The sequence below is a fragment of the Anabrus simplex genome, chromosome 1 (genome assembly GCF_040414725.1).
Source record: "Anabrus simplex isolate iqAnaSimp1 chromosome 1, ASM4041472v1, whole genome shotgun sequence".
Lineage (NCBI taxonomy): Eukaryota > Metazoa > Arthropoda > Insecta > Orthoptera > Tettigoniidae > Anabrus > Anabrus simplex.
In genome coordinates this window covers 1070836319-1070908407 of record NC_090265.1, presented here as the reverse complement: position 1 = coordinate 1070908407, position 72089 = coordinate 1070836319, and the positions used below count along the sequence as shown (strand labels likewise).

Sequence of the window (72089 nt, the reverse complement as noted above, 5' to 3'; positions counted from 1 at the left end):
GAACGAAATGGAATTCTATGGGGAGTTATCAATATTAACGGGGCTAATGGGAGAAAGAAAGTAGAACTGGCTGAGTCAGCAAAGAGGATGCATCTGCTTGTGCTAGGTGTAATTGAAATCCGCGTAAGGGGAGATAACGACGACGAGATAGGAGATTATCAAGTGTAGTCGACGGGTGGTAAAAAGGAAAGGGCATAGTATGGGGTAGGGCTGGTCATCAGGAATACTATTGCACGCAACATAGTTTCTGTTAGGTACGTAAATGAGCGAATGTTGTGGGTAGATTTGGCAGTTGGAGGAATTAGGACGGGAATCGTCTCAGTTTATTCACCATGCGATGGTACAGATGAGAATGAAGTTGACAAGTTTTATGAAGGAGTGAGTGACATCGTAGTGAAGGTCAACAGGAAGGATACGATAGTCTTAATGGGCGACTTCAATGCGAGAGTTGGAAATAGAAGTGGAGGATACGAAAGGGTGATGGGTAAATGTGGGGAAGATAAGGAAGCTAATAGGAATGGGAAGCGTTTGCTGGACTTCTGTGCTAGTACGTGTTTAGCAGTTGAGAATACATTATTCAAGCATGCGGCTATTCACCGCTACAAATGAGAGGCTAGGGGTACCAGATCCATAATAGACTATATCTTAATCGATTTCGAATTCAGGAAATCTGTTAAGAATGTACGGGTTTTTCGGGGATTTTTCGATGAAACAGACCACTACCTGATCTGTAGTGAACTAAGTGTTTCGAGGCCTAGGATACAGAAATTGAAATCTATCTGCAAACGAATAAGGATAGAAAATCTCAAGGACGAGGAAATTAGACAGAAGTGCATGGATATGATCAGTGAGAAGTTCCTAACAGTAGCAGGTTCAGGATGTAGAAAGAGAATGGGTGGCATCCAGGGATGCTGTAGTGGGAAAAGCAAGGGAATGCCTAGGAACAACTGTGTGTAAAGATGGGGAAAAGCGAACATCGTGATGGAACGATGAAGTGAGAGCAGCTTCTAAACGCAAAAAGAAGGCTTATCACAAACGACTCAAAACAAGGAATGATGCAGACAGGGAATTGTACGTAGATGAAAGAAACAAAGTAAAACAAATATAAAACAAAAAATAAGTTGTGGGAAGATTTTCGTAATAAACTGGAAATGCTAGGTCAAGCAGCAAAGAAACCTTTCTGGACAGTAATAAATAATCTTAAGAAGGGAGGGGAAAAAGGAAATGAACAGTGCTTTGGGTAATTCAGGTGAACTCATAATTGATCCCAGGGAATCGCTGGACCGATGGAGGGAATATTTTGAATATCTTCTCAGCGTAAAAGGAAACCTTCATGGTGGCATTCGTGAAATTACGCTTGAGAAACTGGAAAGGATGGTAAATAAACTCCGTCGTCATATAGAAGCAGGAATAGATAAAATTCTACCTGAAATGGTGAAGTATAGTGGGAAGGCAGAGATAAATCTAGATTAGTATGGATGGTTGGTAAGGTACCTTCAGATTGGACAAAAGCAGTAATTGTACCTATCTATTAGCAATGGAACAGGACGAATTGCAACAACTATCGATGTATATGATTGATTAATATACCGGCGAAAGTATTCAGTAGCATCTTGGAAAGGAGGGTGCGATCATTGGCTGAGAGGATGTTGGATGAAAAGCAGTGTGGTTTCAGACAACAGAGAGGCTGTCAGGATCAGATTTACAGTATACGCCAGGTAATTGAAAAATGCTACGAGAGGAATAGACAGTTATGTTTCGTAAATCTAGAGAAAATATATGACAGGGTACCATACTGGGGGACTATGGGATTAATTGTAGATTATTAAAAGCAATCAAAGGCATTTATGTTGACAATTGGGCTGCAGTGAGAATTGATGGTAGCATGAGTTCTTGGTTCAGGGTACTTACAGGGGTTAGACAAGGCTGTAATCTTTCATTTTTATTTTCGTAGTTTACATGGATCATCTGCTGAAAGGTATAAAGTGGATGGAGGTATTCAGTTAGGTGGAAATGTAGTAAGCAGTCTGGCCTATGCTGACGACTTGGTCTTAATGGCAGATTGTGCCAAAAGTCAGCAGTCTAATATCTTGAAACTTGAGAATATGTGCATTGAGTATGGTATGAAAATTAGCCTTTCGAAGACTAAACTGATGTCAGTAGGTAAGAAATTCAACGGAATCAATGTCAGATTGGTGATACCAAATTGGAACAGATAATTTCAAGTATTTAGGATGTGTGTTCTTCCAGGATGGTAATATAGTAAGTGATATTGAATCAAGGTGTAGTAAAGCTAATGCAGTGAGCTCGCAGTTGCGATCAGCAGTATTCTGTAAAAAGGAAGTCAGCTCCCGGACGAAACTATTTTTTCATCGGTCCGTTTTCAGACCAAGTTTGCTTTACGGGAGCAAAAACTGGATGGACTCAGGATATCTTATTATGTTAGAATTAATGGACGTGAAAGTAGCGAGAATTATGGCTGATACATACAGATGGGAACAATGGCAGGAGGGTGCTCGGAATGAGGAGATAAAGGCTAAGTTAGCAATGAACTCGATGTATGAAGCTGTACGCAAAAACAGGCTTGTGTGGTGGTAACATGTGACACGAATGGAGGAAGATAGGTTACATAGGAGAATAATAGACTCTGTTATGGAGGGTAAGAGAAGTAGAGGGAGACTAAGCCAACGATGGTTAGACTCAGTTTCTAACAATTTAAAGATAAGAGGTATAGAACTAAGTGGGGCCACAGCACTAGTTGCAAATAGAGGACTGTTTCGACGTTTAGTAAATTCACAGAGGCTTGCTGACTGAGAGTTGAAAGGTGGTATGTATGTATGTATGTATGTATGTATGTATGTATGTATGTATGTATGTATGTATGTATGTATGTATGTATTGAACGATATCGTTTCATAGTGACAGAGATAATACTTAACGCATCAAGAGCGCTGTACCGCGAGTCGAAACTGGAAAGGCGCGAATGGTAGCTTGGAGCTCGCAGAGGGGCAAGGCAAGCTAGGACGGGTGTGCCAAAATGTGTGAGAGGGCGAAGAAACCAGAGAAGAGGGTAGAATGACTCGAATACTGTCTGGGGATTCACATATACCACCCTTATAAGAAAAAACGCGGCATGATGCAGGCCTGGCAAGGTATGAATGTATGACGATAATTACTCCTGCGAGCGAAATTCGACGAAATTAAAATAACATTAAAATAAATTAAAATTAAACATTAATTTTGTAATAATTTACTGTGTGCTCTGAACTGATCCGGTGTGCTAAATATAATTGCCTTTCTTAGTTTGATTTGAGCGGGATGAGCGTGGGAATGAAGCTTTCATTTGCACAAAGGAGCATTTGTATCATAGGACTTCCCCATATGTGGCATCTCTGTCAAGAACATATAAAAGGGATCACTGAGTGGAGATGGCATTCTTTTTCAGATAGACGATGAGACAGGTAGCACCGTGAGCTTGTAGCAATTACATAAAGCCGGTGTTATAATATATAGTGTTTGGTTAGTTCTTATCATCCTTAGCCTGGAGAAATAGCAATTACACAGAGCCAGGAAGTAATATTTTATTAATTTTTGATCCAGACATCAGCGCGTAGATACGCGCTACATTTTTAAACAAATACTTTCCAATTACGATATGCAAAACTAGGAGTGACGGGAGTGCGCAAACAGGCATTTTAATTTTGTGCATAAAATTGCAGTTATTGGCGGTACGGAAATTTACGACAAGAGCTGTTTAAGCAAGAGAACTTCCTACGAACCAGCACTCAAGCAGACGGCAGCACGATGGACCATACCATGGAACTGAACCAAGGACCAGCAGCCCAAGACGACGCTAGTGAAATGCTGGAATAAATCCATACACCGTAGTCCAGCATCGATGAGCCGTGAGGTCGCAATGTAACAGATACGATTGAACAGATTTTTTCTTTTAACATGAGAGAGGGACAGCTTAGCTTCGCATATTTCTCTTTGTAAATAAACGTTCATTGTGCCTTAATGGACATCATATAATTATACCTAGGACTAATGCATTTGTACTCAGTGTTATTAGCTTTGTATCATTTGTGTATGGTTCCCAGGGTGTTAGGATTAAATTAGATTTGTTCTATAGACATGTAGAGTAGTGTTATTCTTATTGGGGAGTAATGTATGTAAGATTGTGGAGCTAGGGTCATTGAAAATGAAAGGACGGAGATGCTTTATAAGTATCGTATAGGGAGACTCTTACTGGAATGCCAGGCGACCTAAAGAATAGCAATCGCATGTTATGTAAGTGTGCATGAATTTTAACAGATATGCACAAGAAGCCGAGGACAGTGAATCCCAACGTTGCACTAGAAAAGGTTTTAGAAATAATTCCGTAAAGCTATCACATGGCTATGCACGTGGCATGAACCGAGGTCCATTGCATGAAGAAAAGAGATTTACAGAGTATATTCTGGACATTCTAAATGACCTGAAGTGAGGTCAAGCATGTAGGTCTGTGAGTTACGTGTCTGAGGACATGATTCCAGAGCAGTGATATATGTGTTATTGAGAGGCCACAAGCACCCACTGTCTGTCCCGACTGACGGGGTGAGATTTCGCTCAGCTGAGAGCTACCTTGGACCGTCAGTTGGAGAGGTGACTCATTAGCCATGTGACGAACACTAAATGTGAAAAAAGCTTCGCTGTGTAGCTATGTGTATCTGCAGACAGATATATGTTTTTGTTTAAAACAGCGAGGGTAAGACGACCTTGCAATTCCCCCAAATCACGTAAGGTCAATGAACGCCACGTCAGGAGGAAGACCCAGAGATGCGATTACAACACCAAGCCCGCAAGACTAGTGTGTATTTTGTATGTTTATTTCAGATCCAGTGGAATATTTGTCATATGTTTATTGTTGCTGTTTTGTTGTGTCTCTATATTCGTGTTTGTCATTTTATTGTATATTGCCAACAGGGAAGCACATATGCATTTTAGGGGTTGCGAGTTAAATCCTCGTCTTTGCTTATGAGATCGGGCTCATATTAGCTTCAGATTTTTTTGCTACTTGCTTTACGTCGCACCGACACAGATAGGTCTTATGGCGACGATGGAACAGAAAAGACCTAGGAATTGGAAGGAAACGGCCGTGGCCTTAATTGAGGTACAGCCCCAGCATTTGCCTGGTGTGAAAATGGGAAACCACGGAAACCATCTTCAGGGCTGCCGACAGTGGGGTTCGAACCCACTATCTCCCGGATGCGAGCTCACAGCTGTGCGATCCTAACCGCACGGCCAACTCACCCGGTAGCTTCGGATTTAAATGGGAATAATTTTAATCTTAGTTTTCTTTTATATGCAAAGTTTTCTGTTGCTTATCTCGTGTACCAGGACGTTTAAGTACGCCACAAATAGTCAAGTCTGTTCAAATTTAAATGTACAGTGTAGTGTTTATGTAACGCCTCCAAGGATTCCAAGATAATTGATTTTTGACTTGCTGCCACTTGAAGGTTACCAACGCTAATTGTAATATAAATTGTATCAAGTGATTTAAGGAATCTTTTTGTCCATCTTTTATGTTTTACCATATTACATTTTTATGAAAAATTTAATCCTCATTCACTTACACAAATGCAATTCCTATCCTACTTACATCTTTTAAGAGATCTTATTTTGTGGTTCTTGGAGACCAAAATTACGGACGTTCGCGAGCTATGTCGCTGAACTAGCCAGGTCAAAAGAAGACAGAAAATATGGTAAATTGTGGCGTATTAATTGATGCCCCACTTTATTGTGATTTATTTGCTTACCGATCCAGTAAGATACATAATTTGGCCTGCCGTCACGTGGGACCATTTGTTGTTTTGTGCGGCTTTTTCGATATCATTTTCGGCATTTGCGGCTATTTCGTGGAGCATTTGCTTGACAGGTATCGAGGTCCGTGGCACTACAATAATTTGGTACAGCATGTATGTATGTATGTATGTATGTATGTATGTATGTATGTATGTATGTATGTATGTATGTATGTATGTATGTATGTATGTATGTATGTATGTATGTATGTATGTATATATGTACGTATGTATGTATGTATGTATGTATGTATGTATGTATGTATGATAATATAGGCATGGTTTAAACTTGAAAATAACTTGTATTTACAAGTTGTATTTACAACTTACTGCCATTTTTCCTAGTAGTTGTTAACCAGCCAGACCAAATGATCGTGTATCATGGATTTGCTTCCTTAGATCTTGTTCAACATAAAGGTACTGATATATTACTGTCGTCCTTGGTTCATTTCCCCTGCTGTGATATCCACATTCCTAGTTCCAGGGCTCCTAGGTTGAACTCGTAATCTCCAGCTTCCCTGTCGAAATAAGGAACTCGTACTCATAAGTGATATCCAGTCAGTCATGACCTAGTAACACACGACGACTAACCTAGTATTAAAGAGTGCCCGAACATATTCGGCACACATTACGACCGACAAAATATTAAGAACCAGTGCTCAAGAAAACTAGCACGACTATCGACGGTACAGCATGACCACCGACGATGTAAAGAATTGTGCCTGTAACTAGCACACTGGAATAAAGACAGCATCTTACGAGCTCACCTCCTTGTTCAAACGCCTTTTTACAAATTTGTTTCCTTTTACCGAACTATGTTTGATGTAACGATTAAATGTTTCTTCATCTGAAAATATTACGAATTGTATTGCTGCTTAAATCGTTCAATCACATCCTCTTTACATAACTTTTAATATTTTCCATTTTTTACCTTCCTTGTGGTTTCATACAACTACCTAGACCGGAAAGGAGCCCACACACACTGTCTGATTTACAAAACCTAGATATAATTATATAATAATTTTTTTGCTAGTGGCAAAGATTGGAGGCCTAGGAGTTGGAAGGAAGCTGCCATAGCCTTAATTAAAGTACAGCCTCAGCATTTGCCTGGTGTGAAAATGGAAAACCACGGGAAACCGTATTCAGGGCTGCCGACAGCGTGATTCGAACCCACTATCTCCCGGATGCAAGCTCACAGCCACGTGCCCCTAACTGCACGGCCAACTCTCCCGCTAATAATAATAATAATAATAATAATAAATATTATCTATTTACAATTTGTTATTTAATTGAGTATAAATGTACCTGAAATTAATTGCAGCTTCATAAATTTAACATATAATTCCCCTCATCATAAAATTAAATTAATTGTTACGTATTTTACGTGCTACAGAGGTGTAACATGATAAAGATTATAGTAACGGAAAAAGATAAAAATTGTTATCGATGAAAAGCTTGAAAATGGTTCTCTAAAACTGGCGGTGAGTGCTGGTGATATTTATTATATGAGTGGTAGGTGTCGCAATATCAGTAGAATGAGTGTTAATATTTCAGAAACCTGCTATATCTGAGAAGATATTTAAGATTTTTTTTTTTTTTTTTTTTTTTTTTTTTTTTTTTTTTTTTTTTTTTTTTTTTTTTTTTTACTGTGAATGATGCACGGCATTATTTCCTACTTTAACTGAGATCCAGCCTCTGCACAAGATATTTATGTAAATCTTAAGATAAAGAAGTATACATGGTAAGGCAGTCTGTGTTCTTAGGAGGTAATTATCGCGTTCTTGAAGATAAGGAATACCGAGAAATTCTGTTTCATTAGCAGTTAGGAACTAACAAGGAAGTGTATAAGTACGAATCTAGGAATAAATATGCATACGCCTCGCGTGTACTAGTGGCCTGTTCGCTGGCATTACCAAAGCGCACTTAAACAAATCAAGTCCATGCCAGGCTGATCCCTCCAAGTCATTATCATTGGGAGAACTAGGAATCAAATTTGACGATGATAACTACTTTAAGGGGAATGTTGTAACACCGGACCATGTGAGGTCTACAAAGTTAAGCAGCATTGAGCGTGGTCGGCGCTTTGATGGACAATTATGTGCTGTTAGACAGAGCAAGACCGGAAAGGAATTGACCATCTTACTGCAAGTTAACTCCGACTCTGACCCTTAGCCTCGCTAAAGTGACTGACTTGGTCAACGTCCATGCCTGGATAAAGCATTTGGTTGTAACTTGATGATCATCCTCGCTTAGCTGTCATCAGAACAGAAAACGGAAGCGCTCTGAACCTTCGAAAACTGAGAGGGAAGGGCCAAAAAACAAAGGGGGTAGAAATCAAATATTCCATATGCCTTACGAATTTACTACTGACGGGGTCAGAGAGAACGGGATTTTACGAATGAAGGTTTGATCGGAAAGGAGTGTGTTGCAAGTAAGTGAAAGCTAAACCAGACTCACCTAAAGGCTCCTTGGTCACCAATACACTCTTTTAAGCTGAAAGAATCTGAGTATCCCCTTTTTCAGTCACTTATTACGCCATACTGAGGATGTAGTGGTGGTGGTTATTTTAAGAGGAAGTACAACTAGCCAACCATTCTCTCTTAATACTAATCAGATGATAAATGGAAGAGGTCTAATCTTTCTAAAAATGAGGATATTAGTAAAAGGCAGGAAAACGCCACAAATAGAGTGAACATGAAATTCACTGTAGGACTCACAAACTTAATACTGATGTGTTCAGAAGAGAACAAGTATTGACCAAAGAAGGTCGAATAGGAAAAAGAAAAGCATTTTCTTTACAATTTTGCTTTACATCGCATCGACACAGATAGGTCTTATGGCGACGATGGTATAGAAAAAGCCTAGGAGTGGAAAGGAAGCGACCGCGGCCTTAATTAAGGTACGGCCCCAGCATTTTCCTGGTGTGAAAATGGTAAAACACGGAAAATCATCTTCGGAGCTGCCGACAATGGGGTTCGAACCCACTATCTCCCGGATGCAAGCTCACAGCTACGCGCCCCTAACCGCACGCCCAACTCGCCCGGTAAAGAGAAAAGCGAGAAGCTGCGGATAAGTGGAAGCATCGCCATACTGAGGTAGGAGCCCCGTGATCGCTAATCAACGCTCTGAAATTGAGAGCCCTTCGTGGTGGTGACGGCGGCGATGGTTTACAACTGATCAACCATATTCCCTTAACACCAATCAGAGGAAAGTGGAACAGATACAATCGTTCGAAGAATGAATATCGACAAAAGGAAGAAAAGAGCTACAAAGGGTGCCTAAATTAAAGATGACGTAGGCTTGGCAAATACCGTCGAGTTCGGAGAGAACGAGAGTTGATCAAGGAAAGACAGATAGGAAACTGAGGAGACTGTAACAAACAAGTGGGGGCAATGTCAGACTCAGCTAGAGGTCCTGTAGTCGTCAAAACACGCTCCTAGTGGTTTCCCTTCCAGTCACCTCCCAACACCGGCAGGAGATAAGGCTACCCACATCCAAAGTGTAGATACATATGTCCTATGCCCCCATTCACAGAATGTAGGGAATAGAAAAGAAAGAGGTACAAGCCCTCTAAGGATGATGGATGGAGAGACGATTATGAAAGGCAAAAAATTGAAATTTTATTTAGGCTTCACAAACCCAATACCGTCGGGGTGAAAGGGAATAAGATTTGACCTAAAGGATGTCGTATTGGAAATGCGGAAGGGGAAGTCAGGTGAAGGTAAAAGAAAGCAATGTGCTCATCAAGGACCATGTTGTGAGCCTTGGATCAAAGTCTCGTACAATGTTCTGCATCCCTGGGATATATAACAGTCGCGTACGTTCGTACAACACAATAGAAATAGGTGAGAAAGATTTTGAAAGGTAAATAGAAATTGGAAATTGTATCGAAAAAACATTTTTATATTCCTTCATTATGGGAGTGTCTTTTATGATCCAGACTCTAGTTTGGTACATTCAGTGCCAACAAGAGGGACAGGAAAAATCAACGTTTCCCAGAATGCCACAATGTAGGAGACTTACACAATCTCGCTAATAGACAGAAACAAGGTTTGTCCTGTAGGACATTTAATCCATGAAGAAAAATGTGGCAGTGTGTTATTACTTTCGTGCTGAAGGTAGATCACAGACTGGATCTAAAGAAGGGACAGATCTAAAGATCCCCTTATGTATACCATTCAATACCTATATGTCATCCCCACCAATTTAACAAATGCGAAAATGTGTTTGGATGTTTGTGGAACTACCACATCTGAACGACTTGAGGTCTGAATTAAATTTTACACAAAATTAGAGTAAATTATGACCTGGGATACCATACAGGCTACTTACTATTATGCTGTCTCTTCAAGAACCACGTGACTAAAGAAAAAGTGAAGCGAGTCAGAGGAAAATCCAATACACTGCCGAAATGGTTAGTCCTATAAAAATGGAGCCAATTTATATTCCTTACACAAAGATTTATATAAATTTCCTTGCTAACTGTAATAGTTTACCAGTTGTGTATGTGTATCGGCAAATGTTTAATCCAATAAGAACCAAAAAGTAGGCAAAGTGTTCATCTCGTGAGAAAAGGGAATAAGTACAGAATTTAAAGCGATATCATACATTTGTATCCCATCTAGCATGCTTGGAATATATTTTCTATAATGTTGGAAAGTATGAATACGCGGGTAAAGCCGCAGGTGCAAGCTAATTATCAATATGTAAAGGTGAGAGGGATCTGCGAGTTGAACGCATTGTGCGCTGTTTTATCTCTGTTTTGCAGTGATTGTGACGAGTGCCAAACTCTTGTAACTCGAATTAAGGAAGTAAACGAAATATTTCTGTGCACTCCAATAATGAAAAAATAACGGGTATAAAAAGTGTGGAAATGAAGGATTTGCAAACTTACTACCGTCGGGTTCGGAGAAAATGGACTTTATATTTGACAGGCCTTGAGATCTTGGTCCCCAATAAAAGGTGGATTTCAATTATCAAAACTTCAGTACATTGACACTAATACTTTGGTAACTTAAAATCATTTAATTCTTAGATGGAAACTATATGGGACATCTACACATACGAAAAACTGAGCACTTGTGTAATGCGTTATCGGCAAGTAAGTTAAGGCAGCCGAGTACTCCTGGAGTCCCAATCGAGTACATCCAATGCACCAGTCGTGGAAAATGATTTGGAACTCATTGGTGTGGGTACTGATCACCTTGGTGATGATGAAGTTTCCTTTGCGCCTATCGAAGATCCTACGATTCTGCGTGGGGCAAATACTGCATGTTGAGTATTCAACCGTTAAGATGTTTTGATTCTCAACAGCTCACTATCAGGTGCCACAGATGGCCTAAGTGTCACTGAAGAGGTACACTAGGTAAATGGGGAGTGAGGTAGTTTCCCGTTATTTTCCAACCAACCAACCAACTAACCAACCCTATGAGCTATATGTTCACTCAATTCATAACAGGAGCTGGCTTCTAAAGGAATGTTGTTGGTACATTACCATCGAACTTTTCCCATGTAAACTGTAGAGCTAGCTGCCGTTTAGGCGAAATGGCGCTGTGGTTGGCCTAGGGAATGAAATAGTTCGACGTGGTACATGACTGAGATGTCCTCAGACCTTGTACTAGCCGTGTAACTGGTGAGCACAGCGTGGGTAAGACACGTAATCTCGGCGCGTTTGTTTGCGGCCAGGTGAGCTATTCCATCTCCGAAGAAGTGCAGGTAATGGTCCTTACATGTACCATGAATATGTAGATTCGGGCAGAACCATCATCGTCGTAGAGTACAACGTGTTGATGACAGGAGTTAACAGTCGACTGACTTGGATGGTAAGAGCGTATAGACGGGTCACAATGCAACGGATTATTCACGAATTCAGTGCTGAATAACAATGAATCGTGAGCAGCTATACCATCCAGGACCACCTCCATGCAATGAGGTACAGAAACCACTATTCCACTACCACTGCTCACCGCATGTCACAGGGCATAGGAACACCCATCATTGAACTCTCAAAGCATAGAGAAGGATCACCTGCACAAATGAATCGTGGTACCAGTTTGTACACGCCAGTTTCTGAGTGCAAATGCGTCACCAAGCATTCAAGACAATGGATTCTCTTGTCAGCAGGATACAGTTCAGGCCGGAGATGGTTGTATCATCATATGGGGATTGTTTACGTGGGATGAAATGGGACCCCTGGTACATCTGACAATGTCCCTCACCGACGAACAATACGACAACCTGCTGTCAGATCATGACCACCAACCTGTTCACCCCCAGCACACTGCAGGAGACCTGTACGTATAGTAAGAGAATGCATCGACCAGTCGCTCCCGAACTGTGGTTTATTATTGTTCTATAAGCACCCAACGGATGAGGATGCTTGCCTGGTTCCTAAGATCACCCGACCTTAATCCCATTTAGCACGTCTAGGATGCTGTCGAGAGAGATGTGCAAGCCCTTCACCCTGCTCCGAGCAACCTCTGTGCATTAAGGGAGGCTGTGCAGTGGTCATGGAACAGTACGACTTTCCACGCTTCCGGTATCTTGTGGATTCCGTGTCACGCCGTATTGCCATCGTCATCAGGGTGAAAGGGGATGCTGCATGCAACTAGCCAGGCATCTCTAATCCGATTGCTCATCACTGAATGTTACTTCTCATACCGCAGACCATTGTACATCGACTTCGTCTTGAAGCTGTGTTAATGTTTCTAATTAAGAAATACAATTTCAAACCCATAGTGAGTAGATACTTTATTTCAACAATTCCTATCAGGCGGTACGTATTCTACGTCAAACTTGCGACCATGGCCCTGACACAGCCCTGTTCGGTATTTTCTCAATTAATTTCTACCGGTAGATAAATAGTATTCTGACCGAAGACTTTCTTGTAAATCATGCCCACAGAGGTTACCTTCTCGCCGAGTGAATATAGGGCTACTTTATGAATCTCTGTCCCTATGGTGTTATAAGTGCGCACAGTGTTGTGTACGTCGTTCAGTGTTCCTCTGATGTTGGTTTCTCTCACCTGTATTAGTACGTAGTTATTAATCAAATACAACCTGATATAAGTTAATTGGTATTTGCCTCGCCTCAGACCATTAAAGAAGTAACGATTCCGGTGAACTGGCCCCGAGCTTTATCCCAGCTTAATCCGCTTCTGAGAATGTTTACATCGTGCAGCGCTTTTATGTCACTTGTACCTAACTTTCTTTGGCCCGCATGATTTAAATACAAATTTAGACTTGCTTCCAGATTTCAGTGGTACGGGAGCAAATGAGATAGCCTAAAGCATACCTACACGTGGGAAAAGATTTTCCGTCTTGAGACCTATAGTAAGTAGGAGCTAGGTCAAACCACATATAGGTATTTTATCTACCATGTGTGATGCTTACTTAGTTTCTAAATTGCACTTGGGCCGGTGAGTGTTACAAAAACATTAAAAAATCAAAATGGAGATAATTTCTCAAAATCGAGCTAGTTTTGTTTTATGTCCAACCGACACAGATAAATCTTACGGCAACGTAGGAATGGGAAGGAAGCGTCCATGGCCTTCTCCAGCATTTTTCTGGTGTGAAAATGGGAAACCACGGAAAGCCAACTACAGGGCTGTCGACAATGGGGTTCGAAACCACTATCCCTTGATGCGAGCTCGCAGCTGCGGGACCCTAAGCGCAAGGCAAAATCACCTGGTAGTAATTTCCCATTATATTAAGCATCTCCCCAGAAATCTTATCAATCCCAGCTGATTTTCTAGCATTCAACCTTTGTACCATTTCGTAAATATCTTTGTTATCATAGGCAAATTTCAGTACTTCGCCAGTGTAGTTACCTCCTCAACCTGGACATTGTCCTTATACCCAACAATCTTAACATACTATTGTCCTCTATAAATCCTCACATATGCACTCGCATTGTCCTCCTGGAACCTGTTTCTCCCTTACTTAAAGTATCCATACACATCTTACCATTTTCTCTAAATTCATATGACTGCCAATTATGTTTACCATCATGTTACTCTTAGCTGACATTTTTGCTAAATTCAATTTCCTAATCATTTCCTTAAATTTTTCCTTACATCCACAACCATTCCCAACTTTACTTCTTTCCAATCTGTACCACATTCTTAATCACTATATTTTTATTTACCATTTTACATTGATCATAATTACTTTTTTAAACTCCCCAATGCTTCTCTTAGCCACCATATGGTATTGCCCAACAGACCTACTTATAAAACCTTCATTTCTATCGCATTTATTTTTAACTACAAGAAACATAGGTTCATGATCAGTTCCATCATCTATCATTTCAGTTTCTCTACAGAGGTCATCTGCTTTTATCAGCACCACGTCTAGAATATTTTCCCCTCCAATTGGTTTCATCACTTTGTGATTCAGCTGTCCTTCCCAGGTTACCTATTCACCATTTGTTGCTCGTACTTTCCGTCATGCGCATTACATTCGCAGTTAACATTTGGTAAATTGAGATCACTCTCTACAATAACATTCCTTTCTGTGTCGTTCCCGCATAGCTGGTTATCTCAAATAATTCCGCATCAACGTCGGGCCCACCCTTGCCAAGTCTATACATCCCAAAGCCGTTAAGCTGCTTATTATTTTTAGATATGAGTCTTTCTCCTATCTTACAAATTCTCCTTTCACTAGTATGAATACTCAACTTCATACCGTTCCTATCTGTCTTTACGATAAACACTCCAGTTCCTTGAGAAAATGTCTGCAACCATAATACCACTTCTAAGCCATGATTCAACACCTGTTACTATAACTAGTAAATACACCGGCGGAAAATGAAATCCCAACACCAAGAAGACATTAGTATAGAGGAATATGCAATTTAGGCTAAGCAATTGTCTGGGTAACATACTTATTTAAAGTTTCCAGGTCACAGGTTCAAGTACGCGCGAGGAAACATGTGAAAACATGTACCGGTAACATTGTGACATAACCACTATAGTCGCCACAATTTTGAATGCAAGCATGCAAACGTGCATGCATTGTGTCTTACAGGTGTCGTATGTAATGTTTTGGGATGTAATTCCAAGGCTGTTGCACTTGGTCAGTCAAATCAGCAACTGTTATTGAGGTATTGAATGACGATGGATTTGTTGTCCCATGATGTCCCATACGTTCTCAAGGTCTGGTGATCTCGCAGGCCAAGGCAACAGGTCGACACACTGTACAGCACGTTGGGTGACAGCAGTGGTTCGAGGACGAACGTTATCCTGTTGGAAAACACCCCTTTGAATACTGCAAATGATTTCACAGCACAGGCAGTTCATCACCAGTCTGACGTACAAATCCGCTCTCAAGGTTCTTGGGATAATGATGAGTGTGCTCCTGCTGTCAAAGGAAATCACTCCCCAGACCATAACGCCAGGAAAGCGTCAAACTATTAATGTACGCTGATGATATGGTCTTAACATCAACGTCAGAGAAGGAACTCCAGGAATCATTCAACCAAATAGTAGGCTGGATAAAGAAAAATGAGCTCAAACTGAATGTAGAAAAAACAGTGTCCATGACGTTTAGAAGAGGGGGATCTCATGGAATCTTCTATTATGAAGACCAAGAACTTAAGTCCGTAAAGCATTTTAAATACTTGGGTGTAATTTTTCAAACCCAAGGTAATGTTTTCACCCTCCATCTCATAGACCGTCTAAATGCATCTATGAAAGCAATATCTGACATTAAGCACCTGAGAAACTTGTCTTTAGAAACGGCCATAAAACTCTTTCATCTAAAAATCAGCCCTATAGCAACATATGGCTTGGAAAACATTTGGGAACATTTGAGTATGAAACAGTTAGATAAAATCGAGAAGTTGAAGGCAATCTACTTGAAACGGGCTCTGTGCCTCTCCAAATATTCTCCTTCCCGGCTCGTGTATGAGCTATCCAGAGAGGGATTTTATGTGGAAGAGCTAAGGTTACAGTTGTTACTTCCAGCAACAACACCCTATATACATCTGCTTCGAGACGTACGATCGAAGAAGGCTGACATCTGGGAAGATTTCTACTCTACCGATGCCATGCTAAATCGCGAGTGGGTTCAAGGTGGATATGAACTGCGACACCTGCTGACAAGGTTCTCCGTTCATGGGTTCCATTATAAACTGTGTAATATAAAGCGTTATCATGAACCAGGTTTGAACTGTGTATGTTTAAGATGTGGTGCACACTGTACTAGGTACCATGTTTTAAATTGTAAACAGCGATCAGAATCACTGGTGAAATTTTGCAACGAAAACTAATGGTTTATATAGTAATTCTTTGCACATTGTGCGCGTTAAATAAATTATTATAACGCCGGGTGTAGGTCCAGTGTGTCGATGCTGCAGACCCTTTGTTCCAAGCGCTCACATGGCCTCCTTCTTACCAATCTACGGTCATTACTAACACCAAAAAATAAACATCTCTCATCTGAGAATGCAACAGATCTCCACTCCGCCCTCCAATGAGCTCTAGCTTGACACCACTGAAGTCGCAGATGGTAGTGATTCGGAGTTATTGGCATGAACGCTACAGCGCGTCTCGCTGGGAACTGTCCCTCAAGTATCGATTTGTTACAGTTCCCTGTGTCAATCTGGTGTCAACTGAATCTCTAATGGCTGCTGCAGATGCAGTACGGTCCACCACAGCCATGCGGAAAATACAGCGGTCTTCCCTCTCCGTAGTGGCCCGTGTAGGGCCGGACCCCGGTCTTCTTGAGACAGTGCCTTCCAGTGACCATTGTTGCCAACACCGATGCACTGTGAATATATCCTTACTAAGTCTGTCTGTAATATTGCGAAAAGAACATCCACCTTCTCGTGGTTCTATTAAACGGCCTCGTTCAAACTTAGTAAGATGCAGATACTGCCTTCTTCGTCTCCTCAAAGGCATGCTTGACCCACACCTACCACATAGTACTAAAAGCATCGTTTACCTAAATTTACCTAATCAGTATATGTGTATAGAAAGATACACTTCCTGGTTTCCTGAACAAGCTAAGATTCCAGTGGTGTTTCAGGCTGGAGAATAATAAACGTAGAGAAAGAATAAATTGATACCTTGTATCACTGAACGAATTTTATTGATGGGAGGTAGATGGTAGAGACAGGTTAAGATTATTGTTAAAATATTTCGCCAGGCAGATAGAACAACTTCAGAAAAACAGGAAAGTGGCAATCATTTGGCGAAGAGGTTTCCTTCTACAGAAATTCCCACTGAATATAATCTGTATACTTTATTACAAAGAAACATGTTATTAAGAATACGACAGAAGACAGAACCTGTATTCTAGAGTATAAGACGATTGGAAAGAAAAAGGGAAAAGGTCAACTAATGGGCAATAAGTCTTGCCGAATGTAAAGGCTAGATGTCTTTACAATCTGAAGAAAAAGAATGGTCTGTTCAGAATCGGTCGTATCTTTTCATTCACATTAGGTTCGATGGTTTTCATGAGACCTGGTAACAGACAAAGAAACAAACGGACGAGCAGTTTCCATTCATTTATACCTAATTCTAGATGAAAATTGAGGATAAGTCAAGAATCCAAAATGTATGGTTGTGTGTAATATACGTATATTGCGAAAACGAAGACCGAGAGTGCGGGGTCTGGCAGCAAGCGACAAGGCCGGCGGCGCGCCGAAAATGCGGGAGGCGCCAGAGGCAAGCAAAACAATAACCAGGGCGAATTATTGAGGCATACGGTAAGGAAGTTGGTCGAAATCATTCGAAGATATACTATACAATCCACCAGTCGTCCCTAACCCGTTAGAGAAGAGATCCTCACTTGGATTATGAGTCAGTAGGGTAGCATCCTGCTTTGTGAATTTACCGAGCTCAAAACATTTTAAGCAAGCTTCGGGCCCATGGGAGTAACGGAGTTCCACTCCCATTTGACAGGAGAGGAACTCCTTGGAAACAACTTGGCGAACGGAATAGAATTAGATGGGGAGCTATCAATATTAATAGGTCTTATAGAAGAAAGATAGTAGAACTGGCTGAACCAGCAAAGAGAATGCATCTGGATGTGCTAGGAGTAAATGCTATTCGGGCGAGTCGAGATAAAGAGGAAGAGGGAAGAGATAGGAGGTTTATTGTACTTGACGGGTGGTAAAAAGGGAAGGACAGAGTATGGGGTAGGACTGTTCATTAGGAATACTTCTGCACGCAACATAGTTTCTGTTAGGCGCGTAAATAAGTGAATGAAGTGAGTAGATTTGGCAGTTGGAGGAATGAGGACGAGAATTGTCACAGTATATACACCATGTGAGGATTCAGGTGAGGATGAAGTGACATCGTAGTCAGGGTCAACAGCAAGGATACGTTAGTGTTAATGGGCGATTTCAATGCTAGAGTTGGAAATAGAACTGAAGGATACGAAAGGGTGGTTGGAAAATGTGGGGAAAATATGGAAGCACTTCTGTGCTAGCATGGGTTTAGCAGTTATGAATACATTCTTCAAGCACAAGGCTATTCACTGTTGTACATGGGAAGGTAAGGGTACCAGATCCATAATAGACTATATCGTAACCGACTTCGACTTCAGGAAATCTGTTAGGAAGGTACGGGTTTTCCGGGGATTTTTCGATAATACAGACCACCATCTGATCTGTAGTGAACTAAGTATCTCTAGGCTTAGGATAGAGAAAGTTAAATCTGTCTGCAAACAAATAAGGATAGGAAATTTCCAGGATGATGAAATTAGACAGAAGTACATGGAAATCATTAGTGAGAAGTTTCGAACAGTGGACATTAAGCAGGTTCCGGATATAGAAAGAGAATGGATGGTATACGGGGATGCTGTAGTAGAAACAGCAAGGGAATGCGTTAGGAACAACTGTGTGTAAAGATGGGAAAAAGCGAACATTTTGGTGGAATGATGGAGTGAGAGCAGCTTGTAAACGTAAAAAGAAGGCTCATTAGAAATGGCTCAAAACAAGGCATGATGCAGACAGAGAACTGTACGTAGATGAAAGAAACCGAGCAAAACAAATAGTTGTTGAATCCAAAAAGAATTCGTGGGAATATTTTGATAATAACCTACAAAGGATAGGTTAATCAGCAGGTAAAACTTTCTGAACGGTAATAAAGAATCTTAGGAAGGGAGGGGGAAAGGAAATGAACAGTGTTTTGGGTAATTCAGGTGAACTCATAATACTTGTAGATTCCAGTGAATCACTGGACAGGTGCATGGAATATTTTGAAAATCTTCTCAACGTAAAAGGAAATATTCCTGGTGGTGTCGCGAACAACCGTGCTCATGAGGAGGAGGAAAATTATGTTGGTGAAATTACGCTTGAAAGGAGTGGTAAATAAACTCAGTTGTCATACAGCAGCAGGAATAGATAAAATTAGACCTGAAATGGTGAAGTGTAGGAGGAAGGCAGGGATAAAGTCGCTTCATAGAGCAATAAAATTAAAATGGAGTGTTGATAAGGTACCTTCTGATTGAACAAAAGCAGTACTTGCACCTATCTAATAAGCAAGGGAACAGGAAGGATTGCAACAACTATCGAGGTATATCATTGATTAGTATACCAGGCAAAGTATTCACTGACATCTTGGAAGAGAGGGTGCGATCAGTGGTTGAGAGGAAGTTGGATGAAAACCAGTGTGGTTTCAGACCACAGAGAGGCTGTCAGGATCAGATTTTCAGTATGCGCCAGGCAATTTAAAAATGCTACGAGAGGAATAGACAGTTGTGTTTATGTATCGTAGATCTAGAGAAAGCATATGACAGGGTACCGTGGGAAAAGATTTCGTCATACTAGGGGACTATGGGATTAAGGGTAGATTGTTAAAAGCAATCAAAGGCATTTATGTTGACAATTGGGCTGCAGTGAGATTTGATGGTAGAATGAGTTCTTGATTCCGGATACTTACAGGGGTTAGACAAGGCTGCAATCTTTCATCTTTATTGTTCGTAGTATACATGGATCATCTGCTGAAAGGTATAAAGTGGCAGGGAGGGATTCAGTTAGGTGGAAATGTAGTAAGCAGTCTGGCGTCTGCTGACGACTTGGTGTTAATGGAAGATTTTGCCGAAAGCCTGCAGTCTAATATCTTGGAACTTGATGTCAGTAGGTAAGAAATTCGACAGAATTTAATGTCAGATTGGTAATACAAAACTGGAACAGGTAGATAATTTCAAGTATTTAGGTTGTGTGTGCTTCCAGGATGCTAATGTAGTAAGTGAGATTGAATCAAGGTGCAGTAAAGCTAATGCAGTGAGCTCGCAATTGCGATCAACAGTATTCTGTAAGAAGAAAGTCAGCTCCCAGACGAAACTATTTTTACACCTGTCTGTTTTCAGACCAACTTTGCTTTACAGGAGTGAAAGCTGGATGGACTCAGGATATCTCATTCGTACGTTAGATGTAACAGACATGAAATTAGCGAGAATGATTGCTGGTACAAACAGGTGGGAACAATGGCAAGAGGGTACTCGGAGTGAGAAAGGCTAAGTTAGGAATGAACTCGATGGATGAATCTGTACGCATAAATCGGCTTCGGTAGTGGGTTCATGTGAGACGAATGGAGGAGGATAGGTTACCTAGGAGAATAATGGACTCTGTTATGGAGGATAAGAGAAGTAGAGGGAGACCAAAACGACGATGGTTAGATTCAGTTTCTAACGATTTAATCATAAGAGGTATAGAACTAAATGAGGCCACAGCACTAGTTGCAAATAGAGGATTGTGACGACGTTTAGTAATTCACAGAGGCTTGCAGACTGAACGCTGAAAGTTATTAAGGTCTATAGTGATTATTGTACCGGGCGGTACACCCCTACGCCGCAGTTTTAAATCTTGTGCCAATAAATCCTCCTCTACAGGAGAAACTCTGGACTTTAAAAACTGGATCAACTCATAAGTTTCTCAGAAGAGGTCACTGCCGTAAATTTTGTGATTACGAAGTTGTCCGTACTGTGCGGATTTCAACTTGTTTTGTTTTCCATTTATCAAGAAGTGTGGACATTCTCTAATAGATGTCTCTACTAAAAAACTATGATCATGCACCCTGGTGCGAAGTGAAGGAACGTTTTTGAAGAAATTTTGTATTCATAAGTTTTCTCTTTACTAAATTTCGTTCATTCATTTGTGGGTTGGCAATATTAATCTTTTCTTTCCGCCAGTTTTGAATTGAGCCAATCCAGAATTTCTGTAATTAATTTTTGACCAATCATGTCTTTCTTCTTCGATTTTGAGTGTACTGTCTACACTGACCAATAAAACTGAGTGGGTGTGGCTGTTTTATTCATGAAAGGTCTCGAATTTTCCCCGAGGCTATAAAAACTGCTGATTTTCTTGTCTCTCGGCCACTTCATCAACTTCTAACCTAGTGTATGGACATGTAGCAGGAGGCGGAAAGCGCTTCTTTCATCAGGCAGCAGCTCTTCAATAAGGTAATGGCCGTTTAACATCTTTATTTCTTGCTAGCTCAGCAGTTTAACCCTCGGGAAAGGTCCCAATCCCTTTTCAATGTAAACTATCTTTCCGACATGTAATTTGTTTGCCGTTTGATGTAAAAAGTTTATTAAATCTGTAACTGCAATTCGGGGATAGAGAGTGCTTTACCCTCTCGAGCTCCCCTTCATATTGGTTTGAGATGACTACGTTTGGTAACTGGTTTTCTTCCTTGTAATACCTTAAACTTTTTCTTATACGAGTCACCTCCATAGTTTGGGAATAGCCCCTGTTTCATCGGCCTGGTGCCTCCTAGGTTTTAAGAAGTTTCATGTAGGAGTGCAAGTACACGCCTCCATTTATCTTTGAATTTGGGGCCATTTACTTAACCTGTTCTTTTCTGCTAAGGCCCAGTAGGTTGGGTACAAGATACCCCTGTTTCCTTGTATGTGTGCCTTGAGGGCAGTTAATGGTAAAGACTGTTGTGGCCTTTAATAGGCTCAGAAAATTGAGAGCAGGTCACCTCTTTTATTTGTGGTAAAAGTGCCTCAGAGAGGCTTGATATTCAAAGTTGGGAGTAAGTGCTCCATGTATGGAGGGGATTTCTGCCCTTTGGTAAATACGTGTTGTGGGAGATGAGAGCTCAGTAAATGGAAAGTGACGGCTTGAAGCCCAAGTTCTGTTTATACCACCAATCTTGTCCTTCCTAGACTTAAATTTTTGTTACTGGTACTTTGTTACTTGTTGTTTCTTTTAAAAGAGAGAAAAAATATAACCTTTGTTACAGTTTTAAATTAACTTTGATTTTGTAGTTAGACCCGTTCACCCCGGCACCTTCTTTCACCTCTGTTGTTCCACAGATACCTCGGAACAGTTATATATGTATGTATGTATGTATGTATGTATGTATGTATGTGTGTATGTATGTATGTATGTATGTATGTATGTATGTATGTATGTATGTATGTATGTATGTATGTATGTATGTATTGTACCGGTAACGGCGGTACAGACTAAGTCCCCGTTATGAAAATCTTAAACTTACGTGTTATGCTCCGGAACGCTTACGAAGAACTAACTCGACAGCGAGCGACAGCTGCGCGCGTGTGACGTAGTGAGCGGGTGACGCCACAGCACGCCTCGCTGCGCTACGAAGCCTGGACTAATGGAGAATGTTCTACAAGTTTCGGATCAAATATAAATACGTGCTGCTTCGCTCAGCAGATCAGTGAATGCGAGCGTATGTCGCAGCATGTTATAGTGAGCAGCAGTGCGCTGCAGAATGTGATACCAGTTTGTGGCCGGGATTTCTATAAGCACATTAGACTGTAATATTCGCACCGTCAGTTCGCGGGTGTGGTAATCGAGCGTGAAGCCGCTGCTAAGTTTCAAGTTGGTGGACTTTAATATAGTCACGTTGAATGTGGACTTATTCAGATTTCCTTATATTGTGGCAACCTTTTACTCCGATAGGACGTGAGGTGAATTGTGTATCGTCTGGACATTATTTATTGACTGTTACTCTATACGAGTGTCCGAGACCCGCAAACATTTTCGAGTGTTCGAAATTGAAATTTTATGGACTAGAATCTGATTGCTCCTTGCCGAGGACTCGATACTTTAAGTTATAAACTGTGTTTAATCCAAATTTAATTTACCAATCCGCAAGCTGTGGTCATGAACTGTGAACTGTGCAGGTGTGAACAGCGCATCTCTATTTTAATGAACAGTGCATTTCCATTCTAATGAACAGTGCATTTCCATTCTAATGAACAGTGTACATTTAGTTTATGGACAGTCAAACCAAGGACTGTCAGTACTCAGTTAATTTCGTCTTTTGGTTTCAACACGTGAACGAGTTTGATTCACGAGCGGAACATCTTTGTTTCATTTAAATTGAACAGTGCTTCAATGAACTTACTTCATGTTGTCATAGGTGCAACAAACTTTCAGTAACTTTAAACTTGACAATTAGTTCCGAGTGGACTTTAATTTGTGAATGTTTCTTTCACTTGACACGTGATAAAGTTAAGTGACATTTCACCGAGACATTTGTGTTTGGACTTTGTTAAAAGCATTTATAAACACTCTATCATCTGTGCAGAAGCAGCCTTTGCACTAACTCGCCCAGAGCTGAACGATGTTCATTCATGTTCACCATTTACAAGGACTACCTCGACGCCATGGATCTACAAAGCACCGAATAGATCTTCTAGAACTTCCATCGGGGGACGAATGGTGGTTCGCTGCTATGGAAAATGGAGCTGCCGGAATCTAGGGACATCGCCAGCCATAAGACGAGGAACGTTTTCAACTGTATACGCTGTACAGAGGTGATATTAATTTCAATTTTTAATAAACTCTGAAACAAAAGTTTTTAGGATTTCTTTTAAACAAAACCCTCTCCCTCTGTATGCACTTCAACGACTGGTACACGCCCTGCGTCTCATCTCTACCAAAGTACCAAATTTACTGTTACAGAGGAGAGGGGTAGAAATTGGCGCCCCAGTCGTATCGGGGCCGATTTGGAGTGCAGTAAAATTAGAAATTAGCGCTTCAGCAATATCAGAACTTAATTATGAGTGCAGTAGACATTAAATTGACACTTAACCATTCTAGGCTCAATGTTGAAGTACTAGTAATAATTAAGAAGTGCAGTGATAGACAAAATCGCACTAAATCGTGTGACTTAGTAATTTAATTCAGATACATTTCCAGTGCTTTATGTGGAATAACTATTAATATTACAGTGAACTGTCTAACAAGATTTAACTTTTCTCCTCTATTATAAGAAGTGTTATCAATGATATGGGATAATTTTTGTGTGTTAAATGTCTTGGAGATTTTTCTTTTTGAGAATGTTTGAATGACTTTGAACATGAACTTTTAACCATTGGACAATAATGGTGATATCTGAATTCTTTTCAAGTGATTTATGATTTTCTTGTTGCTTGGTTTAAATACATTACCATCAAAATGGAAAATATTTTAGCTGCTATTGAAGCTCTTAAGATTAGCTTAAATGAACGTATCGCCAAATCGCATGCTCAAGTAGGTGCTGATTTACAAGCTCGTATTACCGAGGCTAATGCTGCAACTGCTCAAGTAGGTGCTGATTTACAAGCTCGTATTACTGAGGCCAATGCTGCAACTGCTCAATTAGGTGCTGATTTACAAGCCCGTATTAACGAGGCTAATGCCGTAACTGCTCAACTAGGTACTACTTTAGAATCTCGTATTACTGAGATTAACACTCGTATTAATGAGATTAACACTCGTATTAATGAAACCAGTACCGCAACTACAGCCAACTTAGAAAGTCGTATCACACAAGTAACTAAAATAATTAATACCAAGTTTACCGAAGTTAATGCTAATTTGGAAAATAGGCTTACTAAAGCTGGTTCTGAGATTGAAAAAAGATTCTCAGAAACTAATGCAAAGATTAATTCTAAGTTTACGGAAATAAACGAACGCCTCACCCATGACTTAGAAACAGTAAAACAGGACCTTAAACTACAAATAGTTGAAGACTTAAAAGCTTCTTTTCCTACCTCACATCAATTGATTAAGGAAGTTGAAAGCTTAAAGGCAGAATTTAAAGAATCTCATGGTCAGTTATCACAGGCACAAGCAAAAATAGCCTCTATTCGGGATAACTTCCATGAATCTTTTAAGACTAACTTTCAGAAAATAAGTAATGAAGTCAATTTACTTAAAACGAGGCAGGAGGAAACAGATAAGCATGTAAAAAACCAATTAGATAGCGCACATACTCAAATCATTCGCATAGGCCGCGATGTAAATGAAGTGAAGCAGGACCTCGAAAAGGAAGTCCAGAGCGTGGAAAACTCCATCCGTGGGCAAGTTAAGAATATCAAGGTCGAATTACAAGGAAAAATAGAGACGATTGGTAATAGAATCTCTCAGGTGGAGAAGGAGGTGTCTACACACCAGTGTCAAGGGTTTAGTGGAGATACTTCTAGCATTTCCACAGTCTTAAAATTGTCAGACGATAAACCTGCAAAATTTTCCGGAAAAGAAGAGTACACAGCGAAAGAATTCCTTCTCAATATTGAAGAGTACTTTCAAGAGAATAAAGTACGATCCGATCATCAATTGAGGATAGCTTCTAGATTATTGGAGGGGAAAGCGCTAAATTGGTACACAGCATTTAAATTTAACATTAAAACCTATGATGAGTTCAAGGAAGCCTTGTTGAAGAGGTTTTGGAATTCGGAAATTCAACATTTGATTAAGCTACAGTTGTACTCTAGGAGATACAACACAGCTATTAATTCTTCACGATATTCTGATTTTCTCATTTCCCAATTAAAGAAGATGCAGTTCTTTGATCCTCCTTTGCCAGAACAGGAGTTAATACAAGTAGTAACTTTACAATTTCCGGCGCATGTACAAGAAATTCTTGTGGCAGCCAATGTTCAAGACCTAGAACAACTTGATGATTTATTAAGGAAACTTGACACTGCCCATACACAAAATCTACCTAGGGTTACTAAGACGAAAGAGGTTGCAACTAACCATGTCGAAGTTAATAACCCGCCAAGATCGAATCCCGAACCCCGTGAGGAAGTAGAACCACGGAGAGATCCGTTATCTCATTTCCAACGATTCAGGAGACGTCCATACAGGCAAAGTGCGCCTTATAGACGTAATCAAACGTGGAAGAAACCTACCGAATCACTTACTCGAGATAGAGATTCATCGAGAGCCGAGATCGAAAGAAGATGGAGAGAAACTCGCGAATATATCCAGAATCGAAACCGGGATGAAGGATTACCTGGCGCTACCTCTTTAGAATATCAAGAGCATGCCAGAAGACAGAACACGACGCCTGCGACCAACCTCGAATCGACAGGCGCAATTAAAAAAAAACTTCGACAACACAACAATAAGATTGCCTGAAAACCGTAGTAGAGGGGAAATAATTTGTGTCACTAATATTAATTACTGGTACTTGGATGACTCAGATCTCTTGCATGAAGATCCCACTCCTACAACACCGAAGGTCCAGCGAAGCCTTCCAGTTATTAGTATTACTTTGGATACCCTTTATGTAACTGCCCTAATCGATTCTGGAGCTCAAGCTTCGTTAATGTCTGAGAGGTTAATTGAAATGTTGAAGGGAGGAGAAGACATGTTATTGATACCAGTCGCGCAGATTAAAATTAAAGGGATAGTACCGGACAGGCATATCAAATGTAAATTTCAAGCTTTTGTTACATTTGACATTGAAGGTGTCCAGTTCGAGCATATATTCCTAGTTATTTCGCCAATGAAGTTCAACGTCATCCTAGGGTCAGATTTCCTAGCCAAGTATGGGGGAATCATTGATTATCCTGCCAACGTCATACGATTTTTTAAGATCGATTCTGTAGAGTTGCAGCTGGTAGACTATAATAATTTGAAGTGCCAAGGTCTGGGTACCCCATTCATAGAAACCGGAGGCAAGATGAGCGATGCTTTGCCTGCCGATGAAATAGATTGCGAAGAGGGTAGACCCGGTCAAGAGGGACCCGTCGAGGGCCAGGAAGTGCCCATTGTTGAGGATGTGTTCGACGAAGGTCGTGATCACTTCATATTTCTCACCAGTGCGGCTGAAAGCCCAGAGTTCGATTCCCGCGTGGCAGAAGCAACTCGACAAGTATTTGAGAAATTCCCTGAAGTTTTTGATGACAAACCCGGCGTTATTAGAGATTTTGAATACCAATTGAATGTCAAGGACACCTCTCCTTATAAAAAACGGCCCTATCCAGTTCCTGAGAAGTACCGAGAGGAAGCCAGGACTGTGATAAAGGAAATGGAAAATAATGGTATCATTTCTAAATGTGTCACTCCGTATCTAAATCCCTTGGCTATTGATAAGAAAACCAGCTGTTTCACATCCCGAACTTCGCATCTATGCAAAGTTTTGCCCGCTTTATGTAGGACCATATAGGATTGCAGAGGTTCTTGAGAACGGGGCATACAAAATTAAGAAATTGGATGGAAGCATCGAGGGCATTTACAATGCAGCCAACCTAAAGAAATATTTCAGGAGAGAATATCATTAAAAGAAAATCCTATCGAATTTTCTTTTCCCCAGGAGGAGGGGGAGATGTACCGGTAACGGCGGTACAGACTAAGTCCCCGTTATGAAAATCTTAAACTTACGTGTTATGCTCCGGAACGCTTACGAAGAACTAACTCGACAGCGAGCGACAGCTGCGCGCGTGTGACGTAGTGAGCGGGTGACGCCACAGCACGCCTCGCTGCGCTACGAAGCCTGGACTAATGGAGAATGTTCTACAAGTTTCGGATCAAATATAAATACGTGCTGCTTCGCTCAGCAGATCAGTGAATGCGAGCGTATGTCGCAGCATGTTATAGTGAGCAGCAGTGCGCTGCAGAATGTGATACCAGTTTGTGGCCGGGATTTCTATAAGCACATTAGACTGTAATATTCGCACCGTCAGTTCGCGGGTGTGGTAATCGAGCGTGAAGCCGCTGCTAAGTTTCAAGTTGGTGGACTTTAATATAGTCACGTTGAATGTGGACTTATTCAGATTTCCTTATATTGTGGCAACCTTTTACTCCGATAGGACGTGAGGTGAATTGTGTATCGTCTGGACATTATTTATTGACTGTTACTCTATACGAGTGTCCGAGACCCGCAAACATTTTCGAGTGTTCGAAATTGAAATTTTATGGACTTGAATCTGATTGCTCCTTGCCGAGGACTCGATACTTTAAGTTATAAACTGTGTTTAATCCAAATTTAATTTACCAATCCGCAAGCTGTGGTCATGAACTGTGAACTGTGCAGGTGTGAACAGCGCATCTCTATTTTAATGAACAGTGCATTTCCATTCTAATGAACAGTGCATTTCCATTCTAATGAACAGTGTACATTTAGTTTATGGACAGTCAAACCAAGGACTGTCAGTACTCAGTTAATTTCGTCTTTTGGTTTCAACACGTGAACGAGTTTGATTCACGAGCGGAACATCTTTGTTTCATTTAAATTGAACAGTGCTTCAATGAACTTACTTCATGTTGTCATAGGTGCAACAAACTTTCAGTAACTTTAAACTTGACAATTAGTTCCGAGTGGACTTTAATTTGTGAATGTTTCTTTCACTTGACACGTGATAAAGTTAAGTGACATTTCACCGAGACATTTGTGTTTGGACTTTGTTAAAAGCATTTATAAACACTCTATCATCTGTGCAGAAGCAGCCTTTGCACTAACTCGCCCAGAGCTGAACGATGTTCATTCATGTTCACCATTTACAAGGACTACCTCGACGCCATGGATCTACAAAGCACCGAATAGATCTTCTAGAACTTCCATCGGGGGACGAATGGTGGTTCGCTGCTATGGAAAATGGAGCTGCCGGAATCTAGGGACATCGCCAGCCATAAGACGAGGAACGTTTTCAACTGTATACGCTGTACAGAGGTGATATTAATTTCAATTTTTAATAAACTCTGAAACAAAAGTTTTTAGGATTTCTTTTAAACAAAACCCTCTCCCTCTGTATGCACTTCAACGACTGGTACACGCCCTGCGTCTCATCTCTACCAAAGTACCAAATTTACTGTTCCACAGATACCTCGGAACAGTTATATATGTATGTATGTATGTATGTATGTATGTATGTATGTATGTATGTATGTATGTATGTATGTATGTATGTATGTATGTATAATTTAGCTCTGAGGCTGAATTTCGCTTGTAATTTAATGGTTAACTAATCTAATTATTGTTCCAAGTTGAATTACCTCTTGTTTGTATTTTTACATATTATTATGGTTGATGATTTTGACATACTTTACATACTTTCTGTTACTTCTACTGGAGCAAAGGCCGTCCGTGAAACACCTCCATAGATTTATGTTGTTGGTCAATATGTTCACCTCGCTCCAGTTCTTTCCAACATTGACACATTCTTCTTCCACCATTCTCCTTTAGGTCTTCTGGAGCATGTTGCGAATTCAGTCGAGTGCTGATCTTTCGATGGCTCCGACCGACTTTCTTAAAGTGTTCCCTACCCCACACCACTTCCTCTCCTTTATTTGAACTCCGATAAACTGCTGTTCTGTTATATCCCATAGTTCCTTATGTATAACATCCCGGCCAGTTCGATAAGCAGCGGTTTTTGAAAACTTTCAGTTGATTTGCAGGTTATGGGTAACTTTCCATGTTTCGCAGCTATAAAATAGTACTGACATTGTATTGGTAGTGAACATTTGATTATTAACATATCTCAGTTTTTCCCTGTCAGTTTTTCAACTGGAAAAATACACGTAATTATTGTCTACAATATGATCATCAACCTGAGGATACTCGAAAGTGGAAGTCGAGAGAAAAGTTAGAGAACCAGAGCTCTAAGACAACAAATACTTATATTACTCGTACAGTACACCACATTACATTACATTACACTCGTAGGGAACTGCATTCAATTTCCCGAGAGTTGTTTCGTTTACACCTGCTGTTAAGCAACACCCCCTCACAGGAATTGTGGTTGACTTTCGATCGCATTACTGCTATACAGGCTGAACGAAAATTCAGCCAGGTGTCATTCAGACAGAAATCAAAGTTCCTCCGTCTAGCTCAGAAACAGGCGGTCTTTCGCACGAACCCGGATGCTAGTAAAACTGTCGTCAATCTTTTCAAGAAATCCTTAGACGAGAACCAAACGGCAGTTCTAGCTAGGGGTCTTAATTTCGCTGTCGCTCTCTCTCAAATTCCCACTGAGGAGTTACTGTAAATACTTCCGTTGAGGCAGCCATCTACACAAGCTACCTACGGATGAGGCTGAGGAGTTAAGACAGAAATGTGTGAGACTAATAAGGTCCGCTGTTGTACCCGCGCCTAATTTAACAAGAGGCGAAAGGAGAGCTCTGAAGGAACTTAGAGATGATTCTGAACTGACCATTCTCTCAGCTGATAAGGGTAATGCGACAGTAGTTACGGACACTGACGAGTATAAGAATAAGATATCGGCTATATTGTCAGAGCCTGTTTACAGACTGAGCTCACGTGAACCCACCACTCGTGTGTCCAACGCCACCGTGAAGCTTTTAAGGCAATCTTCATTTCCAAAAGAGGAGACTAAACATCTGTCCCCGGGGGATGCAGTGCCACCTAGATAATAGGGATTGCCTAAGATCCATAAAAAAAGTTGTTCCCCTCAGACCTATTGTTAGTGCGATAGGTTCTCCTACGGATGCTCTGGTTAAATACCTAAGCAAATTGCTTCAGCCACACATAGGACGTGCTGAATCATACGTCAGGGACTCTCGGTATTTCTTCAACAATCTGTCAACCATAACCCTTCAACCTAATGCACTTCTGGTGAGTTTCGATGTGGAGTCCGTATTCACTAAAGTGCCGATTGACTCGGTCATGACTTTCATTGAACACCTGTTTCCTGAGGACATTACTAAGCTATTTTACCACTGCGTGGCTTCCAGCTATTTCTTGTGGGGTGGAAATTTTTACGAACAGACGGACGGAGTGGCTATGGGGAGTCCACTTTCGCCCGTAGTGGCTAATTTCTTTATGGAGCATTTTGAGGAGGAGGCTATTGCTTCGGCGCCCGTCAAACCTATGATATGGTGGAGGTATGTTGATGATGCATTTTGGTCTGTATAGAAGGTCCTGAGAAACTTTATTTCTAAACCACCTAAATCAACAACATCCGTCAATAAAATTCACTATGGAGATGGAGTCGGACGGTTGCCTTCCTTTCTTGGATGTTCTAGTAAGAAAAAAACCGGACGGCTCCTTAGGACATACCGTCTACCGTAAGCCTACCCACACAAATCGCTATCTTCATGCAGATTCTCACCACCATCGAGCACAAAAACAAGGCATTCTCACGACACTCGCCAAGAGGGCGAGACGAATTTGTGAGCCATCAAATATCCAGGTGGAGATGGACACGCTCAAAGTCTCATTCAAGGGTAATGGTTACAGCGATTTGCAGATTCATAGAGCCCTGCATCCGAGAGAAACGACCAAGCAAAGCTCACAGAAGGAAGAAGTGAAGGGAACTGCCTACTTGTCTTACATTCACAACACCACAGATCCAATTGGCAAGGTCCTCCTCAAACACAATATAAAAACCGTGTTTGGCACCGCCACAAAACATTGCTCACAGTCTGAGTAAAACCAAGGACAAATTGTCCCAAATTTACATCCTGGGGTATACGAAATTCTCTGTAGTTGCTGTAAGGTATACATCAGCCAAACATGCCGGTCCATTGGTACCCGTATCAAGGAACATGAACGTAATATTCGTCTCAACCAACCAGACAAATCGGCAATAGCTGAGCAAGCTCTATCGTCGGGTCATGATGTCATGTTCCAAGAAGCTCGAGCTCTTACCCACACTAGACACTACAGGTGCAGGATTATACGGGAAGCTGTGGAAGCTGCGGAATTTCAACAGGAACACTGGCTATCAATTAAGTAATACATGGCTGCCAGCCATTAAGAATTTACGTAGGTAGTTTCCTTCCCTGTCCCTTCACTATTGTTATTTCGTCTCGGTGTTTTCCAAATTCGTACGTTCCTCATCGCGAGATGTTTCATTCCAGGCTTGTGTCTATGTCATACACCTGTCAATGTTATGTGTTACGTACACATGTTATGTGAACCTCTTAGACTAATTCTGATGGTTCGGCCAGCTTCCGCTTCGAACGCTAGCGCTGTGCCACGTCCGGGGAGCAATCTGGTGGCAAATGAATGTACCATTTCGACTTCTATTATAACGTCTTTTTTTTTTTGCTAGTTGCTTTACGTCGCACCGACACAGATAGGTCTTATTGCGACGATGGGATAAGAAAGTCCTAGGAATTGGAAAGAAGCGGCCGTGGCTTTAATTAAGATACAGCCCCAGCAGTTGCCTGGTGTTAAAATGGGAAACCACGGAAAACCATCTTCAGGGCTACCGACAGTGGGATTCGAACCCAATATCTCCCGGATGCAAGCTCACAGCCGCTCGCCTCTAACCGCACGGCCAAATCACCCGGTAACGTCTAAATTTAAAGAGTCATTGTTTAAGAAGTCTTTCTCGTGGACAGTCGAGATTTCTTCTGATGACGCAGAGCACAGTTCTCTGCAAAACGTAAAGAATTTTCACGTTATTTTCTTGACACGGCATAAGCCCATAAGCCTATTCTTTATCATGTCAACAAATACTTACATTCACCTTTACAGAGGAACAGTGTTCCAACGAGTTCAATTACAGAAGTCGTTTCTACCACGGCATAAAAGAAGTTGTTTAGGTTCTCGAGTAAGGCATTTATCTCCTAAGGATGTACGGTATCATTGTGCAGGATATCATCGATTGAAAATCCCGCACATTATTGCCAGTCATAGAAGTGACCTCCAGATTTAGACCAGAGTGTAAAATATTCTCCAACAGGATAACTTCCGACCATACATTGTAGTAACAGCTCAACTTCCTTTCCGAAGTCTTTGCCATCTCGTGTGCTCTATTCCCAGACCTCTCTCTCGCACAGAGGACGTATAGAGCTGGATAAGATGACTTCACACTGAGTCTCCGACACTTGAGCAACTGCATATCTAGGTAGAAAAATTCATCTCTCCTGGCATCGCAGTTACTTACCGTTATCTGTAAATCAATATCTCCTTTTTAATAATGCCCATACAAGACTGCCAGCTTATGCTGTTGCATGAGGTTATATCACCCTTTCAAATGAGACTAAGAATCTCAACTTCTTCCATAATATATGCAGAGTGTTCGATAAATAAATAAAAAAATATTATTTTTCTGCTGTTTACTGATGTATACTGTTTACTGAATGTATATGATGTCGAAATAATGTAATATTTCAAAAATTATAAAATATTGGGAACTTGCTGTTTGTAGCTCAAGTAGTGTTTTATAATGAACGACTTAGGGCTTTGCTGAAATACATTACAATATTTTTTTACAGTGTGAAAACTTTCGCTTCTTGTACGGAGAATGTTTTCATGCAACTTATGCATGCATACTACCTGAAGCTGCACTTCAGTGATGTACTTAATATTGCTTCCTGTACATGCATGAAGCCGCAGTGAAATAATGTGTAGAGCTGCAGTGCATTGGTGTACTTACTGTAGAATTGCTTCTTACACATTACGCTTGAACACTGGCTGAAGCATGGTACGGCGGGTGGTATAAGCCGAGGGGCAAAGGAGCTACTACTTACCTCACAAACATCGCACACTACTTCAAGCTCCTTCCTCCGACAAACCATTCGCTGCGGACATTCATCTCTATTTGTAACGATTTCCGAAACTCCCTGTGTATCTTTATCTGAGTAGCAATGGCTTGCTATTGCTTCTATTCTCACAACTTAAGGCTGAAGTGCACTCCTGGTTTTCCGTATTAAATATTTGGAAGTATGCATAAGGTTGTTTGTGATCTGTAAATACACTTTCAAACAAATGACATGAAAAATCAGGCCTCCTCCAGCAGTCATACATATAGTGGTTTCGAACCTGAGCTATCTCTTTGTTTTTCAGTTTTCACTGCAGCAAGCGGATATAAATTGTATTGGTGTACATTTTATTCCACTCCTGTGTCCGGCTCCTTGGCTAAATGGTTAGCGTGCTGGCCTTTGGCCACAGGAGTCCCGGGTTCGATTCCCGGCAGGGTCGGGAATTTTAACCATAATTGGTTAATTCCGCTGACACGGGGGCTGGGTGTGTGTGTGTCGTCTTCATCATCATTTCATCCTCATCACGACGCGCAGGTCGCCTGCGGGAGTCAAATTAAAAGACCTACATCTGGTGAGCCGAACTTGTCCTCGGACACTCCCGGCACTAAAACCCATACGCCATTTCATCTTTTTTCCACTCCTGTTGGCAGACTGTCCAGGGACCGTCCCCAGATTGCGATCTTATGTTTTCAAAGGCCTTTTCCAATAACCCAAATGCTCAAAATTTCGGTGATCCATCAGGTGATTTGACAGGGATGTCGCCGTAAGGGACGGAACGTTTCCCTGTGTTTCTTTCCATATCCTTCAAAAATTGGGGATTTGAAGTAGAGGTATGACTTGAAGCCTTATTCTAATATATCCAGACAATATTCGTTCATCACAGAAAGCTGGAATTTATGTGTGGTAAATTGGGTCGGGTCATTAGTCTGATAATAGAGATAACTTCACACTCCTAGCTATTCAGTGAATAATTAACTTGCTATTGTCTCCTGTTATTACCATGAGGAAATATTCCTTATAATACATCCACTTTTTATCCTCAGTTGATAACATATTGCCCGAGTTATGTTGCAAATACTTCGATAAACATACACCTCAATTTTCATCGGCCAGCTAAGGTTCATACAACTTTCTGGCGTTAATGGCTGTGTTTGTCCAGCAGCATATTAATTCGCCTTCTATTCTGCTCGTTTAGGTTCAAATACCGGTTGATAATGATGTTCACACTTGTAACTGACATACCCAACCCTATTTCAGTCAAATAGCACTCTGTGTTCCTGGATTCGGGCCTGAGAAAAACATCTAGCCTTACGAATTATGCCCGAGGCACGACTGGTGGCTGGTCGTTGTTTGCCTGTTTGCTACCGTCAGGAAGTCCTATTCTAGCCATACCTTCTTTACTAATCTCACATGAGATACCTTTCATAGAGATGATGAAACCACACCTCTTACATTGCTTGGCAATCTCAAAATAAGAGTATTTTGCATTAGAAAGGACAGTAATATTTCATACCCAGAATGGTTCCATTTTCGTTGGCCAGGCACGTCAGCACCCTGCAGCAAATTAGCTACGTATCGCTCACACTGCCGAAGTTGATAAGACTGCAAGATATTAATGAAAATATGACACCAATACCATTTACAAGCCACACAGGAAGTCAGAGCATTATCTGCAACCAGTCAAATACACTAAAATTACAGACTCCTGGCGTCCACAAACTGTATGTAGCTGCGGTACCTGCTAAGTAGGCGAAACGAAGCGCCTGATTTCTACCAGTTTCAAAAAGCATATTAGCCACAGCAAGAGCCAAGGCACGGAATTTTCAGCTATAGCTTAGCATTCCTCCGGAACAAAACTACGAAATTTCGTTTGATAAAACTAATCTTTTAGTAGATGTGCCCTGGAATGTCGAAAGAAACATCCAAGGGTCTATAAAAATAGAGCAGTATCCAAAGAACATGAATTTGAAATTATTTAAGAAAAGACCAGGTAAACAACTGATAGGGAATCTGCCACTTGGGCAACTGCCCTAAATTCAGATCATTGATTGATTGATTGATTGATTGATTGATTGATTGATTGATTGATTGATTGATTGATTGATTGATTGATTGATTGATTGATTGATTGATTGATTGATTGATTGATTGATTGATTGATTGATTGATTGATTGATTGATTGATTGATTGATTGATTGATTGATTGATTGATTGATTGATTGATTGATTGATTGATTGATTGATTTATTGATTGATTGATTGATTGATTGATTGATTGATTGATTGATTGATTGATTGATTGATTGATTGATTGATTGATTGATTGATTGATTGATTGATTGATTGATTGATTGATTGATTGATTGATTGATTGATTGATTGATTGATTGATTGATTGATTGATTGATTGATTGATTGATTGATTGATTGATTGATTGATTGATTGATTGATTGATTGATTGATTGATTGATTGATTGATTGATTGATTGATTGATTGATTGATTGATTGATTGATTGATTGATTGATTGATTGATTGATTGATTGATTGATTGATTGATTGATTGATTGATTGATTGATTGATTGATTGATTGATTGATTGATTGATTGATTGATTGATTGATTGATTGATTGATTGATTGATTGATTGATTGATTGATTGATTGATTGATTATAAAATCAACAGTTCTTGGATGCTTGTTATTCACAAACCAGAGCATGAAAACGCAGGACCCACTAAGTTACAGTTTCACAGCTGATCCCCGAACGCGAGATACACTTCGGATTCCAAAGTTGCTCTCGAAACTGGTGGGATCCAGCGAAGAACAGAGGTTATAAGGTGAGACACACTGACCTCCCAGGTTTTACCTGTAGGCAACTTTTTATTTCTGTCTACGGGGTTTTCTCGTGGCCATTATCATCAGCCTCCAGTACCACGCTCCTTAATACGGTATCTGTCTGGTAGCATTCCTAGCGAGGAAACAGGTACGATATTTCCTTTAGTGCCACGACTTAGAGACCCCGAACTAAAATGCAAATGAAAAATGAAAAATTCCTTTCTAGCTGATTTTAGCTGCCTGGGGAGGCTGATTACCTCAGAACGAATAGGGGTAAATCAGTCGCCTTGATAAGAAAAGTACCGCAATGTATCTGAAACGTTAGGAACCAGAACAAAAGGTAAATAAAACAACAACACTATACAACCCAGAAAAATAACTTAATAGAAATCGTGGAAACTTCATCTCTAAAATCGCTTCCGTATTTTTAAGTTCGGTGCCAAAGCGAACTTTGAAATTTGTTACTATTGATCAGAAACAACCCTTTGTATTTGCATACGCTATTATTTTCTATATCAATCAGACAGAAAGAAATGGTAAATATATTAACATAATTTGAGTTCCATAATTTAATTAAAGAACTGTGTACAATCAACCAAATTTTAAAATATTTGTTTCATAAATAACTTCATTAAATATGATCTTATGTGGTTCGTTTGGTACCTCATATAATTAATACATTTTATTAACAAAATAGATAATTACATGGGCACGAATTGAGCACACTTAGTATTATATACAAAGATGGTGATGTAGCTCCAAATCTCTCTTGCTAGATGTGTACAGGAGAAGAACGAAAATAAAGAATACGTTTGCCATTGCGATTGTAATCTCTCTCCTACGGCAAAAAATATATGTTGCAGGCATTTTGTAATAGAGAAGAAAAAAGAAGAAATCAGAAGGTAAACACAACCGACAAGTGATGTTAGAGGTCGCGGCAGAAGGTCTACTGAGCCGTCCTCTGGTGATGAAGGGTCTCGCTCGTCGCGTTTAATAGCCAGCCAACTCGGCGAAGGTGGAGTCCATCTCGTCAGCCAAGGACTTATATCTATCCTTGTTGATGCCGAGTTCGTCTGAAAAATACAAGAATTGATTAGAATCTTTAGTTACAAACATAAGTTCCAACTCATCAGAAAATTCCACTTTCAGTATCAACAAATGTGGAAATGTGGAAATGTGAGCGTTGGTATATTACCGACTCATGAATTGCAGTAACAGTTATATCTTTCCAACTCATCCTGACCCGGATTAAGGGAAAATGCTGTACGTTGAACATAGTCTTTATTTTATATTACAGAATACTAAGAGGTAGTCATCATATCGGTATGTGCTGTTTCCTTCACTCTCTGAAAAATGAAAACCTACAACCTGTTTTCGCGTCATTGACCGGGTCAGGGAAGGAATGAATGAAGCAGATACAGGCTATTAGTACGATGGGGTCGCCACTCCCGAAGTGATTTATTAATGACTGATAGATGCTATGAAATGAGAATGGAGAGTGTTGCTGGAATGAAGACTGGCAGGGAAAACCGGAGTACCCGGAGAAACACCTGCTCCACCTCCGCTTTGTCCAGCACAAATCTCACACGGGTGACCGGGATTTGAACCACTGTATCCAGCGGTGAGAGGCCGACGCGCTGCCGTCTGAGCCACGGAGGCTCCTCCTTCACTCTCTATGCATAGTTATTTATTTGTTTGACATCCCCGTCGTAGTAATTCCACTATCGTGCACGCATCGGTACCGTTCTTCTGACATCATGAAACACGAATTTTAGTGGTATACAATAGCATATTGCAATATGTATCCAACATAAAAAGTAGGCCTACCCTATATTTAATTATTATATTAATCTTCTAAAGAACAGGCGATCCTCCTAATTTTTAACTTCGTCTTAATATTTATTCGAAATTAAAGAGGTCTTAACATAGAACTTCAGCCAAGTCTCAAAACCTGCGAGACTTCAAGGCGTATTTTTTTTAAACAGTATTTCATAGTTTCTGTTGTACTAGGCATAGGACGCAATGCGCCACCGTCTGTTTCATTATAGATATAAAATTTAATTTTAACCATCCCAGCTTATTTATTCTTGTACTCTTCCAAAAACCGAGAAAATACCAGTCTTACGACCTGTTCAATTCTATGTGTACATGATAGTTTGTACTGTATTATCTACAAGTCTACAACAGTATTTAAAACTAATAGAGTTCGGGAGAAAAATTTATTACAATTAACAAGCATTGGCGCCTCGTCCAGCTTAAAGGCAGACGCAAATTGGAATTCTCACAAAGGAGGGGGGCGGGGCTGAAGTAAAAATGCTGTAGCTGCGCGTTACATGGAATAAAGAGACGTAATACTTCCGAGAAACAATACGGTTTAACATCTTCACTCAGGAAATAAGGCTTTCTGAGAATACTTACTACCGTACGGGACTCTTGTTCTATGTTATGTGTTATTCATCTAATTTTATCAATATTCACCTAACTGCATTAGTTGGTTTTTCTGATAAGTTGAAACCTTGAAAATGAACACCGTAAGAAATAATTCACTCTTCAAATAAGGAAATTGTTGGAGGATTTGTTTCCTTATACTTCGAGAAACAATACGACCTAACAACTTAAATCAGGATATAAGTCTTTCTGAGAATACTTACCACAGTATGAGACACTTGTGTTTTATTCACCTCAATTAACAATATTTACCAAATTTCACCAGTTGGTTGGTCTTTTAAATGAACACCATGAGAAATAATTCACTCTTCAATTAAGGAACATATTTAAGAACTTGTCTATATTCTATGTCCTTTAACATTTTAATTCGGACCTATTTAGTTTCTTGTGTAATAAGAGGCAGCGGGTAAGTGCTAGCTGTAACCTGACCATATTAGCAAATGAAAAGCTTCCTACTAGATAGCACTGCTTCACTGGAGGCAAGAAATGAAACACGACACTAAAGTACACTTCATATATCCATGAAGAAGCCACCACTAGTTCTCGCTTGTGCTTAGTAAGAAAATGTATTTATATTTTGAATGAAAATATCGGTCATCACTATTCTTAGTGGACGGATCCACCTTACAACTACCGGTGTATTGGTATACATTATTCTCATAACATAGTCATTAACCAGAGGAGAAAATCAATGTACGTAACTTTATCAACAATTACCATCCGCAATAGAGTAAAATAGCCCATTGTTTAAAGTCACATGATAAATTCACTATACTCTGTAAATGACACCGGTATTATTGTACAATGGGATTGTCCGAGTTTCATTTCTTGCCCTCGATTAGTTTATGTTATTATGCAAATGTAAGAGTAAATAATAGCATCAATATATATTACAAAAATGTCAAAACCAATTGAATATTTTCATGAATATAACCAATTGCAAAATCTATATAAGGTGGAGTGTAAAAGCGCAACCATAATAATAGAATTCTTATCAGAAATTCAGTATATTTCATCCCACTTTGATGAAATTGTGCTCTTGTAACAACTATATTAGATATGAAACTACATATTATATTTGCAACTTAACAGGAAATATATTTTGATCCCAATACAAGTTGAAACTTTCTCTGTGTCAGATGTAGAATTGTATGAGAAAGAGATATTTCATCAATAAATACATCATTTTTCAAGCAATTTGCCCTTTAAAAGAAAGTAATACATGAAAATAACTTATGTTACCAAGAAATCCGGAAAATGAAGTCTAAACATTAGTTTAGGTAAGTACTAATTACACAGTACTGGATTTACTTTCGTCTAGAAGCACTTAATTACCTTGGTGTAATTAAAATATACGTCAGCAATAAAATGTTATTACCGTACATCCATCGCTATTAAAATAGACGAAAATATTGCATTATTGAAATATTTACTGACACTGTTAATCGTCAAAATAAGTATCTTATTGTAAACAACTAACATGTCTCATGTTAAATTTGGCCCGAAATTTGCTCTAAACAAGGCAATCTTTGACACAAGCATATCGTCGTACCACTCCAACTTATTTAGCGTTACAAGAAAATATTCACATGGTTTTGAGTATAGCATGTACCTTGGCAGAGCGGTCTCGACGAGAAGCAGCAGAAGAAAAAGAAAAAAGAAAAGAGGCGTAAACTAAAAGAAAAACCTGCATGGTTAAAAGAGAGAGAGAATGAGTGAGAAAAGTAAAGGAAGCTAAGAGGAATTTAGTAGCCAGTGAGTTCAGCGAACGTAGAGTCCATGTCGTCTGTAATTGCCTTGTACTTCTCCTTCTCGCTGAAGAGCACGTCTGAAACAAACAGCAAGGAAGCGTTGCCAGTCACTGTTAGTACAGCAGCGAAGAGCTCCGTGTTAAAACACGTTAAAGTTGCAGCAGACAAACATATACTGCCAGCTAAAGGTGGATGGTGATCACTCTTATTGCATCAAAAGTATTCAAAGTTTTGAACAAATAATTATTCGAAAATTAAAAACGCGAACAATTTTCAAAATGATCACATCAAAATGACCTTCGATTGAAAGTGATTACTTGTGAGTTTCCCAAGAATCATTGAGTGTTGTTAAATGAAAAAATAACAAGTAAACCGAAAAAACACCCATATAACTGCACGCCCTGTCATGAAGATAATTTGGTAATAAATCACATACATTTAGAACTACAATACTTTGAAAACATGTACATGAAATGATCTAACTTCATTAAAAACCCACTCTCTAAGAACCACCTATCTATGTATATACATCCATGTACTCCAGATATTCTGAGGAGAGTCAAACTCTCCCAAATACACGTAGACCTCTAACTGCTTGAAATTCCATGCGTAAATATCCCCATTCATCGACAGATCTATCTAATGTCTAGGTTATTTCATATTTCACTTTTGCACAGTACCTAACATTTTCAGATAGTAGCGCAAAGGCTTTGCAAAAGAGTGAGTAAATGGACGTCCCATGAATTAAACCTAACGTTGCCTGTTCCAGTTCTGAGTAGTTAACTTCATGTTGTATTTAACCTTAAAATATGAGCCCCAAGGTCCTTATTTAAAGTGCCATAATTCAAGAAATAAGCCGTTTACATCTCAACAACTATGTAAGAGAATGTATGACAAACGAGTTGCAATTTGAACAATAATCACCCTTTTCATTTTTAGAACAATAAATTAAGTGGCCACCAAAATACAAACTGGAAAAACGCAGTAAGGTGAAGTTATATCGTTCATATTCTAAATTTAGGCAGTACAAAAGCGAAACTAGATATAGGCAAGCAATATTCTACTACACTTATGTTATCCATTTAGCAACGGCACAATTTATACTATCTGTAGGCAGGCAACACCATGCTATCTCTATTTACAACTTCAAATTGTACATACTTTTCAGAATTACATACTGCTACTGGATGTAAGTTAGATCAATAGCTTTATAATTTATTTGAAGCATTAGAGAAATCTACGCTTTATGGTAAAGTCAACTACATATTGATGTAACTTATAGTAAGTGTAGGAACTTCTTATGCGGTCTTGATTAAGTCTATTTTTTTCTTTTCTTGAAAGATGTCTCACAAATTCATTCAGACATTTTGAAAACTGAGCTTGAAGAAAAACTTGTGTACCGTGCTACTTCTACTGCAGGTGTACGTTTGTGGTTGAATAGTTGGCAGTTGCTCCCTTCCTTAAAAATTCAATTTTTAAAATTTTTATAATTTTACTTCTTATAAATTAACGAGCACAATACTGTAACTCTAGCCTACTTCAAACTTTAAGTTCTCAAACTCACTCACTGAATCCCACAATAAGTTATTTTTTACAAAACATAATGATTAAATCGTTGGCTCCTTCCCATTCAGTCGTTTATATCTCCTAGTTATTTACTAAATTCGCTTATTACAGTTACGAATTTATTATTTATGAACATATCATAATTTCTGCCTTGTGTCAAACACTATCAGTATCTTTGCATTCCTAACTGAGACTCTTCTTAGTTTTTTCCTTTCCTACTCAAAAGTGCCATGGAATTTGTAATCTCTTTCTTTTTAATAACGATTTTAGTAAATTTATACTTTGTAATGTAATTAAAATTAAATTTTAATGACCTTCTTTACCCTTCTTCCATACCTAAGTAGATAATACTTGCCATGAAAATTGTACATTTATTTACATTCATAGACCATGAAGTGTGTGAACTTCTTTGTTCTAGTCTAGACCAAATAACTATATCACCATCCACCATGCCAAGCAGTCAGCCAGCACAAAGTTACTGCGATCAAAATTCACCTTGCGACTGATGTTACTCGCACTTTAAGGCGTTTACACAAATAGCTCTTGTGATTATCTTAAACATATAAAATAAACATTGTAACACATTTACCATCTTCAACTTATTCTTTGTATAGTGATAACACATTGCATATGTTAACATTAGATTCTACATCAAGCTTGTATTTCAACGTTTACTACTTACATCATGCTATTTTTACTATATATAGACATACGTGTATTACCATCATGCAACATGCCACAGGAACCTACTTACTGACAATTTGCTAAATTAAAGAAATCAGAAATGGGATGTGTACTGACATCTGTAATTTATTTTTATATTGGCTCATCTATCTATGATGGGAATAAAATTTGTGTTACCTCAATTGACTCATATTTGTTTCAACAATAATGAATTCAGCGCTCATGCCCTGCAAATTCTGCTGTAGTAATATACCCTCGTGTGACTGATTAAAAGAAGCATCATAATTGTATCCTGTTAAAATATCATCTTCTAGTCAAATGGTGTATTTATTCAGTCAGTCTTTAAAGAGATGTGGAATAGAATTTAAATGTTTCTAAACAAGAATTATATCTATGTAAAATACAGCTACAGTTATGCATGGCCCAGTATGTGTAATAAGTAATTCCATGAAATTCTGAAGTTTAATAGATATTTAAAACTGCCTGCAAACAATGTGTAGTAAAATGCAATAGGAACGCATTTCCATCGTGATTTTCTATCAAAATCAAAATTCTAAGAAACCAAGATGATCATCTCGCACGGAAATATTATACAATTAATAGACTCTACAATATCTATGTGACTATGCCTAAATAAAGAGAAAGTTGAGATATCGAAGAACTATTACATGATCATTCTAAGAACGGTACTAAACCGAAGTGTCAATTTTAGGTTGTGTACGATGACCCCAAGGTTTCTCAGAGGGGTTTGCCGAGGTAGGAGATTGGTGATACAGGGTTTCAGGGGCGTCACGTTACCTTCAAGCCTGTCGACCTCCTTCTGGAGCTTCTTAACAGTCTTCTCGGCGAACTCAGCACGAGCTTCAGCCTGAAACAAAATGTATAGCATTAAGCTTTCTTTCAAATCACCAAACAAAACGCTGCGTGATTCATTTTACTATACTGTGCATTATAAATATTGTGGGTGTAGTAAGGAATCAGTATCAAAATGTAAAACTATAGTGGTACGTGCCAATGGAATTGGCTACTTTCCTTTCCCGAAACTACGTCTCCATCAAGTGTTTATACTTCTATAAATGAACAGTTAACACCACGAAGGACTCGACATGCAGACTTTATACTCAACATTCTAAAATCAAGTCCGTCACTTAGATTAAAGTATGACTCAAGAAAAAACAGAAGCTTCTTTATCGTTGACTTTTTAACTACATTTTGCCCTCATTCTAGCGACAATGTCATATTATGTTGCCTTAACTGCAGTAAAAATACATATAAAGTACTCATTCACATATTTCACCGTACTTGTTGACAGTTTCATTCTCCTCCTAGTTCAACGCCAATGGCTTGTGAATGCTGTGTATTGTTTAATTTACGTCTAGCTTTTCTTGGCCGTTCACCTTTCATCGAGATATGGAATACATACTCCTTCTATCTATCTAGGTATTCTGCCTTATGGCAGGTCTTGTCATGATGTATTAAATATTGGACACAATGACTCTAAAATAATAAAAATAAGAATAAGAACGAATCACTTCAATCGCACGGAAAAGACGTATGAAATTCTATGGACATATAACACGAATGGACGACTAGTGACTGATCAAGAAAATATTAATCACCAATTGAACCCGACAAACCAAAGTACGCTGGCTAGTAGACACCCAAAAGGATCTCACAGAAGTCAATATTGACCCACTGGCAACTATATGGACTAAATATATACATAAAATGAACTCACACACGAGTTCACAACCAAGGAACCGACATCAAGAAATTTCAAACTCAAAAACGTGTTCCTACAAGAAAGACGGTAGATTTTTAGCGCGAGGATGACGAAATTTTGGGAAGATAAGTAGAAGACCAATGCTAAGTAATGATTCTACAGGCTCCTTAGGGGACCGAACGTATAATGAGAAGAAGGAGAAGAAGAAGATGGTAGTGATGATGATTATGATGAAGATGAAGATGAAGATGAAGATTAAGATTAAGATGAACATGAAAATGAAGAAGTACAAGAATTTAAATAAGACATTCCCTACAATGAAGGGAAGTTGCAAAACCTCCCCACGAAATTTGCAGCATTCCCTCTCTGAATAGCGACACCGATACTCAGCAGCACGGGTATAATCTGTGAGATCCTGTAGCAGTTTACTAATTTCATAAACGAAGTACTCTGCTTCTAAACACCATGGCCAAAACTTTCCAACTGTAAAATCGACGAATATATAACTATGAACTATCTATATTTATTCCGCTACCGCTGCTGCTGACCCTGCTACCTTAACAAAGGTTCGAAGAAATCATTTTTCTATTGGATAGAATTTAGGACAGGTTAGTTGAAAGTCAGAGCAGAAACATATGTTTTGTGCCTAGATGGTTCCACTAAGATCCGAGCGAAAATTTAGTTCATTCAATAACTTCTTCCAGAGTTCATTTGTAGACAGTTTCCTCAAAAAAATTGTTACTACTTCTTCCAAGAATTTAGATTATTAATGTTTCGAGTAGTTCATTCATTAAATTCTAGTGGCGGTAAATACCCATTATCACAGTCAATATGTACAATGTGTACTAGAAAGCATAAATAAGGTATTCCTGAAGGTAGTCCCTATCAGTCTCATACGATTTCAAGAATTGTTCGATTGTTATTAGATATAAAGAAAGTTTTGCAAATACGATTTAGATTTAACAACGTGTCCCACTGTTGCAATAGAAGTTTCTCAGTATTTTAAAACATCCCACTATTCAACAAAGGTCTTCTGTGTCTCAATAGCTTTGCCCAATAATCAAGATTCGTGAATCTCACAGCTAGAAAGTGGCCTGAGTCTAGTGATACAGGGAAGATGTCACATCTTACTTTTCTTAACGTCAACAGCAAACACTAACAAATTTTGTGAAACTGTTACATGGACAAAAAGAGTCCACAAGCAAACATATTCTGCTGAGTATAATTATTATTGTTATTATTATTATTATTATTATTATTATTATTATTATTATTATTATTATTATTATTATTATTATTATTATTATTATTATTATTACCTCTTTTAGCTTGACAGAAAGGGTCTTGATCTGACGCTTGTACTCCTCCACTCGCTGGTTGGCCTTCTCCTCGGACACCTCCAAGGACTTCAAGCTGTTACCCACGACTTTCAACTCTTCCTCCAACTCCATGATCTTGCTACAAAGTTTAACACAAATTCAGTATACACAAGTCTATATTCCATAAAGAAGTACAGCAGTCGCACAAGAAAATCAGAAAACTTACGAGTCTCCGGACTTGACACGGTCCTCAGCCACTTCCAGCTCGTCTTCAACGAAGGCCAGCTTGCGGGATACCTGAGAACACGAAAAAGCACCCAATCCATCACTTAAGGATACATTACATGGTAAGTAATAAAGTCTGTAAATTTAGGTGCGTCAAATGTTTTCTGAAAAGTAATACATTACTAGCAGTTTCCCGCTGGCTCCGCCCGCAATGTACAAAGTATGGTGTTATTCGTTACTATCCTCACGGATGTATTTGCAAAGTTTCGAGTTAATGATATAAAGCACATGATCTGCTGTGGTAATAGAATGTAATATTATGTTAATAAAACACTTGAAAATACATCACACAAAGAAATTGAATTAAACGTTCCTTGGAACAACACTACGCGCCGAGCTGTTAAAAAATCCTTCAAAGATCTTCGTCATGGAGACAAATGTACTCATACCTTTTCTCAGAATCTACCAATTTAAGTAGTTATTACCTCAAAAGAAATCGCTTGATCCACTGAGTGTTTTTAGATCAAAATAAACTGCATACCTCAATTAGAACCAAAGATATGATTGCTTCAAAGAGACAAAAAATTGAAAAAGTCAAATAATTTGAGGAAGGCGGAAGTTAAGTGATTTATAGTACCTGATGACAAATCTTTGCATGAATACCCTTCAGTTAAAAAAAGAATGAAGTAAATCGACCGGATAGAATGGCCGGACTGACTGACTTCAGTTTTCATTTTAAAAATTAATATATAGATAAGCGATTTCTGCAACCATTCATGTGTAGACTATATTAGAAATGACCAAGCTTTACTTGACTTTAAAGTTGTTCCATTTTACTTTAAATGCGACAGGCATATGTTGTCAATTCTCGCATTTATTTATAAGTCAGCTCCACAGCGTTTTACAAGGCGTCAGAGGGCACATTGTAAGAAGTTGACGTTTGTTACAAAGGGCACAAGTTGAACAGAAAGTGAAGATTAGTGTTGAACTGGGAAAATAATGAAGGAAAATGACATGGTGGCATTTCAGTTAGCAACGTATGAATGTATGGCATACCGTGAAGATGTATCTACCGAGCGAGTGGGCCCTGCGGTTAGGGTCACGCAGCTGTGAGCTTGCATTCGGTAGATAGTGGTTTCGAACCTCATGTCGGCAGCCCTGAGGATGGTTTTCCGTGGTTTCCCATTTTCACACCAGGAAAATGCTGGGGCTGTACCTTAATTAAGGCTACGGCTGCTTCCTTACCACTCCTAGCCCTTTCCTATTCTATCGTCGCCGTAAGACCGATCTTTGCCGATGCAACGTAAATCAAAATTGTAAAAAAAAAAAAAATCAATCTGTTTTCGAATCATTAACAATAAAGATTAAAAATTTGCACATAGTGACAACCGTAGGGCTTTACTAATATTTATTTTTAAATATGTTAGGATTATTAACAGTGTGATTTTGGTTGGCGTCTTGGTTGAAATTGAAGAGTTGTTCTTGAGGTCTATGATGATGATTTAGGTGGTGGTGGTAGTAATTGTTCCTTTCACGGGAGACACTACGAGATGTTTAGCCACCCTTAATATTAATTGAAAGACGAAGAGCTCCGAACTCTTGCAGAATGAAGTTAACGGATATAGAAAGTTGGGGGCGTGAAAGGCGGGAAAAATGACTCTTGGGCACCGCAAACATAATATTTTCGAGGTCGGAAAGGAACAAATGTTGACGAAGGGTGGTCATAGGGAGCACATGAAGAAGAGGGGTCTAGTACAAGCGCGTGGAAACAATGTCAGACTCAGTTGGGCACATGTGATGACCGTACACGCTTCACGAGGTGCGAATCTTCGGTGGGAAGGTCAACATGGTGTCAACAAAATGAGTGGGTTGTGGTGTTACTGACCTCGTCGGACTTGCCGTCAGCGTCTTCAGCCAGCAGTCGCGCCTCCTTCAGTTGGTTGGTGAGCTGGTCCATCCTCTCCTCGTCTTGCTGGCTGCGGTTCTCCAACACCTTGCACATTCTGTAACATAAGGTACATGAAATCACTATGAGTTCCTTCATACACCAAAGTCTCCACTTAACTAGAATTCCACGGCAGTTGTACTGACCGCTGGGCCTCATCAGCTGACTCGGACGCCTCAGTCAGCTTGGTGGTGGCAGTGTTGAGCCTCTCCTCAGTACGTTCCAGATCCTCCTCAATCAGCTGGACCTTCCTGTTCTTGGCAGCCATCTCACTTTCAGCCTGCAGCAAGAAACGTTTCAAACTGAAGATTGAGAGAGCTTTAGGGGTGAAGGTCGTTAGACATTATCTAAGTGTATAGTTGCATATTAACAACACACAGCATAAATTAAATATAAAATATAATACAGGTCAAAATTTCAAGAACAATAATTCCCCTTGTGTGAAGAAGAAAATTAGGTTATATCAACTTGGATCCCAAAAGGCTCCATTTCTGAATTTTACAACGTTGAAGTACGACCTTAATGCATTCCATTACGGTTATTTGTTTTTAATTATGATACACTCTGTTGGTGTCGCCTTGAATGTAATGTTCAAAATGTCCACCGCCTGCCTGAATGGAGATCTTAGCTTGTCTGCTCCCTGAGCTCTAACCTCATTGCAACTTTTCTGCTGTAGTCTGACAGCTCCACATTCACTCACAGAGTTGCTGCAACATCGTTCTGTAACTTAGAAATTGGGTATTTCCAAGCACAAAATGATTAAATCTATTTTTATATTGAGCATACGAATAATCTATTCCTGAATTTTGATCCTGTATTTTTCTTATGAGGATTGTCTGTTCAAAATGCGCTATTTCCATCAAAATAAAGTTGCGTGAAAAACGCATAAAACGTAGGATAAAAAGAATGTGAACGTACCATGATCGGGTATGGTACTTTTTTTTAGGAACTACACATATTTTGGTCTGGATTGCTCCTAACATACGATAGTATTTAACTACTGCAATGCATATGGATAAAATATTAATTTTTTATCTTGAAGTGGAAATAGCACGCTTTGAACAGACGCTCCTCAAATATAAACTTAAGTTATAAGCTCGTATTGCATTTAAAGGACCATAATGCTAAAACAAATGGCCGTGGTTACGATTCTCTCAACCTCTTAACTTGCATTCGGCGTATTCACTGCCTCTCGTAATAGACAGCTCTTGTTTTTGCTCAGCAGGCTGAGTGAATTCCCAATCCCGAGACCAAGATTAGAAGTTTGGATTAACTGGGAATCGAACCTGAAGTTCCCATTTAAGAGGTTAAAAAAAGCTACACTTTCACCACATATTTACAGGAGTTAACATCAACAGAATGTATTAAAAACTGAAGTTTTCTGCAACGAAAAGTATTTATTGTAATTCTTCAATCATTTTTTTCCGTCATAATTTCGTACCCACACATCATCGAAGAATATCACATAATATCCTCAAGTCATGTATCTACCAAGGTATGAATAAGTAAAATGAGGCAGGTATTAATATAATATGTAATAATATATCTCGACATAGACTGGCTCTTTGGCTGAATGATCTGTGCACTAGCCTTCAATTCAGAGGGCACGAGTTCGATTCTCGGCCGGCTAGAGAATTTTAACTGTATGTGATTAATTCCTCTGGCAAGGGAATGGGTGTTTGTGTTCATCTTATTACATTTCCCTTCATCTGCACACAACAAAGCACACTACTAACCACCACAGAAACACGCAATGGTGAATTCATCCCTTCACATAGGGTTGGTGTCAGGAAGGGCATCCGGCAGTAAAACAGTGTCAAATCACATCCATTACTGACCCCAATAAATTGGGAAAAAGACCAGAAAGAAGAAGAAATATATTTGTAGATAGCTAAATCTCTCATTCTTTAAATGGTCTCATGACGGAAACGATCATTATGTATGTATGTATGTATGTATGTATGTATGTATGTATGTATGTATGTATGTATGTATGTATGTATGTATGTATGTATGTATGTATGTATGTATAAGTGAATTTTATACATCCTTCTATCCATGACTTGAGGATGAATTCCAAAACCTTCTTTCAGTGACCATAGTTCTATTTGTAGGGTACCTTTATATTTACTAGTTCGGCAATCTACTTTGATGTTGTAAAATAGATCGTTTCCACGGCTGTAGGTGTCAGGAAGTCTAAGTAAACAGATAATGTTCTTACGTTCTGCAGAGCCTTCTCCTTCTCCTCCAAGTCCTTGTTGGCCTGCTCCAAGTTCTTCTTGGTGGTGGCCAAGTCAGCCTCAACCTGGGTCAACTTCTTCGCCAGCTCCTGCACGTCTTCATTGATCTGTGGAACACAATCTTACATGAGTATTTCGCTTCATTCTTTGTTTCTAAACCAACATGTACATAAGAGACACTTCCTCATCTATTGTTGACATTTTTTTATAGAAATAAGCTAGAAAAGCAAGTGGTTGATGCTAGTGAATGAAACTATCAGCTTTACTACTTTACTCACTAAACAATGTTATTTTATACATCTAATATCTTCTTTCAATAAATGATATTGTCACTCATAATTTATCCCTAGCATGACCACCCTTTGAGCAAAAATCCTATATTTAAATTATTCTTATCTCCCTATACAGATCTATGTACTATCCCCAGATATTTCCTGCTTTCGTGAATATACTATAAATTCATAATATTAGTATGAATCATCTACCGAGCTCGATAGCTGCAGTCGCTTAAGTGCGGCCAGTATCCAGTATTCGGGATATAGTGGGTTCGAGCCCCTCTGTCGGCGGCCCTGAAGATGGTTTTCCGTGGTTTCCCATTTTCACACCAGGGAAATGCCGGTTCTGTACATTAATTAAGGCCACGGCCGCTTCCTTCCAATTTCTAGGCCTATCCTGTCCCATCGTCGCCATAAGACCTATCTGTGTCGGTGCGACGTAAAGCAAATAGAAAAAAAATGAATCATCTAAGGACAGCGATGTTCGCAAAAGGCATTACAATACATTTTCACAAATGATTTTGGCCTTACTTTAGTCCCACAGCATTAAAAAGTTTTATAATTCGTTTGTTTCGATATTTTCTGTTATTGTAGTAATTTGGTATCCGTTTTATAAAATAAAAAATAGAAAATAATAATAATAGTTTTACATCCCACTCCTACGGATTTCGCGGGCGCCGATGTCCCAGAATTCTGCCCCACAGGAATTCTGGCGTATTTGAGCACGTGCAAATACCATCAGACTAAGCTGGAGTCGAACTCTCCAAGTTGGGCTCAGAAAACCAGCGCGCTACTGTTTGAGCCATTCTCCCCAGAGTCTGCAGAAAAATTGCCTTTTATAGCTCCCAAAGGACGTATTCGCTTCCGTGGCTCAGCCTTTCTTGAGCAATTCTTGTTTTATATCCAGCCTCTCACTTTCCTCATAAGCTGCTCCCATAGTCATTTTTCTATAGCTACGAGCCCAATTACTCCCCTGAAATCGTAATCACTTTTCCCTTTAAACTCAAAGACGTAATTCCATTTCCCGCATCATTTCTGTTCTGTTCTGTTCTGTTAACTTCCACATTGGATAGTTCTGTGTCCCTAAAGACGTTATAAGCCCTTGGACCGAGCGAATTGGCTGCAAGACTAAGAATGGTCGCTACCAGAACTGGAATTCTCCTGAGTTGTGGATGGAGATTATTGGTTATTTATGATCAAACCCAAGTACACTCTAGCTGCTACCTTGCATTCGAGAGATGGTGGGATCGAACTCCAGTATCGACAGCCCTGAAGACGATTTCCCGTGGTTATCCGTAGATTCCCACTTTCATACCAGGTAAAATCTAGGGTTATACGTTAATTAAGGCCACAGTCGCTTCCTTCCTAGTCCCAGCCCTTTCCTTTCCCATCGTTGCCAAAAACTTGTCTGAGTTGGTGTGACATTAAATCACTGCCAAAATAAAATAAAAGGTACAATCCTCTGCTGCAAAGATCTGTAATATTCTTCTCTGTATCTATGTACAGGACTCGAACAGAATATATTCAGAAGGTAATTTATTGCGCTATTCTAAACCTTATTTCATTATTTACGTAAAATATGTCTCTCGTCGCATTATATAGATCGATCTAGCACCCATTCACTATAGCATATCCCATGAAATGTACACACCTTGTCGGCGCGGAGGTTGGCTTCCTTGGCCTGCCCCTCGCAGGTATCTGCCTTGTCCATGGCATTGTCCTTCTCCAGCTTCATCGCCTGCATCTTCTTCTTGATTGCGTCCATGGTGGCGGCTTTTTGGTCTCCTTCTGCTCAAGATGAAACGACAAGGGGCTGAAAAGAAACAATCAGTTAGTGAGTCACAATGTACACAACTGAATAGTTCACACCACAGTAGCTACACACTAACTGCATACGTCTTTTGAACATCTATGGCTTTCAAAATACACTAAAATAAAACAATAATTCATGTATGAACGCCATCAATAAATTATCCGAATGATTTGAAGCCGTTCCTTTCAGAGTCGATATGTTAACAGGAATAATGTGGTCGCCGATTGAATACAACTTATAAAGGAAAAAGTTAAGGCACAAAATCTGAAACATCACTGAAACATCACAGGGACAAGTGGTACAGGTAGGTTATCCATGAACTTCTCATAGTATTCCCTTCGAATCTAAGGTGATTAAGTCATGCTCAGTCCATCCGTCAAGGTGAATGATATACTCCTACTCGATTTTAGTGTAAACGGTCTACTTTCCTTTTCTTGTCTTACTTTTCTTTTTCCTTTACTTTCCTTTCCTTATTCGTTTTGCCTCATAGCTGAGGCGTCGTGACTATCATAATTTAGTCATCTAGCTGATAAACCATTCTTCACCATTTTTCTCTACCCAAAGCCGTCAGAGCGGTTACTTGGAGAAATCCCTATAAGGTGCCACTCACCATTTCAATCCCTCGTGTTGGTACTCGTCCTTGTTGTCTGGTTTCTTGGACTTTGCCCTTAACTCTCAAGTCTGAAGACTACCTTCTCGGCGCATTGTATGTCCAAAATACAGTATGATCCGCTGAAAGACCTTGCACGACAGGTAAATGTCTATCTTAAGTTGGTTCAGGATCGACATGTTTGTGAGATGAGCTATCCAAGGAATTCTCAGCATTTTACTCCGCCACCACATTTTAAAGCTTTTTATTCGTGCCCGATCACATTGTAAGATAGTCTCTCTGCGTCATATAAGAAGACAAGATATTCAACCACCTTCTTTTTTGTACTGATGATGATGTTATCAGTCTCGTTAGTCAACTAAATACCGATGGCTACAATATTTAGCTGAATGAGGATAATGATCAAGCAGAAAGTCACACTAAGAATGAAAGTTGCCAGAACTAGAATTCTCCCGAGTTGTGAAGACAGATTATCGGTTATTTATGATTAAACCTGAAGATGCTGTTGCTTTCAAAGACCGAAGAGTTTATTTTCCTCCGTAAATGAATGTGTTGAATGTTTAGAGCATATATAGAGCCTTCTAAATGACTTCAACAACCATTGTTTTGCGCTCTTGGTTGACGTACTGTCTGCTCGTAGCCCAGCCAGCGGTGCCGCTTGGGAGGCGATGATCCTGCGCGCTATTTTAATCTCGCCTCGAGCATTCTGCGGCAGAGAAATACGAGTCAAGTGGCTCACAGTTCGAGATGTTCCTAGAATCTTCAAAGAGGGCATGAAAACAAATATTAGGGAAGTAATGTAAAAGTATTTGATGTTTTATATGAGCCATTTGTGACAGAAAGTATGTGTAAGTTGAGTTACTACTTTGGAGGTAGAATTGACTGTTGTGTAACCACTGTGGTTTAAATCTAAGAAACTATATTAACTCAATACCCACGTCCCTTCTGGTCACACTACTTCCTTTGAAACTGTGTAGTATGGTTCACTTTGTGTACTGGGACGATATTACATTGATGTGATATAGAGCTTTCTTCCGGATGAGCTCGAACAAGTAAGTTTCTCTGTTTATTAATAGTCTCTGCACATGTCGAAGAATGCCAGAATCCGTCACTACAGAACTGTAGTCACACCCAAGTTCCTATAGTCAGTAGAGATTCTCTTACTGAACAGGAAAGGTACCATAGACGGCCTGAAAAAAGCTGAAAGGTATCCTCAGGAAAATTCATGGACCCAGAGTACTCCCAGACGGAACTAAAAGCGAGCTCTGAACCGGCATACGACGTAGGCGGATGAAGTTCTACCGACAGCATTCACGAACGGACAACAATAGGCTTACCAAGATCTTCTCACTGATTAAAAGCTATAAGACTGGGAGTCTTTGGCTCAATGAAGTCCAAAATAACCTGGATTCCGCTGGAATTTCCGACCTTGATGTCCTAGACAGCCCCAAATTCTGTGATATGGTTAATTCTGTCCTCGCCTTCCAAGAGTACCGAGACCCGGAAACCACTTTCACACGAGAGAAAGCAAAAGTTATTGGCCGGGCTTAAGAGATATCGGGAACAAAAGCAAACTTCCAAAAAGAATTGGTCATAAACGCTCGCTAGTGGGTTTAAATCAATAATAATAATAATAATAATAATAATAATAATAATAATAATAATAATAATAGTGATCATCATCATCATCATAACAATAATAATCGTCATCATCATTTACTTCGACTTACTCCCGTTAATACTGGGGTCGCTAGAGCCACTCTGGCTCATTTTGGGTTTTCCTTGGGTTTTAAGACCGGCTCCCCTTGCTGACGCCATGTGGTTTTTCAGAGCCACCCTCAAGTTTACTAGGATTCGAATCTCGGTCGTCTGGATAGAAAGCTAGCAGCCAACCCTCTCCATTAATCACGCCTTCGATCAGCAGCAGTAGTAGTAATGATAATAATAATAATAATTATTATTATTATTTATTATTATTGTTGTTATGCAGAAGACGTGGTAGCTGAGATGCATTGTCACTTATGGTTAAGGTGACTATGTTTAGAATTCAAGTCACTGCATGTGAAATTTTTAAATGAAAAGTTACGCCCTTATGGTTCATATTGCATGTAAAACTGGAACCCAGTTGACATGATGATGGGATTATCAGTCACATAAACCAGCATTTTCTTCTTCTTCTTCTTCTTCTTCTTCTTCTTATTATTATTATTATTATTATTATTATTATTATTATTATTATTATTATTAACCTAAGTGTTATATTAAACAAATGCAGTATATTTTCCCAAAATAGCATAGGCCTATAGTACAATTTAACATATGTATCAAAATTATGTGTCAAATATAATCGAATCTGTCGTGAAAAGATCTCTATCACACTCTGAGTACAAAGAGGATAAGAGAGAGAGAGAGAGAGAGAGTACGTCGTAAACAAGAATCTCCTTGGTTTGTATTCAGCGTAAAGGCTCGGTTTTGCTCTCACACCCACGATAAGAATGGTGTCGAAATGGAAGGCTTTTAATTTACATTTCCAGTCCATTTTCTAATAATAATATGAGTGTTCAAATAAAAGACATACAAATTACTGCGTATTAAACGTATTTAATTAAAACTGTGGTTAAGATGTGAGGTCCCTTCGGTGGCAATTCTGGAAAACGTCAGTCGGTTATAAGACCATAACAGAATCAAAATAGAAGACTCATTAAAAATGTATGACTGTCACTTGGTGATATTCTTGTATCATTATGCCAAATGCTTCCGGTGCAAATGATTAATCACGTACACTTCTTGACACGAAAACTAAGCGGGCTTCTGGAACGGAAGAATCAATGTCAAACTTTCTATACCTCGTGTCATGCTACGATCATTCATAATAGAATATTTATTTAATATGCAACTTTTTCAAAGAACTTGGAAAGTGACAAGCTGCATTTACGGCATTGTGTAGCGAATATTAGCAATTGCAATGCTCAAAAATGTTTCGTATATAACGATTTCACACAGTGTATGTCGCGGTACCTCAAGCATGTTTACAGTACGCACTTTTAATCCAGTTCCTAAGGCGTATAGTGGCGGTAAACCCAACGAGTGAACGTTAACGAAATATGCAATGGAATGCTGTTCTCACCTCTTATATATTCAATGCCTAATAACAACTAAAAGGGAGCGGCACAACCTATTGAAATACCATTCTTGTTGGATGCTCTTCATTTGATCCATCTCACTTTACAATCGTTAGACGTATTATAGATTTTTTAATGCCGTTAAGCCTCGAAAGACCATGCGGCCAGCATTTACAGAGTAAGCATACATTTATGGTACATACATTTCGTGGTTGAAAAGAAAAAAGTCATACCTTATAAATTAATATTACAGTCTGATAAATATTGGCAAATTACAGCGCATAATTGTGGAATTAGTTTTGATAACAGGATGGCAACTGAAGTTGGAAGTGGGGTATTTAACTTCATCAAAGAAGAGTACAGATGGTTCTGCTGTTGGAAGTACTTCTGACATGACAGTATGATGTAGTTCAAGTCGGCTATTTCTCCAGGGTCTTCTGGGCAATGAGGGTTGTCGAAGACCGTAATCCTGTGTAGGTGACTTGGATAGCATCCGTGCCCCAGACTCATTCTTATTAAAGGTGTCTGCGAGTTAGTTTCAATTTCTTGAACCATATTTACGTTGGTATGGTGGGCTGAATTTTAGCAAAGTGCTTTCCTCTTGTAAGATGTGACATTTTCCAGTACTCAGACCATTCCCTGTAGACCTGTTGTTTGATTATGGGCAGGAAATCAGAATATAGTAACTGTTTGTAAAGGCGGAGTTCACAAGTTGTGGCTTCTTTCGCTAGCTGGTCTACTATCTCGTTCATCCTTATACCAGCGTGGCCTTTAATCCATAGGAGATGCACTTCCTGAGCTGCTTTCTGGGCGGTATAGATTAAGTTCAAAATGTCTAATATATACTGATATGTAGACAGGTCCCAACGAGAACTTTGTAGCTTTTGAATGACATTGTGAGTCAGAAAGTATTAGAATTTTGCGTAAGTGACGAATTCTATAGCTAATGGCTGAATGGATAGCTAAAATTTCTGCAGTAACAATAGACGTCCCTTGAGGTAAGGAGCAGTTTCTTGACATCTGAGTTGTAACACAAAAGAATGCATAAACCACGCCTGCAGTGGTCTTGGATCCGTCAGTTTAAAATATGAACAAAATTGGACCATGTGGTATTGAGAACAGCTGATAAACTTTCATTGATGGAAACACTATTAGTAATGAAGCATGGTGAGAACAATATGGAAGGTGTAAATATAAGAAGTTCGTACTTTAGTTGAAATACAGGAGTCTTTCAGACTAAAGTATGAGGAGAATCAAATGTTCGAAATTCTTGAAGCTTTCATACAATAATCTGGTCTGATGTTTCTGACCGATATTATTTTTGTCGATGGCCATTTGTAGTAGACTTAATTTGCAGTTTATTGGTCCCCAGTGTTCACTGGCGAATAAAGAAGGTATTCGCCAGATATTGTCTTCTTATCGTGAGAGGCATCTCCTTGGCTTCCGCTAGGAGTGCGTTCGTAGGAGTAGAATTCATTGCCCCTAGACACATTCGGAAAACACGATAATGTACTACATCAATTTTTCTGAGAACGTATTGTGGTGCATTTCCATAAAAAAAATGCTGTCGTAGTCTAATATGAGACGTATTAATGCTCGATACAGTACTAACAATCTTGTAGTGTCCGCACTCCACTAGATTCTAGAAACAGCTCGTAAAACATTCAAAACTTGTTACTAGGTGCTCGACGTGACTTCTCCAGGTAAGCTTACTATCGAGATGAAGTCCTGATAGTTTTCGCTGATGATTTTAGTGGGAAGGAGCACGGACCGAGGTGCATCATGTGTGAAGTATATGGAATCCTTTTTCGACTAAAAATAATAACAGTTGATTTCTCAGCAGATAAAGTGAGTCCTATTAAAGATTTAATGTAACCAAAGACAAGTCAATAAAAATATCCATTTCACTATACAATTGTTAGACGTATTAAAGATTTAAGGTCCGCCTCTGCGCTGTAGTTAGCGTGATTAGCTAGCACCCCTGCAGGTCCGGGTTCGATTTGCGACTCTGCCACGAAATTTGAAAAGTGGTATGAGGGCTGGAACGGGGTCCATTCAGCCTCGGGAGGTCAAATGAGTATAGGGGGCTTTGATTCCCACCTCAGGAATCCCCGAAGTGGTTTTCCATGGTTTCCCACTTCTCCTCCAGTCAAAAGCCGGGATAGTACCTAACTGAAAGGCACGGCCGCTTCCTTCCCTATTCCTTCTCTATCCCTTCCAATCTTCCCATCCCAAGTGAGGCCACCTGGGCAAGGTACTGGTCCTCCTTCCTAGTTATATCCCCCGATCCAGTCTCACGCTCCAGGACACTGAGCTTGAGGCGGTAGAGGTACAATCCATCACTGAGTCCGAGGGAAAAACAACCCTGGAGGGTAAACGGATTAAGAAAGAAGAAAGAAAGATTAAAGAATCAAAGACAATCCAATGAAAAATATTATATGAATCCTATCTACATTTTGGGTAGCTCGGCTGCTTAGCCGAAGCGGTAAAGGCGTGCTCGATTCGTCTGTAAGGACGAAAGTTCAATTCCCTGTCAGAAAGTTTAAAATTTTAAGAAACGAGATTTCCGCTCCCCAAGAGGACAATGGCCCTAAGGGTAAATCAGCCTACGTCTAAAAGGTTCATTCTTGGGGGCAAAGGAGGCCGTACATACAGTGGAGCTACCCGGCTTAGTGCCGAGGTTACCGATAGGGAAACCTTTACCTTTACCTTCCGCTTCTCCAAAGGCCGTCATGGATCTGTTTGGAGACGACTTCGCTTCTTTTTGTGTTTGTTTGTTTGTTTCAGAGATCAGAAATGGTAAATAGTGAGTTAGGCTAAAATTATCTCATATTGTATAACTTGCAAACAAACAAACAAGGTCAACAGTTTCACACGGGACTTGAACCATTGGGTATAGCTATTTCAGAAATGTCACCTGCATTTATCGGGATTCAAGCCATGGTCACCTTGGTGTGAAGTTATACACCAAATTAAGACAGCACGGCTGGAGCAATATTTTATAACAATCTAGGCGTAGAGTTATTTCAGCATGTGTTTGGTTTAAATCATTTGCAATCTACAGGACAGCAAGTAAATCAGTTTCTTTGAAAAATTATATCCTGACTTACTACGGTTTTTTTATTATTTCTTTATTGCTACTAACAGAAGCTTGCTACTGTAATATCATTACGAGAAAGGTATCGGTTGTTGTAATAATAGTGGCGTGTGGCCTCCGGAGAGTCCTGGTGCAGGTCTTTCGAGTTGACGCCGTATAGGCGACCTGCGGAAAACGTTACAAATACCCCGAGCCATAGGAATTAACTAATGAAAGTTAAAATCCCAGACCCGACCGAGAAGCGAACCCGGGACCCTTGATCCAAAGGCTAGCATGCTAACCATTTAGCCATAGTCAAAATGTAAGCAAGCAAACTTTTAGTTTTATGTGACTATTGATATCGCAATCATAGCCATTCGACCTCCAGATTTACGTGGAATCCGAACCACTGGGACATGAATCTTTATTTCAAAAAGCTAATATGCATTGGCCGGGATTCAAACCGTGGCCGCCTTGGTAAGAAAACAGTGGCTCTGCTATCTACCATCACGCCCTAAAACATGTAAGCAAAACCCATTTAAATGTATTGGTATTTGAGGTTATGGTGTCAGCTTCCATAATGTTGACACGTTGATATTTAGTAGGTATGATATAAAAGCGGAACTGTGAGGAGTACAGTTCTCTTGAACGAATACTTATTGCTGACTTCCTTCCTTCCTTCCTTCCTTCCTTCCTTCCTTCCTTCCTTCCTTCCTCCGCTAATAAGCAGCGTTTGGTGGTCCACCTAAGCACTGGCCGTGTCTAATGTTGCTTGTCAGAGGACGCAATTTGTCAATAAATCAACAAATGTATCTAGGATGCAGTGATCAGTTCCAATTTTAACTTTGAACTGGAACATTTCGTAACGTTCCTATTGGAATGACCTAGAAACTTGTTAATTGTGGTAATAATTAGTTTAAGATGTTGAAGCTGCAGAGCTCTCTGGCAGCAGGGGAGCAAGGCTCGGGCTATTTCCGTCAGTGCCGCCTGCGGGCCATGCATCCAAAGAAGACGTGCTCAAGAACGCTCTAAAAATACGCTTCGACGACCCATATTTTGGGACGAGGATTAACACTGCTAACTCTACACCTACAGAGTTTCTGAAATATTCACTTGCTAGGAAATGTTCGCCAAAGAGTGCTGAATACGCCGCATCTCAACTCCCTAGCTTACTAAGACTCAAAGCTCTCAAGTTACATATCAGACTCGTCGCTTTTATTTTTCCTTCCATTTATTCCTCTTTATTGTCTTCTTTCCTCTAATTTCGATATTTTAAAAAAAAACGTTACCCTATCTTCTAACCGACAGCTGGGTTAATCAAAGATAGTAACTATTTTACACAGAAATTTTATGTTATTTCAAGTATTAAATATAAAATAATCGTTCATTAATGGGCACCTAACAAGTTGGCCGTGCGGTTAGCGTCACAAAGCTGTGAGCTTTTATTCGGGAGATAGTGGGTTCGAACTGCACTGCCGACAGCACTAAAGAAGGTTTTCCGTGGTTTCCCATTTGCACACCAGAAAAATGCTGGGGCTATACCTTAATTAAGGCCACGGCCGATTCTTTCCCACTCCTAGGCCTTTCCTATCCCATCGTCGCCATAAGACCTAGCTGTGTCTATGCGACGTAAAACAAATTGTAAACAATCATTAAAGGACTTGGCCTGCCAAGACGACTGCTGCGCAGTATTGTTTGGTTTTCGTGACCGGATCCACTGCATCTCGTATGAAATAGCTACTCGGTTTGGCCCATAACGCTGACTCCTCAGTCCAGAATTAAAATCCCTCCATCTAAGAGGCAGGCATGCTACCCTTAAAATGTATGTTCGATATACGGTTGTATGTATGTATGTATGTATGTATGTATGTATGTATGTATGTATGTATGTATGTATGTATGTATGTATGTATGTATGTATGTATGTATGTATGTATGTATGTATATTGGATGGTTGGTTGTTTCGTTGATTGATTGGTTTATTGCTTCGTTGGTTGAGCTAACAACCCGAAGGTTGCCTGGATCCTTCAGACGTGCCATCAATATATATGGTGTTATAGTACAAACGCAGTGTTCGAGAGGTGTACTCAGCTTGGAGTTAAACGTGGTAAAATAACCGACCCTTCCCTTCATGCCCTAACCAGAATGGATTGTAAGTAGGTAGCAATTGCTTTCCTCTTTGACGCGATGTCAATTGAGATTTATCGTCTGAAAATAGCACAGTAGTAGGCCCTATCACCTAGGACCATAATAATAGAGGTCACGTATATTATATTATATTATATTATATTATATTATATTATATTATATTATATTATATTATATTATATTATATTATATTATATTATATTATATTATATTATATTATATTATATTATATTATATTATATTATATTATATTATATTCGAAGGCAAATTGTGTTACCAAATCTGTATATTTGGCGAGGCAAGTTAAGATATGGGTTTCGTTTCTGTAACAGTCAAAATTGGTAATATAGACTTCTTCTTGTAAACAGGCCTCTATGTAATAAATTAACAAAATTTGACTAATTAAGATCCATTTTCTTTTATCTGAAATGCAACAGATTTTACTGTAACTTATAACCGTGCCAATAAGGAAGATGCACCCAATATTCAAGCGAAGTATCGAATGAAGGAATGAAGTCAAAGTTAATGCTGGGGTATAGGTACAACATCTGATGCAATAATACTACACTGCTTGAATATATCTATTCCTCTCCATTTACCAAAGAATTAAGAAAGTCGAAATCAGAATATGTTGATCGAAAATCTATTTCATCATCTCATCGTTCACCGCCCTCCGTGATTTCCCACGAGTGGCATCACATGAAGGTCCTCGAAAATGAAAAGTGTTATCCTCAATAAAAGAAGAATGTAGGGGTAGGAAAAACGCAAATGTGTGAAGGAAGGAAAACTGCGAAACTTCCCAGCCCTGTAGATGGGAAAAATACCAAGTAAGTGGAAGCAATGACAGTGCTGTAATCCAGTTCTTCAATCGGGCCGAACTCGCATACACTGTGCATATATCGAGGTATGCAGAAGAGGTTGTGAACTGTACTTTACACTATGTTCCTCAATTTTCCGCGTATTCTTATTTATCGGTCATTCTGTATATAATGGCTGGAGTCAAACCAAGGAAGGTTTACTCGCTCCTGAATGATTCCGATTTCAGTATCCTATGAGCTTGTTATTGCTTGACATTATCGGTATCAATAGATAAATGGAATATAAAGGCAATGAATTACTACATCACGTCCATACACTCACTACACAGTTACCTCAGGTGAAGGTGCTCCATTTGCCACGTCGCTTGCTTAATTCTCCTCATCCAGTACGGATTTAATTCTTGTTATTGCACAGATTACTTCGACATGTCAGACTTCCAATGAGTGTTAGTAATGCTACGTCTTTTACCCTTATAAACATCCAGTAACAGTCACAGTGATTATGTAAATCAAACAAGATTCTTCCGCACATTTCGTCTCCAGATATTCACATTTGAAATCCAGGATCTCAGACCAAAAACACGTGTAAAATGAAAGTTGAAATGATATTACGGGATATTTCTATAGTTATCAGCGTTGTGTCATGAATATTTCACGGGTAAGGGTGAAGAGCACTTCTTCAGTAACACAGTAGGGAGCACAACGCCTACTAATCGTAGCATGAACGCTGGTCTGGATATTCCAGAGTATTCAGTAAACAATTCGCTCTCCACTTAGTATTTATCAGTGTATGAATGTTGACGACAGCTGAATTTTCACATCTATTTCTTTCACCAATCTCCAATCATGATATATACACGGACCAGCGGTTGTACGCTCTGGGCACACAAACCTCTCGCCCAATACGAAAATGCCTTAATGCACATACATTCCGCACAAAGACACACGTAAGTATTCTTCCTGAATTGTGGTTACTCCTCCATAACAAAATCACAAATAGTACAAATTAAACCCATGGCCCAATTGAACATTATATTTAATAGAATTGTACTTCCTGGTTGTATTACAGGTGTCCGTTTTCTACAGTTGGTATCTCCTCTTTGCAGATTCACTATATCTGTACTTCCCTTCCTAATAAGTAATACAATGCATTACGCAGATGCGTAAATAACATCTTCCCAATAGTCATATATCCCTTAACATAAACTTAGGTCACAAAATGAGATGTGACAACCATGGCATATATGCCGGTCTCTCACTAACGGAGGATTGGATCATGACAAAGAAGGCATTTTTAACGTACAAATGAATATTTTCCACAAAATCACTAGATTTAGTCCCCGTAGCCGTTGAAGGCACAGCTACAGATACATTTCAAAGTGTAACACTAGCACAATGATGCACTGCACTCCATCACACGGTATCTTCCTCACTCACTGTCACTGTTACACTTACTTTAAGGCTACTTCGTTAGACTTGCGTTCCTTTAGTCGTTGATGTAAAAAGCGGCTTTAAACATGACTTTTCATAAGAAAATAAATGTGTATAAAACAGTACGAGGGTCTGATGGTGGTCCTTACCTGTTGGGATGGCCGAGCGGTCGGCGGTAGCGAGTGCAAGCGCGAACCAACTAGCAAGAGCGCACGCCGTCCCAGCCACCAGAGACGCCGTCCGCCCGGGCTGGCGACGCCCCAGGACCCAAAAATGGCAAGCCCTGCCCCTCTCATGCCGCCCTTATTTTGGAACACACTTTAATTTCGCGGCGCTGCTTCAGACCGCAGTCTGTAGCACTACACCCCTACTGTACCCCCACTCAAACTCTTCCCCTACCCCAGCTCCTACCGACATTCTTAACCCCCACTTCTCACACCTCGACAAGCCCACGCGTATGACACAATCGACGAGACTTTAATAAATACCTAAACACATGAGATGTTTTTCTAGAATTCGAGTAGAAACACTAACCCGAGAGTCAGCAAGGCGTGGACGTTTACAGCAGAACAAGATTAAACCAATTCCTAGCTAAATATAGACGCGTCGGTGTGGTTAGCAGCGCTCACCACTTTGAAACTCACTTCATATTCTTCGCGATAAGAAAATAGTAGAGCACATTTATCGCACTTAAACTCTGCCCTCTGTCTGCAATCGCTGTCTGCTGGATAGAGAGTCTGATGTGATGACAGTTCGATTCCTGGTTGTCTCTGATTCCCTCATTAACCATCGGAGTGTGTGGAATACTCTGTCCCGTGAATACACCTTATACAAAATCTAGCGACCCTGTCCTTTGAAACTGTAAATTAAAGGGACAGTCTGGAGACGAACAGATTTTTTACCTAATGTATAGAAAAGGTATTCCCAAAACTTATTAGAGAAGTCGTTTTTAACAGTCCATCAAAAAAGAACTGAAAATTGTAAATCCATGTCGTTGTTCCATTGTAATTGTATTGAAAAACTGATTTTAGTACAAAAGACATGTTCAGAAAATACGGGAGATAGTGGATTCGAACCCCACTGTCGGCAGCTCTGAAGATGGTTTTCCGTGGTTTCCCCTTTTCACACCCGGCAAATGCTGGGACTGTACCTTAATCAAGGCCACGGCTGATTCCTTTCCACTCCTAGCCCTTTCCTATACCACCGTCGCCATAAGACCTATCTGCGTCGGTGCAACGTAAAACAAATAGCAAAAATATAAAGAAAATACGGTATATTGATTGTTCTGCATATAATTTATATTCAAAGTTATATTGTATTCAAAAAAACTATTTTTAATTAAAATTTAGAGCATAATATTCTGGTCAAAATGAAATTAAGTTCTGCAAAATTAAACGGAATATTACAGGAGAGAAATGAAATGCAATATGTAACATTGCAAATTTGAGAGAAAGCAAACCAAGTTTATTTAATATTCACGACCGCATTGCACTTGAAATACACTTTCAGCTTTACTGGCACGTAAAAGAACTCCTGCGGGACTAAATTCCGGCACCTCGGCGTCTCCGAAAACCGTAAAGGTAGTTAATGGGACGTAAAGCAAATAGCATTATTATTATTATTATTATTATTATTATTATTATTATTATTATTATTATTATTATTATTATTATTATTATTATTACACTTTCAGCTTACTAGCTCGTGATGAATGGTACATGTTGAAGAGCGGATAAGTGCAGAACCAAAGTGGCCAACCGGACACCAGCGAGATTCGAAACCAACAATCTTCCGATTTCCCGTCGGATGCTCTAACGTTTGAGCTATGGTGGCCTAGATAATATTTGTTCTGTTGGATAGTTTCTGAGCTACAGGTGTGACACTACAGCCAACACAGCTGTAGAGTGCGTGCTTGTCGCCCACTGTGGGCCAGTTCACGACGGCATTGTCCTTGAATACCTCACATTAACCACATGGCACTAGTTCTGACGGACCTTGGCCTACCGAGTGACCGCTGCACATCCCGAAGGCCTGTAGATTATGAGGTGATGCGTGGTCAGCACGACGAATCCTCTCGGTCGTTATTCTTGGTTTTCTAGACCGGGGTCGTCATCTCAACTGCAAATCGTTTTGTTCTGACGTTGGCTGAGTGGAGCTCGAACTAGCCCTCAGATCCAGGTAGAAATCCCTGACCTGGCCGAGGATCGAACCCGGCGCCTACGAGTAAGAGGCAGGTTGTCTAACCCTAGACCGCGGGCTGACGTACTTGAAAATACATGTTTAATTAACTCACGTTGAGGGCCGCCCCTGTGGTGTAGTGGTTAGCGTGATTAGTTGACACCCCCAGAGGTCCGGAATCGGTTCCCGGCTATGCCACGAAATTTTAAAAGTGGTACGAGGGCTGGAACAGGATCCGCTCAGCCCCGGGAGGTTCAATTCCCACCTCAGCCATCCTCGAAGTGGTTTTCCTCGAGGTTTCCCACTTCTCCTCCTGACAAATATCGGGATGGTACCTAACTTAAGGTCACAGCCTCTTCCTTGTCTACCCCTTCCGATCTCCCCATCCCCCCCTCCACGACGTCCCTGTTCAGCATAGTAGGTGAGGCCGCCTGAGCGAGGTACTGCTCCTCCTCCCCAGTTCAACCCCCGATCCAAAGTCTCACGCTCCAGGACACTGCATTTGAGGCGGTGAAGGTGGAATCCCTCGCTATGCCCGAGGGAAAAACTAACCCTAGAGGGTACACAGATTAAGAAAGAAAAAAAACTCACGTTGAGTGCATATCATGGTACAAGCTGAAGAGATGTTAAGTACAGAACAAAAATGGCCTTCTGGATACCAGTGGAATCCGAACGTACAATCTTCCGATTTCGCGTCGAATGCTCTACCGTTTAAATTATGGTGGTTTATGACATATTTGTTCTGTCGGAAACAATCTGAGCTACAGGTCTGATACGACTGTAGAGTGCGCCCCATGTTTGTTCTGTTCTTAACATATCTTCAGTATGTACTCAACATGAAAATAAGTTCTAAAACAAAGTTATATGTAGATTTATGTGATAAATCGTTTACGTAAAAGTTTCCAAAAACATATGTTTTCATTTTTTTAAATTTCGTGTGGTGCGTGAGTTTCAGGCATGTTGGGGACAGAAAAACACCCAGTCCCCAAGCCAAGAGAATTAAGCATTTAAGGTTAAAATCTCCGACTCGGCCGGGAATCAAGCCCGGGGCCCTCTGAACCGAAGAGCACTACGCTGACCATTCAACTAAGGAGTCGGTCATGTGCTCATTAGGTTTACCTAATATTATGTCCTCGGACACTCCCGGTACTAAAAGCCTTACGCCACTTCATTTTATCTAACATTTATTTAACATGGATGAACGCGTGACGCCCCAAGCCTCCTCTGTGTGGCATTGTCTCTCACTTTTCACCAAAGCAGCCGTTGTACGAATGCCGATCAATGCAAGTGTCGGGATTTGGAATTGAAAAGCCACTCCCTTGTGATTCGGATTCCTCGTAAAACTGGATGCCTCAAGACTAGAGAAAGCTTTATCATCTAAAGCGAGCTTGTAGTTCTATGTGACTTCTGATATCGAGATCATAGCCGTGACATCTCCAACACCACAAGGACACGCCTTTTCGTTAATTTTCTTTATCTAAAGTCTTTTTGGTTTTGTAACATCGGGATGTCGGAAATGCGTCCGCAGAAGCTTGTGAAAGTATCTTAACACTACGGCATGGAGTTGTTATGTTCTACAACTTGTCGCCTTGACCCCCTCTGCCTTCTTTTAGCCTGCAGGGCCAATTCCATTATTCTCCCACGTAACATATCCTCCTCCGTTTGTCTCTCATGACTCCAGCACCGAAGTAACTTCCTTCCATTGCTCCTTTCCTCTTTGTACCAGCAATCATTCTTGCAACATTCGTGTCTATTATTTTCAATTTATGAATAAGATACCCCAAGTTCACCCAGCTTTCACTCACATGCAGCAAAGCTGCCCTGAAAACAGACCAATGTAAAAATACTTTCGTCCATATCGTACGATGTTGGCATGTAAACAATATTTGGTGCTACCTGTGTTATTTCTTTCTTTTTTCTTTCTTTCTTTCTTTCTTTCTTTCTTTCTTTCTTTCTTTCTTAATCTGCCTACCCTCCAGGGTCGGTTTTTTTTTTCCTCGGACTCAGCGAGAGATCCCGCCTTTGCCGCCCCAAGGGCAGTGTCCTGGACCTTCAGACTTTGGGTCGGGGGATACAACTGTGGAGAATGACCAGTACATCGCCCAGGCGGCCTCACCTGCTATGCTGAACAGGGGCCTTGTGAGGGTATGGGAAGACTGGAAGGGATAGACAAGGAAGAGGGAAGGATGAGGTCGTGGCCTTAAGTTAGGTACCATCCCGGCATTTGCCTGGAGGAGAAGTGGGAAACAACGGAAAACCACTTCCAGGATGGCTGAGGTGGGAATCGAACCCACCTTTGCTCAGTTGACCTCCCGAGGCTGAGTGGACCCCGTTCCAGCCATCGTAACACTTTTCAAATTTCGTGGCAGAGCCGGGAATCGAACCCGGGCCTCCGGGGCTGGCAGCTAATCACGCTAACCACTACACCACAGAGGCGGATTCATGTGTTATTTACCTTATTAAATTTATTAGAACTCAGTAGTAGATCGCCCAATAGAACTCTGGCTTCTGTGTCATGTGTTAGAGCAAAATTGAACGTCGATATTGATGAAATAGACAACCTAAATAGTACCAATGAAAATGTCTGGACACGATGGTTGAGACCATATTATTATTCATGTTATAATAATAATAATAATAATAATAATAATAATAATAATAATAATAATAATAATAATAATAATAATAATAATAATAATAATAATAATAATGTTAAGGTGTGGTGAATTCAATTATTTTGCCCCTTCGAACAACTATCAAAACTAGTCACTAAGATATCATCCTACAAGATCCTGAAGTTGAAATAAGAAGAATACATGGGAACCTACTTCATACATAACTTAAAAACTCAATTTTTGAATGGACCGCCATCTTTACCAAAATTCGTCTAATACGTTTTATTAGTACCAATGAGTTGGAACAACAGGGAGTTATATTTGGCCATCGTCCGCAATGATCGCATTCTGCGTTGGCACAAGCCCACGCCAAACGTCTTTCATGATAACAAACAGTTCTCTCGCTGATTACAGCACTTGCTTTTTTTTTTTTTTTTTTTACGTCGCTCCGGCACAGATAGGTCGTATGGCGACAATGGGACAGGAAAAAGGTACAGCTCCAGCATTTGCCTGGTGTGATAATGGAAAACCACAGATAACCATCTTCAGGGCTGCGAAGAGTGGGGTTCGAACTGGATACTGCACTTAAGCGACTGCAGCTATCGAGCTCGGTACTGCACTTGAATAGCAAGTCACAGTTTATTGGAGAGCAAGCATAATTTTTATCTTGACGTTGTTAGAACTCAGGCCACAATTCGGTCTTTTTGGTCTTTGTTCTGTTACTTATACAGTCTGTTGGTGTACTAGTGTGTTAGTGAAGTCAATTTCATGCTTTGTATTGAAAGCACGGGGAATTTTTGTATACGACACTTGTGTAACAACAAGATCATATAGAGAAGACTGAAGGTGGCATTTCGAAAAATATTAAAGCGAACGATTCTTTATGATAAAGGTCACGGTTAAAAGTAGGAGAAATGAGTAGGCCGAGACTATATATCCTCAATACTTCACTTTTAAACGGGAAACTTGGAATAGAAATAGAAACAGGAAGAAAATTTCTAATACTGTGTTTTGTTTTACTCTGGCCTTGTTTCCTACTTCGGACGCCAAGTTAGTGCTCTGGGAGGAGCTCCAACACTCTTCCTGGCAGTCCACAGACAGAGCTTGTCGTAATTTCTGCTGCTCAGCTGTAGCACAAAGTAGAATATGCTTCAAAATGTAAATGGATATCGAACAGTAGAATGTATATAGAAGATAGATTCTTTCTTTCTTTCTTTCTTTCTTTCTTTCTTTCTTTCTTTCTTTCTTTCTTTCTTTCCTTCTTTCTTAATCTGTTTACCGTCCAGGGTTGGTTTTTCCTTCGGACTCAGCGAGGGATCCCACCTCTACCGCCTTAAGGGAAGTGTCCTGGAGCGTGAGAATTTGGGTCAGGGTGATAAAACTGGGAAGGATAACCAGTAACTCGCCCAGGCGGCCTCAACTGCTATGCTAAACAGGGGCTTTGTTGGGGAATGGGAAGATTGGAAACGATAGACAAGGAAGAGGGAAGGAAGCGGCCGTGGCCTTAAGTTAGGTACCATCCCGGCATTTGCCTGGAGGAGAATTGGGAAACCACGGAAAACCACTTCCAGGATGGCTGAGGAGGGAATTGACCCCACCCCCTCTGCTCAGTTGACCTCCCGAAGCTGAGTTCCAGCCCTCGTACCACTTTTCAAATTTTGTGGCAGAGCCGGGAAACGAACCCGGGCCTCCGGGGGTGGCAGCTAATCACATTAACCACTACACCACAGAGGCAGACATAGAAGATAGATTTTGATAAAAATAAATCAAGTGTTTAGGAACGTTTAATGAATGATCAACCTATCTCCTACTTTGTTTGTTGTAATAACAATTTAAAGGCGATCATGCAATATACATACGATAGCTCCCCGGGGCTTACCAGGAAGTTCCAGCTTGTGCCAGTTTCCTTTTGTCGTCTTTCTCTGTGACACCTCCTTTGTTCAACTTTACTTATATTTCAGTCTCGTTGGCATTAAGGCATATTTCTAAAATTAAATCATGTGTCCGACTCCTTGGCTGAATGGTCAGCGTACTCCCCTTCGGTTCAGAGGGTCCCGGGTTCGATTTCCGGCCGCATCGGGGATTTTAATCGCTTCTGATTAATTCTTCTAAGTCGAAGACCGGGTGTTTGTGTCTGTCCCAACACTCTCCTCTTCATATTCACACAACACCCCACACCAACAACAACCACCACAGAAACACGCAATAGAGATTACATCCCTCCATATCGAATTGGCTTCAGGAAAGGCATCCGGCCGTAAAGCAAGGCCAAATCCACATGTGCGACCCCACAAGGTGTGGAAACAAGCGATAGAAGAAGAAGAAGACTAAAATTAAATCATGTCAACTTGTTGTGCTTGTTATTGGCTTACAACTAAGTCAGATCCCTTTCATCTTACACTCACGACTAGTGCATATGAATGTTATGAAAGGTGCTATGCATAGGGTTGGTCGTGCTGGTCCAGTGAGGAAAACAATGGCAAAATACCTCACACATCATGGCTTGTACACCTCACAATGCCGCCGCCATCGGCTTTTGCTGTTTTGCTCATCATCATCTTTTTCCATAATAATAATAATAATAATAATAATAATAATAATAATAATAATAATAATAATAATAATAATAATAATAATAATAATCGTATGGCATCAGCTACCGTGTGCAGACATTTCGATTTGACGCCATCTGGCTGTCTGCTCGTCAATTTTGACGTTCCGTTTTACTCAAGGCCCACTAGATGGCAGAGAGAGTAAACCGGATCTCTCTTGGGCGTGGGCGACTATGGCTGAGATTTAATGAATTTTGTCGAGTAGATACCAAATGTATCACCAGAGATCTTTTACATGCCGACATCATATGACATGGAGTGTCGAATGGACTTTTTTCCGCCCTTCAAAAATCCAACTACCTCTGCCGGGTTTGAAGCCGCTATCTTTAGATCCGGAGGCCGACACTCTACCATTATAATTTCCCATTATCCAGCTGTAGCCGAGTAGGGGCAAATATGGTTCCTCTCCACTTTCTTCGGTCTTTCCACCACTCCTCCTCCAACACTGTGTCCCAGTCCAGGTTTCTTTCTATAATGCTGCGTTGGATGGTATCCTTCCATCTCAACTGTGGTCGTCCGCGGCCTCTCCTTCCTTGCATTTGCATTTCCATCGCCTTTTTTTTATTATTATTATTATTTCATCACTCATTCACTTTATGTGCCCAAACCATCTTAATCGGCTCTTCTCTATTCTATCATGTTTTCCACTCCAATTTCTTCCCGGATTTTCTCATTCCTTACTTTGTCTCCTCTATTCTTCTGTATCATACTCTTCAAGAACTTCATTTCGGCTGCCTGTATTCGACTCTCGTCCTTCTTTGTCATTGTCCAAGTTTTTGCTCTGTAAGTTGTTGATAAATGAAAACCTACAACCTGTTTTCCAGTCATTGACCGGGTCAGGGATGTAATGAATGAACCATATATAGGTTATTATTGCAATGGGGTCGCCACTCCCAAGGCGATTATTAATGACTGATAAATGCTATGAAATGATAATGGAGAGTGTTGCTGGAATGAAAGATGACAGGGAAAACCGGAGTATCCGGAGAAAAACCTGTCCCGTCTCCGCTTTGTCCAGCACAAGTCTCATATGGAGGTACCGGGATTTGAACCACGGTATCCAGCGATGAGAGGCCGACGCGCTGCCGTTTGAGCCACGGAGGCTCCCAGTAAGTTGTTATGGGTACGTAATAATAATAATTTCGTGTGGCTATT

At 40.0% G+C, this 72089-nt stretch overlaps 1 protein-coding gene across 2 annotated transcripts; it reads right to left on the bottom strand.

Moving 5' to 3' along the window:
• Nucleotides 1-36889: 36889 nt before the first annotated feature.
• Nucleotides 36890-63817, bottom strand: Tm2 (tropomyosin 2). Of its 2 annotated transcripts, XR_010858583.2 has the most exons (10): nt 63679-63817; nt 52163-52324; nt 50218-50343; nt 48143-48276; nt 47937-48054; nt 46053-46123; nt 45827-45965; nt 43583-43652; nt 40396-40611; nt 36890-37408 (listed from the first exon to the last, which is right to left on the bottom strand). XR_010858583.2 is itself a non-coding variant. In XM_067137156.2 (9 exons), the coding sequence occupies exons 2-9, from the start codon at nt 52274-52276 to the stop codon at nt 37326-37328; spliced, it is 855 nt and encodes a 284-aa protein (XP_066993257.1). In that variant the 5' UTR covers nt 52277-52324; nt 63679-63817; the 3' UTR covers nt 36890-37325. The 2 variants fall into 2 exon arrangements, 1 of the variants encoding a protein (XP_066993257.1); XM_067137156.2 differs by lacking the exon at nt 40396-40611.
• Between the last annotated feature and the right edge of the window lie 8272 nt (nt 63818-72089).

Bases quoted from the DNA above. Each gene is read 5' to 3' on its own strand.
- Tm2 (XM_067137156.2), bottom strand. From the start codon at position 52,276: ATGGACGCAATCAAGAAGAAGATGCAGGCGATGAAGCTGGAGAAGGAC. The intron at 48,055-48,142 runs GTCAGTACAACT...CTTATGTTACAG, and splicing joins TCAGCTGATGAGGCCCAGCG to AATGTGCAAGGTGTTGGAGA. The intron at 46,124-47,936 runs GTCAGTAACACC...TCGTGTTCTCAG, and splicing joins CTGACGGCAAGTCCGACGAG to GTATCCCGCAAGCTGGCCTT.